At 36.3% G+C, this 72,089-nt stretch overlaps 2 protein-coding genes and 1 pseudogene across 3 annotated transcripts in view; 2 read left to right on the top strand and 1 right to left on the bottom strand.

Moving 5' to 3' along the window:
• LOC147382504 (cytidine/deoxycytidylate deaminase family protein) overlaps positions 1-21,985 on the top strand; it is a 24,439-nt gene extending 2,454 nt beyond the window's left edge. Inside the window, exons 3-10 of the mRNA XM_086427523.1 lie at positions 1,223-1,357; positions 3,257-3,356; positions 3,466-3,591; positions 4,321-4,634; positions 8,559-8,678; positions 17,804-18,049; positions 18,138-18,263; positions 21,665-21,985. Of these exons, the coding sequence (XP_086283649.1) occupies positions 1,223-1,357; positions 3,257-3,356; positions 3,466-3,591; positions 4,321-4,634; positions 8,559-8,678; positions 17,804-18,049; positions 18,138-18,263; positions 21,665-21,925 (1,428 nt within the window). The 3' untranslated portion in view covers positions 21,926-21,985. The remainder of the gene's footprint in view (positions 1-1,222; positions 1,358-3,256; positions 3,357-3,465; positions 3,592-4,320; positions 4,635-8,558; positions 8,679-17,803; positions 18,050-18,137; positions 18,264-21,664) is intronic.
• Positions 21,986-54,117: 32,132 nt separating this feature from the next.
• Positions 54,118-64,373, top strand: LOC147382503 (putative protein phosphatase 2C 33). The gene is made up of 6 exons (XM_086427448.1): positions 54,118-55,122; positions 57,438-57,824; positions 58,089-58,206; positions 61,059-61,282; positions 63,480-63,973; positions 64,071-64,373. Exons 1-6 carry the CDS (start codon positions 54,871-54,873, stop codon positions 64,090-64,092), a joined length of 1,497 nt encoding a protein of 498 aa, XP_086283574.1. The 5' UTR covers positions 54,118-54,870; the 3' UTR covers positions 64,093-64,373.
• A 1,586-nt stretch (positions 64,374-65,959) lies between these two features.
• Positions 65,960-72,089, bottom strand: part of LOC147382502 (serine carboxypeptidase 1-like) — a 10,050-nt pseudogene continuing 3,920 nt past the window's right edge. The window contains exons 9-13 of the transcript XR_015173239.1: positions 71,724-71,966; positions 69,007-69,279; positions 67,498-67,611; positions 67,300-67,345; positions 65,960-66,197 (exon numbers count right to left, since the gene is read on the bottom strand). The product of XR_015173239.1 is annotated as a serine carboxypeptidase 1-like (transcript). The remainder of the gene's footprint in view (positions 66,198-67,299; positions 67,346-67,497; positions 67,612-69,006; positions 69,280-71,723; positions 71,967-72,089) is intronic.

Raw genomic sequence — 72,089 nt, 5'->3', positions numbered from 1 at the left:
TCAACATCTAAGAGATCCATTCGAGGGACATGGGGACTAGTTGAAGTAATGAATGCCTCAATATAAGAAATATAATTTGACTCTAGATTTCAGGTTCAGTAGCACACCTGTTTTATCATTCAATATGTATATCTTGGGTTTTTCACCTCTTTTTTTTTTCGATATTTATAGTTGGGAAATCTAGAGTGAGTAGTATTCTTGACTGTAAATAGCTGTCCTTAAGCACAACATAGAATTTGTGGCTGGCATGCAGATGATCAGGACTCAACAGATGATAGGCCTCCTAGGAAATCTACTAAGATTTGGGGTTGGCACCTCTAAGAGATCTACAGGGCCAAATATCTATATGATTGGACTATCTTAACTACTGAATATTACTTTAATTTTTTTTTAAGTAAAATTTTTTATTAAGAAAAGAGGTATTCTATAGTCACAAAATTCTCCGAGTTTTTCTCAAATATGTAAAATTCTCTGAATTATTGGTTAGCCAATTAAATCGGCGAATTGATGAATTAATCGACTACTCCTCAATTAATTGTGGAAGATGGTAACATTTTTACCCTTTCAAACATTCAAATGTCAATAAGAAGTTAAGGTTTTAGAGAGTGAAGATGTCGGATTTTCGTAAGAAACCCAAACACATTTTGTATAATCTCCGTAATTTTGCCGACTTTTTCACACATTTTTCCTAATTTTTTTGAATTAACCGGATTGAACCCCCACTGAATAATTACCGAATCCGAACTTTGTAACTATGACTCTAATTCTTTTCAATAGTGGAAAAACAAAATCTTGTATAGCTCACCAAAATTTCTATAGCTCAGATGGTTAAGAATTATCCAACTATGCTGATTTTTGGTCAATACATCTCCTTATTGGAGCTATTCGGCGGTGAGTCTTCCTTACTTTACATGAGAATAAACTGTTGAGATGATGTGCATAAGGACGGACATTTGGGTCTGAGGACTAAAGATTCTCTGATCCCATTTCTTTTGATCAGAAACGTGAAATTTTACGTGTTAAAGTGATGAAATTTGCAGTCTAGATTGTTTCATCAGAATCTCAGTAACAAAACTCCTGCCTTCAACCCCTCCTCCCCTCCTCTCTTCTCATTAGTCTATTGGCTTGATATAACATGATGCATCTTATTTAACCATATGGATTGTTTATATTCTTCAGTTATGATTTCAGGTGTCATAGGTCACTGATATCTGTACATTAGGCAGGAATTTCTAGAGTTGTTGTGGGGATGAGACATCCTTTGCAGCATCTTCGTGGCAAAGCTATACACTCACTAAGAAGTGAAGGGTTGCAGGTTGATGTTCTTGGAGAGGATCTGCGAAGTAAAACAATTCAGGTTGTATAATCTACAGAATTGCATCTCTCAAGGTTCTTTTATGCTTTTTTATCTCTTTATGTTCCCTATTGTACGGCATGATAAACTATAGAGGAGGCATTGATTAGATGAACACCATATCCTAGATGTATAAATATGAAGAAGTTATGGAGCGTCTATGTTTCATCTTAGACAAAGGATTAGCAAAGAGATCTTCCATGCAAGATTTGCATGCAGACAAAATTTTGCTGATCCTTGGACCACAATTAGGGTTTTAAGCTCCTCTTATCGATTTAGCTTCCTCAATGGAGTAAATTGAATTACGCTCATTGGGATTGGAAATGAATTCACTTCAAGCTTAGCTTTTGCTTGGTTAATCTTTACACTTGTCGAACTTCCAGTCTTCTTTGGAGTAAGACCATGGAATCAATTATTATTATTATTTGTGAACGATCTATGAATTTTTTCCAGAATGAGAGAATAAAGCACTTTGCAATTATAGATTTCATAGAGGCTTTCCGCTTCAAAATGAGAGGAAATGGGGGAATAATTATTCAAAGTCCCCCCCACCCCCCAACAACAACAAAAAAAAAAGTTGGGTGAGTCATACTTTTAGTATATTGGGAGAGGAGGATACCATCACTAGATTGTCTTCTCAGAAGCAACCTCAACACTTTAGCTTAAAAGTCTAAGATCATCTTTGGAGTAGGGAGGGGAACTAAACTTAGTTTTGGGAGGATTGATTGTGTGGCATGTCACCTCTCACGGATCAATATCCTTATTTGTATGAAATCTTTTTCAAGAAATCGTGTCAATTGAAAGTTGTATGGTGCAGGACGGATTGTTAGTCTTGGAACTTGGCTTCAGTGTTTGGGAGGTAGAGTCTGTTGCTAGGCTCACTAACTCTATATCATTGTCTCCACTAACCCGAGAGTGATAATCACTAGGTGTGGGACAGAAGCAAGTCTTGCACCACAAACGTCATTGACATTCCCATCTAGAGCAGTGCGGGTCCTACCATCCCTTGAAAAGTTCCTTTCTTTATTGGGACGTGTTAAAGGCACCCCAATTATTACCTAGGGCACCCCACCCCATGGCCAAAGTTTTTGTCTTATATGGGTTAAAAGTTTTGGAATGGGCTGATTTTTGGTGAGGATGATCTCTATGATCTCCTCACTAAAAAATCAGCCCATTCTGAAACTTCTAACCCCATCAAAAGTGGTTTACAAAAAAAATGAATGATCCACGATTCTTCAACTTGTTTTGATAGGGTTAGAAGTTTCGGATTTGGTGAGGATGATCTCCTCACCATAGAGATCATCCTCGCCAAAAATCAGCTCATTCCGAAACTTTTAACCCCTAGAAGACAAAAAAAAAATAAAATTGGTCAATTGTTTGGGTGCCCTAGGTAATAATTGGAGTGCCTTTAACACGTCCCTTCTGTATTTGGTGTGCAGCTTCGGAAATAATCTTAACTTTGGATCAAGTTATGATTAATGGTTTCATCTCGCTTAGTTTTTATACCCTATGCAAAGCTAGTGGTGAATCGGTTGATCATTTCTTCATTCATTGCTCTTTTTCACGTGAAATTTGTTCTCGCTTTAGGTTATTGTGCCATGCCTTCTGTTGTTTTATGAAATTGGTATCTTCCCTATTTGTTGTCTGTATCTTTGTCCATCGGTAAAAGGGAGGTCACATTGACCTCATTCTCTGTTTTTCATATCTATAAAAAATAAAAATAAAAATAAAAAAATAAATTCAAGTGACAGTATCATATTCAACACCAACAACTACTCAGTATCTAAGGACAAGATATCTAATTCTTTTTTATGGTATCCATGTTTAACCAGAAGATTTTAATGACTAATGTTTTGTTTTTTTCCTTGGTATATTCTAACATTTCAAAATTTTGAATTGTAGGATGCTTTGAAGTCATGCTTTCTAGTTAATGCTCCTTTACTCTATAGAGCTGCTTCTCGAGTCCCCTTCTCTGTTCTCAAGTATGCTATGACCCTTGACGGTAAGCTTGAATTAATGAATTCATTGTGAAATTCTTTTTCACCAAGAAGTCGAAGTCACTGAATCTTTTATTTTTTTGTTTATTGCCTTTGTTGCTTGGATTCTGACAGGAAAAATTGCAGCTAGTAGTGGACATGCATCATGGATAAGCAGCAAGGAATCTAGGCATCGGGTATTTGAATTGCGGGGTAGAAGCGATGCCATCATTGTGGGAGGAAACACTGTGCGCCGTGATGGTCTATATCCTCATTTAATAACTGACTTTTTGTTCAATTGGATGCTGTAGATGTTGGGAAGTGCTCATGTTGATAGTTTGAAGAGAGATTTACCTGGCAGAGACCTAACCGTTGTATTTTTGTTACAGAAACTCCCTTGGAGTTCTGACAACTCCAAGGGAACCTTACTTTATGAAGTTTTTACCCACCAAACCTTACTTTATCAAGTTGGTTACCCAGCAAACCTTGGAGTGGGATCCACGTCGTACAATTCAAATTGATGTGGTTAATTTGTTACTTAACATACCTTTGGAGTGGACCTAACGGCATCAATTTGTTACCCAGCAAAACTTGGAGTGGGACAAAACTTTTAAGAACTTTAAAATTTTATTTTTTCCGAAAAAAAAGTTAATCTTCACCGTTGAATTTTAGTTTTAAATTTGGGAGTTCTGTAGCCATTCATTTTTAACAATAATCAAGTTCAAAAAGGATTTTTTTTTAGAATATTTTTTCTTTTGAATCTGAGTTTTCCCATGAAATCTAGACGGTTGTGGTGTTGGATTTGCCAATTCAATAATCCATGTGAGTCCAATGACCCTTACTAAGTCATGCTAGCCTGATTCATAAAGTAAGCTTTGTTCAGTAACAAACTTGATGAAGTAAGGTAATTTTTGTATTAAAATTGCAGCAGATACGTCTGCCCGGTAACTCTCTCTAGTTTGAATCCTCTAATTGTTGTTTTGATTTTAGATCCACGACTAACAGCAAGACATGGAGGGGGCCATTTCCCTATAAGGATTGTAATGTCCCAATCTCTTAATCTTCCTGAAGTTGCAAACCTTTGGGATGTCTCAGAGGTGCGCACAATAGTTGCAACACAAAGGGGTGCTAGGAAGAGTTTCCAGAAATTGCTTGCATCTAAAGGTGTTGAAGTAGTAGAGTTTGACATCTTAAACCCTAGGGATGTCATGGATTATTGCTATGATCGTGGGTATCTTTCGATTTTGTGGGAGTGTGGTGGGTCATTAGCTGCGCCTGCTATTTCAGCCAGCGTTATACACCAGGTACTGTCATTGTCATTTCGATGTGGATACATTTCAACACTCTGGATACAGTTTGCAAATGTTCATCTGAAGTTAAATTTCGATAAAAATGGAAAAGCAATCTTTTATTTTGGCGCACCACCTTTGCTATGCTGATGTACATAATTGGTCTTGAATGAATTTTTTAAAGCTTGCTTATTTTTTTTTCCGATGAGTTTTCTTTTAAACTTTTCATGTGATAAGGAGCACAAATGAGGTCTTGACACCTAAGCAAAATGCATTCTAAATGATAATGCTTATTTTCAGGGATTCCCTTCTCTAGTCTTTCTTTTTTTTGATAAATAATTTTTATTTTTTAAGAGAGGACGAGATGGCCTCACTTAAGATAATAGACAAACAAAGTTAACTCTTACCTTTACAAACTAAATCCCATATGAAAAGGAAATTCTCGAAAAAGAGGCCTCTAAATTCTCTGAACTCCTTACACCACAAAAAGGAAGCCTAAAACAAACAGTAAAGGGAACAAGATTACAAATTATCTCTCTCTAGTGGATAAAGCCATGGACTTCGAACTCTGAAGCATATGGAGGGTCGAACGGGGATGGCACTAAGAATTATGAAACAAGGATAGAAAGAAAGACCATACTAAGTGTGCAAACTCACAATGGATTAGAAGATGGTCAGCTGATTCCCAGCGCTTGATTTACACATAAAAAAAATCAATTAACAAAAGATCTGCACTCTAAGATGATCAATAGTAAGAAGTTTGTCCAAAGTAGCAGACCACAGAAAAAAAAAAAAAATTTAAGAAGGAAACTCAGCAGCCTAAATAATGGAAACATGGAAGCAATTCCCGCTGTCAGTCTCAAGGTAAGAATAAAAAGATTTCACGGGAAATTTTCATTTCGATTACGAGTCCCTATCCGACAACATCTGCCTGATGAGCAAAAGAAGATGAGACTGAGAAGGAGGCTACCACTTGAATCTCCCAGTCATTAAAAAAAGATGCCTCTGGAAATCAAAATCCTAGGATAAATCCTCGCTATTCAGAACTAGGAAAGAAGTGACCGACATTCTCTTTTTAGATGACAAGAAGTATAATCTTGGATAAAGATCTTGAAGAGGGCTATCACTGCACCATCGATCCTCCAAAAAATGAACATGATTACCTCTTCGACCTTGAAATAAATTAGCTTCCTAAACTTATTGGGCACTTTGCAAATCCCTTTCCAAACACTTCAACCATAAGCCATTGAGGTCTCTTTGGCTTTCCGCAATCCATTGAATTCTCTCCATATTTAGGTTTAATGATTTTTCTCCACAAACCTACATGCTCGATCCCAAAACGCCATGGCCGCTTCCCCAACAAAGCGTGATTGAGCAATTTGAAACTTCTAATTCTGAGGCCCCCCATTTCTTTTAAGGGCGGCAAACAATCTTCCAATTGACCAAGTGAAATTTTTGATTTTTAGCTTTATCATTTTAATGAAATTATGCACCAATTTCTCTTATTGACATTTGACCCTTAAAGGGATTGAAAACAATGAGAGAAAATGAATAGGAATGCTGGATAAGGTATTCTTAATTAACGTCAACTTACTCCCTTTAGAAAGATATCTAACTTTCACAACCCCAACTTTTTCCTGACTTGATCAATATCTAGCTCCTAGCTTCTTATAGGCCTGTAAGCACCACTAATGGGAAGATCCAAATAGGACGACGGGAACATGCCGACCTGGCAACACAAAAACTCCGCCTAGAGGAAAATATCAACAACAAAGCCCACCCCAACATTCTTATTTTCTCCCAGGTTAATGAGAAGACCAAAAAGAACCTCAAAGCAACCCAAAATACCTCTAAGGTAACATACTTATTTTTCCTAATTTAAATATTCTAATTGTTGATAATTCCTAATTTATTAATAAGATGTGTGGAATGTTGTCCCTTGTCCTTGGTTCAAACCCCCTTGAACCCAACTTCATTTGCTAACTACTAACCCTATTCTCCATTACAACCTTCTATTGTCATGAAATACATTGAAAATGATACAATGCATCTTAATATGATGCATCTTATTCTCTACTACCCTCCCTCAATTGCACGGCCCTTTGAAGAAATGTGCAATTGGTTACATTAGATAGTTGTTCTTGATCTCTTAAAGTAATATGTTCATTGATGCTCAAAGATCCGATCATACTTCTTGGTGATTATTTTATGTTTATGAAGTCCATCATTGTTGCATCCCGCTCATTTTTGAGTCTGTGATGGCCAGTGTGGCTCACTAGATCAGATCTATCATGATTCTTCCAGAGAATACGAAGTAGGATCATGCGACTTATGGAAGAACTCTTGTTGGAGAAGTTTAGGATAAAAAAATAGATATCATGAGACATATGTGAGTGAACTAGGAAAGTTTGTTAAGATATAGAGGAAGGTGTGATTTTTATTGAAGAAAACTAAAATAGTGAAGGAAAAGGAAAGTAAAAGAGATTTAGGTTTAGTGATGGTAGTGATGCTATTGTTAAAGAACGACTCACCAAGATCATGCTCTCAGTAGAGTTTAGGTTCTGATACCATGAAGAAGAATATAGTTTATTGATGATTCTTGGATGATAATTACACGAACCCCAATAGGGTCTTTATAGATATTACATCAACCAATATATATAGAGTTTCCTAATATAATATAAATATTCTAAATATTAATGATTCCTAATTTATAATATTTTAATTGATATTGTTGAATATTTTATTCTCTAGCACAACCTTCCATTTATGATGAGATACATTGACATTGACAATGATACAATGTATCTCATTCATCTTAATATGATGTATATTATTCTGTAATAGTCTTTCATTAGGAGTCCTTGAATAAGAGTAAGTTTAGGAGTTCCATCTAGTCATTGTATTTAGAGAGAGAGAGAGGATGACCTACATGACTTGACCTACTGTTATCCACAATATTCTTGCTTAATTTCAACAATTTTTTTTTCTCTTTGAGTTAAGTGGCATCTTTGTTGGTATATTTAACCTCGGTAAATGGTTTTGACCTCTGTAACACTCCACTACTATTGTCCCAAATTCCCAATTGCTCCTCTCTTTTTCTACTTTCTCATCCTTTTATCCGGCCTCTAGTTGTTGAAGAACTCAATCATTGAAGTATCTATATATGAGAAAAAATATGTATTGATTTCTTAGAGTTTGAGGTGGAACAAGTACTAAATCTAAATAGTTAGATTGATCAAAGACATGTAAACCATTTAGTTCATGTAGTAAAAGGTTTTGCTACTTAAACAATTCTTAAGTGGATTTTCTTCAGTATTCTCTTGTGAAACCCTGCATGAAAGGTTTCTTAGGTAGGGTAAACTCTAATTGTGATACTTCAAAGTTGAAACTTTACTTGGAACAAAGTACTTAAACCTAAATATTTAGATTGACCAAAGACAATGTAACATTTTGTTCCTGCAGTAAAAGGTTTTGCTACTTTAACGATTCTTATGTGAATGTTCTTCACTCTTTTATTGTGAAATTATCATTTCCATGAAAGATCTCTTCGTTGGGGGAAACCCTACATTTGTTACTTCATAGTTCAAATAGTTAACTCAGGATTATGATTATTATAACTTTGTCTTGTGTCAATTGGATTCTCTATCATTGAACCTTTTCAACTAGGCTTTGGTTACAAAAGTTGTTTTTTAGAATTGCAACATGCATAGTGGCATGTATTATCATAACACCAATGTTTAAGATAGAGATACTTGAGACCAGAGCATATCATTGTTGTCCTTAAATATTAATTTTTTTTGCACAAAGTTCATTCCTTTTTAGAAATTGTTGATGGTAGAAAAATTTATGTTTGTATAATAAGATTATTAATTCTTTGACCTCATATGGTTCGTACTTTTATTATTGCTACCATGTTTTATTAATTTGATGATGCAGGTTTTTGCATTTGTTGCTCCTAAAATTATTGGGGGAAAAAATGCTCCATCTCCAGTTGGTGAGCTCGGGATGGTTGAGATGTCACAAGCACTAGATCTGGTTGATGTTACCTTTGAGCAGGTTGGCATTGGCAATTTTTTTAAAGCAAAATTATTTCTTCTTTATGCTATTGTTGACTTTGGATAGGCTGCCTGATGATTTCCTAAAGTTTTTGATCTATACGTGGATGAATGGATGCATTTCTTGTCTCAGATTGGTCATTCTACTTGTTTTTGAAGCTCTAGGGTTTTTGGAGATCTTAGGTGAAGGTTTTAGGGTTTTTAGTCTTAGGTGTGGGTTTTTAGAATTAGAAAAGAAGAGAAATTTAAAAGGGAAATGAGTCCCACTAACCTTTATATTGAGAGAAAATTACTAGATTACGCTTTACACCATACACATTAGACATATGAACTATGTACACACTAACAATACATAACACAAATCTCTATATGTCCAATGCATGTTAATCAAGCTTAGCTTGACCAAGGTTGTCTAAGAAAGGTAAGGAACCACAATTATAGTTAAAATACCCACTAGCTGCTAGAAAGAAGAGGCCTGAGTGGAGATGATCCTAGACTAAAGCTTCTTGAGAATGAAGTGAATATCAACCTCGATGTGTTTTGTCCATTCATGGAGAATATAATTGGATGCAATGTGAATATCCACTTGATTGTCACAGACTCACAGTGAATAAGCATTGATTGTGGAGTAGGAAATTCAAGTTTGGTGAGAAGGGACCACAATTATAGGAGCTCACACGTACCGTAGGCCCCTAATACTTATTCTTTACTAGAGAAAGGTATTACAGACTACTTTTTACTCTTCCATGCCACACGATTACCTTGAAGAAACATACACTTGTTAGATGTGGAATAACGATCAGTGGGGGAGCCGGCCTGATCAACATCATATAGCAACAAATGGTAGAGTAACCAATGTTTGAGTTGGAGGGTACTTGCCCAGAAGAGGATTTGATATAACGCAACTTGAAATAACACATGATCTGATATACAATGTCCATAGAAGGGACCCATGAGTAGTGCATGAATTGGTTGACGACCACTAACAACAAAGGTAAGAACACATTTGGTGTTCGTCAAGTAGATGAGGCGACCAACTAGGTGCTGGTGCATTAAAGGGTCCAGAAGGTCATTCATCTGCATGGAGAGTGTGTCATAATCATAGGAGAGAAGAATAATTATCAAGTCTCTTTTTGAGAGCTTGGCAGAAATTTATACTAATAAAATAGTCAAAAGACAAAAATGCCTTTACAAATCAGAAATAAATAAAAGCTATATCTAAATAACAAGTAGAGCTAAATTAAATAGATTATTTTCAATACTCCCCTTCAAGCTAGGGCAAATATATCAACTAAACCCAACTTGACAAGGTGAGAATCAGTGATTGAGGGACCAATAGACTTCGTAAGCATATCGGCAAGTTGATCTGTAGAAGGTAGGAAGACTGTTTGAAGACCACCAGATCGACCTTTCTCCTTGAGAAAGTGAATATCAACCTCAATATGCTTAGTTCTTTCGTGAAGGACTGAGTTAGAAGCAAGTATGATAGCAGACTTGTTGTCACAGAACAAAGTAGAAGAACCAGAGGTAGGAAATCCCAACTTTGTCAGCAAAGATTGAACCCAAGTTAGCTCACATGTGCTAAGGGCCATAACACGATACTTAGCTTCAATAGAAGAACGAGAAACCACATTCTATTTCTTACTTTTCCACGAGATAAGGTTATCACCATAAAAAGTACAGAAACCAAAGGTAGATCTCTTATCTGTGAAAGAATTAGCATAATCAATATCTGTAAAACAAGGCAAATGTTGTTGAGTAGTGAAAGAGTAGAAAAATCCAAGACCAGGACGCAACTTCAAGTAACAAAGAATATGATAAACAACATGAAGGTGAGAAGTATGCGGAATATGCATGAACTGATTGACCACACTAACTGCAAAGGAAAAGTCTGGTCTAGTGTTAGTCAGATAAATCAGACGACCTACAACTCTCTGATAAGAAGAGGGATTTGGTAAAAGATCACTAGAGTCAGCATGAAGAGGATGATTCTAATCCATAGGGGAGGAAACAGGATGATAATCAAGTATTCCATTGTCCTGAAGAAGATCCAATGTGTATTTACACTGAGATAGCGAAATACCACGGTGAGATTGGGTCATTTCAATCCCCGAGAAGTACTTGAGCGGACCCAAGTCCTAAATCTCAAAAACACGACCTAATAGCACCTTAACTCTGTCAATCCACTGTGCATCATCTCCAGTCCCAATAATGTCATCTACATAGACCAAATCAATGGTGCAACGACCATTCACTCCTCGACGAACAAAGCACATCTAGAAAACTCCATAGATAAAATAAACTCAGAAAACCACTGAAACCAGGCTCGTGGGGACTGCTTCATGCCATACAGAGATTTAAGAAGGGCGGCATACCTTCTCAGAATATTTCTCTTGAAGACGAAACCCTGGAGGAAGGTCCATATAAATAACCTTAGTCAAATCACCATTCAAAAAGGTGTTATTCACATCAAGTTGGTGAAGTAACCAGGAGTTATATGTAGTTAGAGAGATAAAAAGTCGAATAGTGGAGAGTTTGGTGATAGGATAAACATGGCACCAAAATATTTTCTTGAAGTCTGTGTAAATCCCTTAGCAACTAGGCGTGCCTTACACCGATCAACAGTACCATCTGCGAGATATTTCACAGTGAAGACCCATTTACAATCAATGGTCCGCTCCCTAGATGGGAGAGTAACAAACTCCCAGGTATTATTTTTGTACAAAACATCCATCTCAGCAGTCATAGCTTTAGTTCACTGAGGGTCTCGCATAGCCTTTGTTACAGATCGAGGAACTCGAATAGAATCAGTGACTATAAGGTAGGCTTGATAAGAGGATGAAAGACCTTGATAGGAAATAAACTGGGCAATAGGATGACCAGTAATACATCCCCGCTTTCCTTTGTGAAGGGAAATAGGTAAGTGAGTCAGAAATGGAAGGGAGAAGAAAATGTATATGTGTGGAGGTAGGAGATGATATACCTGAATCCAAGGAGGAGGTTGGCAAGGTGTAGAGGGGCGAGGACAACGAGTATAGACCTTAAGCGTCGGTAAGGATGGAGGAAAAATTGGAGACAGTATTATAAGAGATGGGTCCTGCAAAGTAGATGTGGTATGAAAGTATGGAACATTTTCAAAGAAAGTAACATTAAGAGAGTGTATGACACGGTGAGAAACTAGATCATACCATCGATACCCCTTGGATATAGAGGAGTAACCCAAGAAAATGTATTGAATGACTTTGTTATCCAATTTTGTACGATTGCACTTCTTATCCTGAATAAAACATGTGTACCCAAAGACTCGAAGTGTAATGGGAAAGAGAATGTTATCAGGTTGAAGGACATGAAGAAGCACCTATCCCTCTAAGGTGCGACTTGGAATACGGTTAAGAAGAAAAGTCGCAGTGAGGACTGCTATATTCCAATATGCCTTTGGAACATGCATTTTGTGAAAAAGACAACGGACAATGTTCATGAGGTGGCGATTCTTGCGTTCCGTCACCCTGTTCTGCTCAGGGGTATAAGGACAAGTCAATTAGTGAAGTATACCATGCTCATGAAGATGGGAGTGAATCCCATCAGATATATATATTCCCCCTATTATCAGACCTGAGAGATTTAACAGTGATATTGTACTGAATTTGAATCATTTTAAGAAAGTTAACAAAAATTGGGAGCATCTTAGAACGAGAATGCATCAGATAAATCCAAGCGCAGCGAGAACAATCATCGATAAATGTAATATAATATCTATGACCATTAAAGGCAGTAACAGGGAAAGGCCCCCATACCAGAATGAGCTAAATCAAATATTGCATTAAATTGATGCATACGAGGAATAGAAGTATGCGTGTGTTTAGAAATTTTATACACAGCACTGAAATTAGTGTTCACTACAAGCAGTTTTTAAAGTAGGAATAAATAATATAAGTGTTGGAAATTGGCATGTCCTAAGAGAACATGCCATAAATATAGAGTCTGGGATCAAAACGTGTGGCTCCCAGAGGACGGAAGCACAAAAGTTAGAACAACAGTAGGCTGAGATCCAAACAAGTATAGCCCATCTCTCTTATACCCCTTGCCAAAAATCCTTTTCGAAGTTAGGTCCTGAAAAATACAATAAGTAGGAAAAAAGGTAATTGAGCAATTAGATTTAATAATACTATTCAAAGACAAAATATTAAGAGATAGAGGAGGGACATGAAGCACAGAATCTAGGAAAATCCCAGTGGATAAAGGGATGATATCCTTGATGTGGATAGGTGTAAGAGATCCATCAGCAAGGCGAATTTCCCTTTGGGTGGTGGAAAAAGTAGAAGAAGTAAAATGGTTACTCACCGGTCATGTGATTAGAGGCACCAGAATCAATAATCCATGTCAGTGAAGCAGAGTCAGATTGAGTCACATTGAAAGCATATGATGTACCTGGAGGCATAGTGACTGAGGCCACAGTTGAAGATGAGTCAGTATGAGCATGAATCTGATCCTGGACAATAGTAGCAATTCGAGTCTATAGCTGTTACAAATCAATAGTACCAAGTGAAGAAGGAGGATTAAGAGAGGGATGGATGACGACTCTATTGTAGTGGCACGAGGAGCAAACTGTCCCAAAAATGGAGAGCGCAATCGACAGGGATAAAGCTGAAATCAACGGGTTTTCTCATGACCATCCTTCCCATAATGACTGCAAGTAAAGCCGTTCCCTTTACCACGATTACTACTGCTATGACCACGATTCTCAGATCCCGGGGTATGAGAGTTGGAGAAACTTGAGTTGGTTGCTAGAGCCATCTGATCTGTAGCAGGAGCAGAAAGAATGCTAGGGACATGAGTCTGAGAAGGAACAATACGATGACGACGCTCATCATTGTCAATGGTTGCAAATATCTCAAATAAAGGAGGTAAATGAGTGGTATTAAGGATCTGAGTCTTAAGTCCCTCAAACTAAGGGGGTAAACCCATGAGAAATTGATATGTTTGCTGTCGAGCAATTCTCTTAACTATAAATCCGGCTGCTTCTGCAGATAACTCAACTATAAACTCATAATGGGAAAGCTCCCCTCAACGGGATTAAAGAAATCCAAAATAATCAGCTAAACTCTGTGTTCGTAGGGTAGTCTGGGCAATGTCTCGGTAAAGCTCATAAATCCTCGAGTCATTCCTAGCATGAGCATAAGTTTGAGTGAGGGCTGACCACAAAGATGGAACAGTTTCATGATACATAAACATGGTATAGATATGCTGCGCCATTGAATTAAATAGCCATCGAAGAATAGTGCAGTTATCGATCTCTCATTATTCAAATTTGGATCAGTGAGGGGTGATTTAGTAATGGTGCCCAAAAGCCATCTAGATTTCCCTCTATTACCCAAATAAAGTTGCATAAACCGAGATCAAGACTGGAAATTCCGACCATCTAGTAGGGCATTGGTTATACGTTGGATTGAAGAATTTGCCCCAATAGTTGTGTTGGAATCCTTGGTCTTGTTGGTTGTCGTCATTGCACATCATGAACAACAAAACTTTGGATCGAAGGAAGATTGCCCGTAGTAGTACTGTCGAAGGGTAGCAATAAGGACAAAAAAAATGGCAGCAACACAAATATGAGTCTGTTGCTTTCGTATACCACCAAACAACAACCTAGCTACTGTTGCAAGGTTAACACAACCCAAAAAATCACCTAGTTGCTTGCACACACCTAAACAACAACTGCTGTTGTCGTAGGGGTAAAACAACTCCAGAAAAAACACCTAGTTGCTGTTGGCAGCACCAAACACAGCCTCAAACACAGTCGCAACAATTGTTGCTGTCGTAAGGGTAGCACAGTCCCAGAAAAATCACCGCTGTTGTTGTCAGCAACACTAAATACATCCCCAAACTCTATCGCAGGGCATAAGAAAAGCTCTATACAGCCACTGTTGCTGTCGCATAGGTAACACAACCCCAAAGAGGTGACCTAGTTGCTGTTGGACAAACTTGCTGCTGTCGCAGGGGTACCACAACCCCAGAAAAGTGATCTAGTTGCTGTCAGACAAGCCTAAACATCAATTGCTGCTGTCGTGGGGCAGAAAACTACTAAGGTGGCTGTCATAGGTCTAGAGATCTGTCAATAGGACTGTGCAGGGCAGAAATTTGTCTAATTGTTGCTGTCGCAGGGCACAAAAATAACTTAATTGGATGGACAAACCCTAACGTAGGGTAATAACACATTACGCAAAAATTATCGCAGCATGTGATAAAGGGAAAAAGTAAAAAAGAAATAAAAGACCTCTGAAAGAGAGAAGGTCTAAGAAAGCTACTCGAGGTTAAGGTTTAGTGAATAAAGAGGAGAAGAAAGCAAGGAAGGAGGAGGGGACGAAATTCGTTGGCTCTGATACCACGAAGAATTTGAGAAGAGTAATTATCATGTCTTTTTTTGTGAGTTTGGCATGAATTTATATTAATAAAATAGTCAAAAGACAAAAATGCCCTTTACAAATTAGAAATAAATAAAAGCTATATCTAAATAACAACTAGAGCTAAATTAACTAGATTATTTCCAATAAGGAGAATGAGCATGCGTGCATCCAAGCAGGCTCGTATCCTATAGCAGATCGAGGGCATATTTCTGTTGGGAGACAGATAGGCCTCAAAGGCAACGATCTACCTCAAATCCTAAGAAGAATTGAAGATAGCCCAAATCTTTTAATTGAAGGCAAGACCTAGTTCTGCTTTCATGTGGGTTAATGAATGTAGGATCGTTACCAATAAGGATAATTTCATCCGCATAATCTAGTAAGATGGTTTTATGACTTCCCAATCCAATGTGAATGAAGTAAGTGTGATCTAAGTGACACCTAGATAAGCCCATAACAAAAACAACAATGGTGAATCACTGAAATCAAGTACGAGGAGATTGCTCAAGCCCATAAATCAATTTGAGATGACCCCTTACCATCATACTTGATTTGAGGTTGAAAATCTTGAGAAGAATCAATCTACACCTCCTCACAAAACCTGTGAGGCATTTTTAACCTCTAGTTATATAGGGGCAAATGGTCACCATGGGCAACCAGAGAAATAATGATTCGGACCGATGTAAGCTTTGTGAAAGGAGCAAATGTCACACTAAAGTCTAGACTAGGTGTCTGAATAGGCGAATTTTCTACAAGTTGAGCTTATACTACCATTTTCTCAATGCTTGACAGTGAATACCCACTTGCACTCAACAATGCACATACTAGGAGGATTATCAACAAGCTTCCAGGTTTGATTCTTTTGAAGATCTTTAATTTCGTCCAACGAGTTCTTGGGGTATACGTGAAAGACTTGATGCTAGGGGATCTAATGGCACTGAGGTTAGAGCTAGAGGCATCACCTACTTGTGGTAGAGAATGTAGGTAATGGGTGCTTGATGACCTTGGAGGAAGGGCAAGAGATATGAGAGGAATAGGAAGCACAAGAGGTGAAAAGGACTTCGACAAATGTGGATGAGTTGAGGAAGTTTGCACAGATGATGGAGAGAAAATTAGGGAACATCCTCAAAGTAAGTGACATTCAAAGAAATAATGAATCTATGAGACCTAGATTCATTAGCATCAATAGCCCTTAAACATACCAGAATACCCAAGGAAGATCCAGTGAATGGATTTGTCATCCAAATTGTTTTGAGGCTGGCATTCTTGAACAAAACAAGTCCATCCGAAAACTTTGGGTTCAATCTCAAGTAAATGGCATTAGGCTTAAGGATATGAGCTTGACCACGCAAAATTGGACTTAGTGTACAGTTGATCAAATAGGTTCCAGTAAGCAAGGCCACATACCAGTAAGATTGGGGAACATGCATCACACAAAGGAAATGAAAGTTGATGCACGATCCCCATCGTTCAGAGATGAAAACAAAGGGCTAGAGAGGTGTACTCCCCACCATTATCATAACGAAGAGCCTTATAGACTTGCTAAACTGGGCTTCAGTTATAGAAGTGAAGCTGATAAAGGTGTGAAGAACCAATGTAGAATCCTAATACGACGAGAAAGCAAATAAGTTGCTTTTCTTTATAAAAAAGAGACAAGCTGGGTTGTGAGGGATACACACGAAAACCCTAACTGTTAACATATTAAAGAGAAGATCCTGGAGAACTAGACACGTTTATTGTTCAATGGTGAATGGATTCTGAAGTGTTAACTTAGCAAAGTGTTGTTCCCACGTCTTAGGTTCAAACCCCCTTGAACCCAAATTCATTTTCTAACCACTAACCTTATACCTAATTACCTATGAAGAAAAAAAAAGATCATATCTCTATGAGTAAAATCTAGTTTGAATCATGATAACCAATTGAATCTAACTTAATCAGAGTTTTCTGCATTTTTTTTTCATAATTCTTCCCTTTGGTTGAAACATATTTTATGGTGACTAAGCTGATTGCTAGGATTCTTGCTATTTTTATACTTTAAATCTGTTTCTCTAGGGAATCTTTTCACATGTTTTTGTCCTTTAATAAATACAAGCAAATGCTAAATGCTGATATAAAATAAAAGAGTGAGTATCCAAAACAGTGTTCCGATCCTATAGAATAGGAACAGTGTCAACATGGCAGGATTTGGTTGGTGTTTAAAGCACATTGGGCTCCTAATCAAGCTGTGCACACAGCCAAATCGTGCCACGTAGGCACTGTTTGTTGCTATAGGAACAGGACACCGTTCTGGATCGCAACTCAATAAAATATACGTTTCTGAGCCCCCCTTTCCGGTGAGTTTCTTGGGGTATTGTTTTGATGATGATGATCTGCACCTCGTATCTAATTATTTGAGAAATATCATGTCCTGCTTTTCCCAAATCTGCAGTGAAACTTTGGCTCCCATTCCGTGATTTAGCACTTTTGTCAGGTGAACAAGAAGGTGAGAGGTTTCGTGCCCCTAGTCCTCCCCTATATATTCACCGTTTCCTTGTCTTGGTTCTATGCTATTGAAAGCTTCAAACAAACTGGAATTTGAGTTGAAGTCGACAAGTTAGTGGAGGTGTTTGGACAATGGAACATGATATGATGCATGTTTCCAATTTCTGAATTTTGCCTACTTTTTATTTATTTTATGTTTAATTGCTGAAGTGGCTTAAATTGATGGCATTTGGCTCGTGAATTGTAGATTGGACCTGACATGCTTATTAGTGGATTTCTTCAGCCCATTCCAGACTTGACACCTATAATCCCATCAGTCGATGAAACTTCAGCAATTGATCCAACTGTTTCTCCTTTCGAGGCAAGCATCATATTCTTTTATAAAACTTGGGACCCTTATGGAGCTTTCTCAAACTTCTCTCCTCATCCGTTGTGTATGTCTAATGAAAATGGAGGATACGTCACATGGATGAGTGTGGAACATTATTATCAGGTTAATAACCAATTTTACATGTACGAGTCACAAGTTTCTTGTTACAACCTTAGAGAAGGTGTTTTAAGAGCTTTCATCCATTTTACAGGCACACAAGTTTATTGGGGTTAATGATCCTCTTGCAAGAGATTGTGTTGAACGGATAAAATCTGCAAAGAGCCCAGAGGAAGCAGCCCGTGTGGGGAGGATAATGCAGAGCCGACATCCTGATATGGTATGGTCTTATTCACTGGTGATAAGCCCACATGCACACGAACACACCCATTCTTTTGAAAAACACTTTCCTAGGGTTGTTGAGTTCAAATGGATAACCAAATTGGCAATCCAACACCACAGCACTCTATAGATTTCATGGAAAAACTCAGACCCAATTTTTTTTTAGCTTAAAAAAAAATGACTTATTTGGGCTTGTAACAAGGTTTTGAAAATGGACAGCTACTGGACTCCTAAATTTAAAATTAAAGTTTAACAGTGGGAAATAACCATTTTCAATTTCTTTAAGTTTTTTATATTTTATTTTTTATAAGTTCATAGTATTTTGTCCTCTACATCCCTGTGGCCTCGGATCACGTTTTTGGATGCCACAAGATGACCTGAACAGCCCTTAGTAAGATTTGAAATTTTACGACTTAAGGCTAGCCTTACTCCATTCTTTTTTGGTGTTTCCATAGTCCATCCTAGATAATTACCTTCCTAAATTGAAAATCATCTTAGCAACTGTTATGTCCTTTGTTAAAGGGCACATATGTCAGCAGTATTTGTTGATGTCTAGGTAGGCGGGACTGCATCTTATTAGAGACTGATTCCACAATTTTCTAAATCATACTCCACTCAACATAGATGGTAACCAAAGAGCGAGTTGATCTTTAAGAGAATAGTGACAATCTGTTGTCTGATCACTGACAAATCCTTGGACAGACCCCTCCGTTAATTAATAAAATCTGTAGTTGCTAATAGATTGTTTTGTAGTAGTACCCCATTTATCTAGATTGAGCTATATGCCTCTAGTAGTGGAAACACTAAATTAGATTGGTTCCTCATGCATGCTAGTGGTCATGCACGTCTTTGTACTTAGCACTCAATAATTTATGACTGCTTTAATTTATTATGCTGGTAAGTTAGTTTGTCATTGTGTTTCAACCATAGATCGGAGCTTTACTCTCTCTCTCTCTCTCTCTCTCTCTATATATATATATATATATATATATAGGGTCTTGTTCAGCACCAAACATTTTGGCCAACATTTTAGCCAACCATTTTTGTCCTACATGGGTTAGAAGTTTTGGAATGGGCTGATTTTTGGCGAGGATGATCTCTACGGTGAGGAGATCATCCTCACCAAAAATCAGCCCATTCCAAAACTTCTAGCCCCATGTTTACAGGTTGAAAAATTGTGGACCGCCCATTTTTTGTAAACCATTTTTGATGGGGTTAGAAGTTTTGGAATGGGCTGATTTTTGGTGATGATGATCTCTACGGATTTTTGGTGATGATAATCTCCTCACCGTAGAGATCATCCTCACCAAAAATCAGCCCATTCCAAAACTTCTAACCCATGTTTTGAAAAATGTTTTGCCAAAATGTTTGGTGCTGAACATTTCCCATATATATAGGATTAGGATCCGTATACACATAAAGCTACTCATAAAGCTACAACGTGTTTTGTCTTATATGGGCAAAAATGTTTGGAATGGGCTGATTTTTTGTGAGGATGGTCTCTATGGTGAGGAGATCATCCTTGCCAAAAATCAGCTCATTATGAAACTTCTAGCCCCATGTTTACAAGTTGAAAAATTTTAGACCGTCCGATTTTTGCAAATCACTTTTGATGGGGTTAGAAGTTTTGGAATGGAATGATTTTTTTTTTTTGATAATTATAAATAAATGGAATGATTTTTTGCAAGGATGATCCCCTCACCACAGAGATCATCCTCACAAAAAATCAGCCCATTCCGAACCTTTTTAACCATATAAGACAAAAACGTTGTAGCTTTATGAGTAGCTTTATGTGTCTACGGAACCCCACCCATATATATATATTTCGAACTAAATATAATTTTGCCATATGTGAACATTGTCAGGGAATGGGCTTCTATCCATAGCTCTGTTTGTCGAGACAGTGTGGAATGTTTTGCCAATGCTTTTTCTTTTCTTGCTACCTATAGGAGACAAACTTTCTTCAAGGAATCCTTCGTCGACCTATTATAGTTGTTGGGCACTTGTGTGGCACTTGCTAAAGAGATTCTGATTCTTAGAAATTGGATCAAAAGTCCTTTAAACTAGCAATTCCTTCCCTATTTATAGAGTTCTTAATTTTGGTCCCTCTGCATCTACAATTGGTTCTTCTTTCTCCTCCTAAAGTCCCGTGTACAGGTTCTTCGAAGGATACTGTGAAATGACCTTAACTCCATACCTAGAACAACTAGTTTCATTGTTGCCCTTCTTGTTTACATTTGTAGCTGCACCATTTCCTTTTACATTGGCCCCTTGACAAGGTTAAGATCCACCTGGCTTGGATGTGTTAGCTTTAGGCAATGCTGGCTTAGATGTCTTTCCCCAATCAAATTCTTGCGGGCAAATCTTAATTTTGTCCATCAGTGTTGGACGCCTATCTTATAGGAACATATAGATACTATCTTTTTTCTTCCCTTTTGGGGGGAATGAATGAATTCTGAATTTTGGCTGCATAAGCAACCTTGGGGGGTGATTCCCAAACCCTAGAAGTGATTTCTCGAAATCTTAAGAGTGATTTTAGGGTTTTCCTCTTTTCGCTCTTTCTTGACAAGTTCCTTATTGCTTGTTTCTACTTACATTCCTGTGTTATTTATTATGAGAAGCTTGAAGATTGATTGGAGACTTGTTTGAATTTATTTTGCAGCATGAATCAATTAAGTATTAGTAGATTATTGTTTCTCCTCAGTTTTCCCTTCTTTCACCTCAAGGTTTCCATATAGTAAAACCCTAATTCTCATTCTAATTTATAAATATTGAACCAGCAATCGTAAACCCTGATTCCCCATACCAAACACCTTATTTTCATTTTCTAACCAATCCCAACCCTTTCCCCCTTTCTCTTGTGATTCTTGCCTTCTTTCTCCTTGTCAACAAATTCCTTCTTTTTTGGATCAAGGAAAAATAAAAATATTTATTATGCTTGATTTGAGTTACCCTTCCAATGTGTATATGTATTCCTCTGCTCATTTCAACACCCTTTTAACTGTTCTTTCTATTAATTGAGAATTGTATTCATAAAAACACCTTAAAGCAAAGTTGTTTCTTACGATCATGTGCATCTTCCCTAAATGTATAAAAGGAAGGGTTTTGTTGATGTTTGAGAGCTGTTTCATCTGGTTGTTGGTGGTGAGGATGATCTCTTAATCATGCTGAAACCTCAAACCATATAGAAAATGGTTTGAAAGTCAAAGGTGAAATCAATGACCCAAATAATTTTTCTACTTGTAATCTGCTTTCGATAGGGTTACAAGTTTCGGATTAAGATGATTATTGGTGTGGATGGTCTTCATGATGAGATCAACAAGATTATCCCGCAGAAAAACCTCAATGATATTATCTGACATTTTAAATTCATTTACAGCTTTATTTTTGTCTATGTAGGTAAGATCTGATTGGGAAACTGTGAAGATTGAAGTTATGTACCGAGCCTTGAAATGCAAGTTTTCTATCTACCCTCATTTGTATTCTATGCTGCTCTCGACTGCTGGGTCTGTTCTTGTTGAAGCTTCACCTCACGATCTATTCTGGGGTGGAGGCCGGGAGGGTGAAGGACTAAATTATCTGGGCAGACTTCTAATGCAGCTGAGGTCGGAATTTTTGGGAGAGTCAACTTCAAGTGAGAACCCTTACCTAGTTCTATGATGAGATTTTTCTTCTTTTTCTATAACATTATTCTTTGCTAATAAGTTATGGTGTTCTCAAGGGTTTTGAGTCCATGGGAATACTCATAAAGAGCCCTACTAATGAAATATTCACAAAGAAACAGACTGCATAACAATAATAGTACCCTTTTTATAAAATAAAAAAAAAAAAACTTATTCTTGCAAAGAAAAATTCCCATTATATTGTTTGAGAGCTGCTATTGGCACCCCAACCTTTACTTATTACACCCCAATTAATGATTAAAACACTCTTCAAACACTACAAAGGGTTTGGCTCAAATTATAATCTCAACATTACGATTAGGCTCGTGTGAAAACCTATACTCAAAAAATGAAATCTAGCAAAAAATAAATGAGAGAGCTTCTATTGACACTCCCAACTTTTACTTATTCTTAACCATGTACTCATTTTCTTTATTTTTAGTTGGGGGTGTAGCAAGTAAAAGTTGGGGTACCAATAGCAGAGCTATATATTTTTTTCTCCATGTCTAGGTTACTGATTTGTGAACGTGTTTGTTACCTCACATTCCATGCTTTCGGAACCATGGAGGCTGAAAGCTGTTTATTTACTTGTCGCGATTTCTAAACTACTGAGCACAATGATCAACAAGCATTAATTCATGTAACAAAATTCTTTGATTTTTCCAAAAATTTGACGGATAAGGTGTTGCTTGATTAATCCACCAAATTAGTTAATGATTCTCCAAATTAATCAGCGAATTATTGAATTGAAAGGGGAAAAAAAAAGATGGATTTTTTCCCTTTCTCTTATCAACTGAATCAGTCCTAGCCTCTCCATCTCTGGAAACCCTAACTCTGTAATTTTCTATTTTATTGCTTAAGAACATTATTCTTATTATTTTCAATTTATTTATTTATCATTTTGAATTTTCCTGAATTAAACTGAGAAAATCCCTCATCATTGAATAATTGCTGAATCCAAACCTAGTTATATGGTTCAGACTGCCCAATATAAATACATGAGAAAAATTATTTAGGGTTGGTTTATCATGGTTTTAAAAATTGTCTGTGACCACGAACACTTGTTTGAGTTATCCTGGTTTCGTTCATAAACGAGTGAGATATGGTTTCGTTCATGAACAGGTGAGATATGCAATGTGATTCTCCCTTCACATTGACTCATTTGAGATCTGATGTAACGTTACCCAGATTTTGAAAATCTTGGATGAGCTAAGTCATGCTCTATTAAGAAATAAAGCGTATGCAGTTGCAGATAACATTGCCTCTCAAAAATTTTCTTCAAGAATCCACTCTTTTTAACATATTAGATTTGTTGAAGGAAAATTCATCTAATTTGAGAATCTAACTACTAATATCCATCACCAAATCTTGCGACTTTAAGTAGATTTTTGTTAGAACTTTTTAAACCTTTTATGAGCCACAGAGCAAAAAAATAGCAGATTTTCTGGGGTCAAAGACATGCCAATTTAGTTCTACAATTGATAGAGCCCTAATTTTTATTTTAATTTTTTTTTGATTGGTAAGCCTGTTTTTAATGAGTTTAGTAACTGGATGTTGGTGGATTCAAACCCAGGTCTCTAGCATCATCACCCAAAGACTTCATCATCTAAACTAGCCGGCACTTGGCAATAAAGCATCACATTGGAGAAAAATAAAATTAAACTCAATCCTTTTGGGATCATGGTTTCGATTAGATTTTGAAAAAAACAAATAAAATAAAAACTATTTTGGGTCTAATCTAATATTCAAAAATGGACAGCCCACTAAACTCCAAAATTTAAACAAAGGGACGTTGTCTTGATGATGTGGCATTCACTCGCTTCAAGATTTTTTATTTATTTTTGGCTCAAGACACCCCATACCCGTTTGACAAATTCAAAGGACAAAAAATATCTCTGCTTAGATATTTGATCTTAAGATTTCAAATCTTACTAGCATCATTGGGCCCACCACAGCCTACTAGATTTCATGAAAAACTCAAATTAAAAAAAGAAAATCTTTTTTGAGCTTGGTCGAAGGTGTTGAAAATAGACAACTACCAAACCCCTAAATTTTAAATTAAAATTCAATGGTGAGATATAATCTTTTTTTATTTTTTTCAAAGTTCTTAGAATTTCATGCCCTATGATACATTGACATCGGATCATGTTTTTGGATATCACAAGGTAATGCGATCAGGAAATTTACTTTTTTTTCGATAGGAGTCGAGAGAGAAATTTTCTCTTTTGGTTTTGTCTTTTTCCACTATCGGAAAAAGAGATTTAAAACCATGGTGTTTATGCATTTAATTTTAGTCTAAGGATTTAGTATGATGTCCCATTCCCATAAAATAGGTTAGGTGTCTATGTGGTATGCTTTAGTTGGTGTTTAAAACAACTTGGGTGTTGTTCACCCAATGTGTTTGAATTCCAATCAAAATGTGCCAAGTAGACACCTAATGTAGTCACATTCTCACTTCTGAAGTGGAAGAGTGTAGAAACAATAGATGATTTTTCGCTCGTGTTTCGATAAAAGCATCTATATGTCTTACGCACTTCCACGTCATGAAAGTAAAAGTGAGATATGAGATACAATCTTGAGGTCGCTTCAGCATTATTCTTTCTTCAAAGTCTTTCTCTCGCCCACAGTTATTTGAATTAAATGGAGTTAAGGATTGTTTTTTATTGCTGGAGGGGCAAGAACGGACTTTTTCTACAGGTGAATGTCACACTCTATGAGTAGACGTGCACTCTAAAGTGGATCTCAATATCATTCTGTTGATATACATGGAAGAAAAGCTTATCTAAAGATGCAAAAATCTTTCACGTTTGAGTTTGAAAGGGACTCAAAGATAAGGAACTGAGTGTTGGCCTGAAAATTAATTAAAGGAAGGGTTAAAGTCTTTCCATTAAAGTTTTTACCAAAGATTTGGATTAACCCCTTCTTATTCTAATATTTCTCTTTTGAATTTGTGGGATGTTTAGTACGTTTTATTTTAGGAAAAATTACTTAATAGATCATAATATAGGGTTTTCTTTCTTAATCACCCTATTTTTGAAAGAAAATCATTGACTAATTTGAATTTGGAGTCACCACCATTCAATGTGTTCAAGGTGAGAATGGTCACCCGAAATTTTTTTTCTTTGAAAACTTGATTTCAAAGAAAAGTCTCTTTGTTCTACATCATAAGATATGTGTGTGTTAGTTTATGACCCTAACTTGAGTTATTTTTGAGTGTATCTTGAGCCAGGGATGCGGGGGTCAACAGCCCCCCCAAGGTTTGGGGTTTTTTGGGTGTTCGTACAACTTCTGGGGGCATTTTCATCTTAAAAAAATGCGTGTTTCACCTTGGGACGCTATATATATTCCAAGTCTAGAAAGCCTAAAATTTGTATTGTATTTTCACAATTGTCATCAATAAAGAATTATTATCGCTGCACGTAAATCTCTTGTGTTTTATTTTCTATTTGAATCTTCGTAGTTTATCAATCTTGATCGATCTAAGAGAGTTTTTGTGCAACAAGGTGATAGTGTAGTTTTTCAACCACATGGCCTTGACTTTACTAAAAAAAAAAAATGTAAACTACTTGTAGCTATGTAATTTTCAAAGACCATCATCATTGAGTAGGTTTAAGGGTGTGACTGGTTACCCAAAAATATGTTTTTTTATCTTTAAAAACTTGACTTTGAGGAAGAACGACTATCTTTGGCTTACACTGTATTATTATTATATGGGTAGAGAGGCTCAATTTAATAATGGAAAAGGTGTTAGGCACCCTAGTTTTCCTTGGTGGTTAATCTTATTAACTTAGGATTTAGAATTAATGTAAACAAACAACTAAATAGGGATTATTGAAAACAAATGGAGGATCAGTAGAGGGAACTTTTGAGCAAGTTCATTTTATGCCAAATGCATGGAAGTGAGTTTTAAGATAAAATGCAAAAAATTAGATGGAGAGCTTGAACGAAGAGAAAAATGGGTATTAGATTTCTGTTGTTTGTATGAAAATCTATCTCAAAACCATACTAAATGAGCTCTGATTGAGTTGAAATTTTGAGATGGAGAATTCTTGGTTTCTAAACCTTGAGAACCCATGGATATTTATGGCCTTCTCAAGGGAAAACTTTGTGACAATTTAGTCTAGTTCTTCTAATTTGTGTAAAATTGTATTAGATTAATAAGTCTTGGGTTTGTGAGGAATCATTTGTAATGAGGAGGGTAAGTTAATTTTTAATGTTTCTTGGTATTTAGTGTAAATATGATAATTATGGGGCTTGGGGGAGTAATTTCCTTCTTAAGATATTTTATTAGAGAATAAGGGTCTTGTCACATTGGCAAATTGGGACCATTTTTGAAAAAAAAGAATTTGGCTTTGGAGAGCTACATGGCAAAGGGGGATCACTTGTGACTTGTGATAGGAACAGTTTTGGTCCATTCTTAACGTATGGACCTTAAAAAACTTGCTTTAGTCTTTTTCTTAAAAGTAGGACCTCAGCAATTTTGTTCACCCCAGTCCAATTTGTTTGAATTTCTCTTAAAAACTTTAATTTGCTTGATTATTCATTGATTTCTCCTCCTTTCATCATTTTTGCCTATTTTCATCACTTTGAGAAATCTTTGAAGAGTTTCTTCCTTCCGATACTCCGAGAATGATTCTTGCAATTTGGTTGTCACAATAACAAAAATACTCTTTCACCCTCACAATATCATCTTAAAGATGAACATCGACAACACACCTACAATTTTTAACGGAGAAAGAATGGTGAAACCTTAAGATCTTTGTCCAGTCTCTAAAATGATAAGTTATTTATTAATTTTTTTTTTTTATAAAAAAAAAAATTGATTTGTGAACAACCTATAGAAATTTTGCTACTTGGAAGTTTTAATGTAATAGATTTGCTTTTTGGAAGTGTTATTTTCAAAGTAATGAATTAGCTATTTAGAATGTCTCAAAGTGACGAAAACATTATCTAAATTTTTCGTCAAAATAGAATTTAATGTAAGAAAGGGAACCATTCATATTCCCCATATCTTAAGAACCATCTTATTCTGTGAAAAAAACTAAAAAAGAACACAACGGGAAGCAATAAATACATCAAGTTCTTCAAATCTTTGAAGGAAGAACCGATATTATTGGTTTAATGGAGTTCAAATTTGGACCAAGCAATTTCCATGGGCACCATGACTATTTGACTCATGCTCAACTAGCACATCACAAAAGCTTTGGCACATAGTCTTAGAGGTCATCATGAAAGGAATGGAGTGAAGTGGATTAGAAATCTTTAGAGAATGGGATCAAAATTTTGTTGTATGTGAGAGAGAGAGAGATAAGAGAAAAAAGTGGAGTTAGCGCTAGAAAAATAAACCCCTTCCTTTGTGACCCTTGTGCCTTATTTATAGGTCAAAATGGAAGATGAAATGACTTATTCTCCCCTTTCTCATTGAATGACCGTAGTGTGATGTATTTCTAAGGTAAAATTATTAGAAAAATAATTGATTAACCAAATAAAAAAAATAATGAACTGGCTCGGATCTGAAGAGTCTCCAGAAATATATATCCAGTAGAATAATAACACGCTGCAAGTATGTTGATCTTCACTGTAGAGTATCTCCAGAACAAAAATAGAGATGTAAGAATATCCTGAGGCACGTGTTGTGCATGTTGACCTAAAGGAAATAATCATCCCGCTCGAGTACTTCAGGGTTGTTCGATTTTCCTCCTAGGATTCAACGGATAGATCTTCAATTATAAGCACGATATTGAAGATGCTAGAATTCTCAGATGTACTCCAGTGACAGATCAAAAAAATAAAATGAAGAAGTGGAGATTTTGTTTTGTATATCAAAACCCTATACAAATTTAGGTTAAATAGAGATTAGAAAATAAGAAAAGATTTGTTATCTCTAAACCACTTACCCACTAACTTCGAAGGTATTTGATTTGTTAAACTCACAAAAAACATGTGGTAAAAGAATAAGTCAAAGAAAAGTAAATAGAAAAAAAATTTAAAAGAAACTTTTAGCAAAAAGATATAGGAAATGCCCACAACCCTAGTGTAAATGCCATGCACTATGCCACCTAGAGTTGAGTGTAGCTCGCCCCAGAATCACTTGGGAGCACCTATGTAAATCTATGTAAGGCTCACATATGAAGCCATATAAGCCCCGAGTTAAGGCATATCTGTTAGCTTAGTGACATTATTGTAATAAAGAGGAAAGAGTATGACCAGCTTATACTTTTGATGTTTCATTCTAGAAACCTAGAAAAGATTTAAAGTGTACTTTTTGTAGGAAGGGTGTCTTTGGTCCCAATTCCCAAGCTTACACCTACGTTGACTTTGAGCGCTCGTCTAAGCTACGTGACGTCTCGCATGTCATACATCACTAGTTGCTTGTAACACACCTTATTTGCTTTTGTAACATGTTACTCCGTGTAATTATATACTATATCAACAAAGTTACCTCTAAAATTTGTCTCATGTTGCCTCCGTTGTCTTGTATTGCTAGCTACGTTTTGTATGTGTGATAGATTTGATGGGTTTGCTTGCGGGTTATCACTTCAAGCGCTGCACGACCTCACTTTGAAAAAATACAACCGTGACAGTTGGTATCAGAACCAAGTTGATTTTAGGAACCAGTTTTTCCCCAGTTCCATTTTGTTCATGCGAACAATAGTAAGAGAAGATAAAAGCATTGTGGACCACCCCGCTCCAACTCCACCACCCCCACGTACAAACAATGAACATATAGAACTACTCGAAACTCAGATGGCCCAACTATTGGGTTTTGTTGATGGTATTACTCAATTAGATGATCGATAAGATACGTTGGATAATGAATCTGTGACCATCAGCGCTAGATTGATTGACTTCGAGGAAGATACCCGAGGATCCCTAGTAGATCTATAAGAATAGTCATAGAGTTCACTACCAAGGTAGGTCTCCTGGTCAGAGCCATTGGTAATGAACTGCCTATTGATGGTGAAGCTATTTCCTTGTGCATGTGAGTCCCCAAGCTACGTGCCTTTAGTGGTGCTCGTGATGAGAAAGAGCTTGAAAATTTCTTGTTTGATATGGAGCAGTACTTTTGTGCCGCTCGTCCGAATTCCGAAGAGGTAAAGGTTATCATGACCGCCATGTATCTCACAGGTGATGCCAAACTATGATGGTGTACCAAGTATATTGGGATGGAAAATGGCCAATGTTCCATCAATACATGGATGATCTCAAACGGGAGCTGAAAAATCAATTTCTATTAGAGAATGTGGAGTTCATTACCCATAGAAAATTGAGCCAACTCTGTTAGACACGTACCGTGCAGGACTACGTTAAGCAATTTTCCATCTTGATGATTGATATTTGTGACATGATTGAGAAAGACAAACTGTTTTAATTCTTAAAAGGGCTTAAGCCTTGGGTTCAGATTGAAGTCCAAAGGCAATGTGTGTAAGATCTTACATCTGCTATTATCACAACCGAGCGGTTGATGGATTATACTCCCATGGATGTGGGCAAAAAGAAGGTATACCCTCAATCGAAGGGGTACTCTCTATAGTGTGAGCACACCCATGAGTCTTGTAAATATAAGAATGGAGGACCCAAACACAGTTTTAGCCAGGGATCCCAACGTGATTTTTCTCCTTTGAAGAACATAGGTACTGTATCTAACAATCATCGCAACAAGCTTAAATGCATTGTGTGTGGTAGTCATCATAAGACATTCAAGTACCCACAACAAGCCAAGCTGAATCCATTACTAGCCTTTCAGAGTGACCCTAGTCATGAGAGTACAAATAAATAAGATGATGACGAATCTCCTCATATAAGAGCCATGCATTTGTTAAATGCACAAAAATAGCTTTTGAGACTCAGAACCATTAATGGAAAGGTTTCATGTATGTATACATCGAAATTGGTCGTAAGACCACCCATGCAATGGTTGATACATAAGCTACATAGTTTCATTTCTCCTATAGAGGTGAAGTGCCTCAATATTCAGCTTGAGAAAGATTCTAGTCATATGAAAGTTATTAACTCTTAGGCTAATCCTATCCAAGGGTTAGCCAAAGCTGTGTCTATCAAGGTAGGCACATGGAGGGGTAAGGTTGACTTACTTGCAGTTCCACTCAATGAATTCAGAGTCAACACTGGGATAGATTTCTTACGACAGAATAGGACCGTTCCAATGCCAGTCTCCAACACACTAGGCATACTAGGTGAATACCTAAGTTTCATTCTTGTGTCCATAGACAATGAAGAGGAAAAAATGATTTCAACCCTTGAATTGAAGAAATGGTTGAAGAAAGGAGAGCAAACTTATCTTGGTACTCTACGAGTTGAACCTGATGATTATGACTATAGTTCAATTCCTACTCTGATTAAACAAATATTAAGAGAATTTGATGATGTGATGTTGAATGAATTTCTTAAGGCTTTATCGCCGTGTAAGTCGATTGACAATCATATTGAACTAGTACTTGGTATCACGTTTCCTACGAGAGGGCCTTACAAGATAAGTCCTTTGGAACTAATTGATCTACGCAAGCAACTTGATGGACTTCTAGAGTCTTAGTTTATCAGACCTTGCAAGGCACATTATGGGGTGCCCTATTTTACTATAGAAGAAGTACGTTGGGTCATTATGACTTTGTGTTAATTACCGAGTGTTGAACAAGGTCATCGTTAAGAATAAGTATCCTATCCTATTGATTGCCAACTTATTTGATCAATTTGGAATAGTCAAGTACTTTTTGAAGTTGGATTTGATATCAGGTTACTATCAAGTTTAGGCTGCAGAAGGAGATAAGTCAAAAACTACCTATTCTACCAGGTATGGTGCCTATGAGTTCTTAATCAGGCCCTTCGACCTAACCAATATACTTGCCATGTTCTGCACTTTGATGAATGACCTCTTCATACAGTACCTCGACAAATTTTTTGTAATATATCTTGATGATATTGTGGTGTATAGGTCCACTCTCAAAGAACACATTCAACATTTAAGCAAAGTATTCTAAGTGCTTCGCGACAATCAGTTGTATGTCAAGCTAGAAAAGTATTCATTTTCTCAAGAACAAATCATGTTTCTTGACCATACTATGGGCAATGGACAAATTCAAATGGATATGGAAAAAGTGCGCACTATTAATGAATGAAAAATCCCTTTAACCATCATAGAACTTAAGTCATTACTTGATCTTGTGAACTACTATCGATGTTTCATCTAAGGGAATTCCAAACGTATCGCACCTCTCACAAACCTGTTGAAGAAAGATAATAGTTGATTTTGGTCGGACTAGTGCTATGAAATGTTTGAGACCTCAAACTTGCTGTCATACAAGATCCTGTCTTTGTTTTACTTGACATCACCAAGCCGTTTTAAGTTCAGACTGATGTATCTGATTTTGTTATTAGTGGAGTGTTGTTATAAGATGAGCATCGACTTAATTATGAAAGTCGTAAGCTCAATGATGCCAAGAGACGTTATACTACTAAAAAGAAAGAGTTGTTAGTCGTCATCTATTACTTAAGAATATGAAGACATTATCTGTTGGGATCACAGGTTCAGGTGAAGACTAATAATGTGGTCGTAAGTTATTTCTTGACTCAAAATAAATTGACCTCAAAACAGACTCGTTGGCAAGAGTTCTTTGTAGAATTTGATTTGGCTTTGGAATATAAGCAGGGAAGAATAATAACATGGCCGATACCTTGAGACGCAAAGCAAAGCTAATAGTCATTCAACGTTATGCTTCTTAAGTCACCAATACTTTACAACAGAGAATTCATAATGGTTTGAATAGTGATCCCCAAGCAAAAGCCATACTCAATATGGTAAAGAAGGAGAAAACACATCGTTTTTAGCTTTAGGATAGGTTGTTTATATACCACCAAAAGCCACTTATATGTTACACAAATGGATGGGCTAAAAAGAGAGCTAATGAGAGAGTGTCACGACACTTTATAGGTTGGCCATCTAGGCTGGCAACGCACGTTGGCTCTTCTAGAACGAGGATACTACTGGTCGGACATTCGAGATGATGTGTTAAACTATGTAAAGACCTGTCTCATTTGCCAACAAGACAAGATCAAGTATGACAAACCTATTGGGTTGTTGGAACCTCTTCCAATTCTCCAAAAGCCTTGGGAAAGTGTCTTTATGGACTTTGTCTCAGGTTTGCTAAAAGTTAAGGAGTATGATTCCATCCTAGTGATTGTGGATTGTTTATCCAAATACATCACGTTTATCCTGGTATTGACACATTGCATAGTAGAAGAAGCCACTCACTTATTTCTCAAACATGTCATCAAGTATTGGGATGTGCCCAAAAATATTATCAGTGATAGAGATTCAAGACTCACAGGAAAGTTTTGGACTAAACTATTCATATTACTTGAGTCTCAGCTTGACTTTTCGACGCAAAATGCCCAAAAAGATAGTAAAAAATGGATTGGGCCCTCAAAGCCCATACATCCAAAAGCCCTCTATTTCTTTCAATAAATGGCCTAAGGCTTCCCACGTGGTCCATGACCCAATTCCTCATCACCCTTCTACACTCTTCAACTCAATCCAACATAAGTCCAAACCCATTTTTATTCTACCTATTACATAAGCCCATTCAACTCAACCCAAACCCATTATCATTCAACCCCTCAACTAAGCCCACTCAACTCAATCCCCAAACCCATTATTATTCTACCCATTACTCAAGCCCATTCAACTCAAATCTATTCATATTCAACCCACAACCTAAGCCCAATCTAACACTATACCTACCCAACACTCTACCCAAGCCTAACTCATTACCCAAGCCTAATTCTCAACCCAACCCAACATCGCAATCAATCACCACAATCATCAAGGTGAGACACATGTCACCACCTCAACTCACCTCCTTCATCCCCTACCTATCCCATCACCTTTTCTCTAAACATCATCTACCTACACCCCTAACCTATACCTCCCTTAATCTACCCACATTACCCATCACATTTTCTCTAAAAAATTTAATCTACCCACACCCCTAACCTATACCTCCCCCTAATCTACCCTTATCATTCCCTACAAAACCCACATCTACAATTTAAACCCACACCCCTCCTCCCAAATCAAACACTCATCCTCTTCCATCAACTCATCTCAATCCTTCATCTTCACCCATTTTGACACATAGCATCATCTCCCTCACCCTCCCAAAATATCATCAATCACCCTCTTACACAATCCCTTCTTTTAATTAAAATCACATCCCCTCAACTCACTTCACTAATTTATTACCCTCTTACACAATCTCATCCTCTCAACCACTCTTATTCATTTCATTTCATCTAACACTCAACCCAAATGGGTTGAAAGATCCAACTTATTTGGGTTGTAAAACAACCCATTTACCTTTCTTACACAAATGCCCTTCAATCATCTTTAATTTACACCCACCTTTTTCTTAAACCCTACACCATTCTACCACATCTCTTCATTTCATCCCATCTTACCCCTAAAAATAACTTCCAAACTCTATAAAACCCCCATCATTCTCAATTCTCACTACCTAATGAAAATTTGAGAAAAATACTCTCTAAAAAAAACTCTCTACTCGCCTTACTACTCTCAATTATTAAATTCTCAATTCTCAACTCACCTCACTACTCTCAACTCTCAAACTCTCAATTCTCAACTCACCTCCATTACCTTCAACTCTCAACTCTCAACTTTTTCTCAAGCAAATCTAAGAAGATCAAAGGGATTCATCAAGAAAAGTAAAAAAAAGTCAACAAATGAGCAAGGTGGGTTTGGACAAAAGAACACCCCCTCAAACTCCCCTCTTCTACTCATCCCTTTCTACACACCTTTACACACACCATCATGGTTTGAACCATCAAAGGGACCCTTTTTCAATAAGAGTGTTCTCAATGGGTTGAATCAACATCAAAGCCCTTCATATTTGAGGGCACATATCGAATTTTTCGATTCTTACTTTAGTTATCCGATTATGTTTCTTTTAAACATGCATATTATAAAAAAAATAAAAAAAAAATATTTTTTTGCCCAAGCCAAAAATCAGAGGCAATGTGCCTCAAAATGAGTAAAAAAATACGTTTTTTTTTATCGAATAGATAGCCGAACTTAAACTAATTGTAACTTTCTCGTCCGATCTCCGATTAACTATTATGCATATTGATTTGAGGTAGAACAAAATTTTCTTCCAAATGTGACAAAGTCAGTAAGATTTTGTCAAGTTGAAATCGATTTTTGAGTTCGTTTACTATCGTTTACGCTAACTTTCTGTTTGACGTCTTGTAGGGATACAAAATGAGTTAAAAAAAACATAAGAAAATTTTTTGCCTAAGCCAAAAATCAGAGGCAATGTGTCTCAAAATGAGCACAAAAAAAAATTAAATTTTTTTTGCTTAGTTTGTTCCTTACATCAGTCTTGGCAACTTTCCTCTTGGACTTCATTTTTTTTTTAATTTTAAAACTTCAAAAGATCAAACGAATCACTTTTTGTTAAACTTAGGGTGTACCGTTCATCACTTTTTTGATTGATCAAAATAAAAATTCAAAGCGATCATCGGTTGGATCATAAAAAAAATAAAAATAAAAATAGAAGTCTTTTCATGATTAGTTCATTCGTATAAAAGAATGAAAAAAAATAGATTGGTCGATGCCTAACTATGAATGTGCTATCATTGTGGACTAATTATCTAAAAAGTCATGGTCTCTATAGATATATTTTAATCTGCCTACATGATCTTAATGTATATGTGATGGATTTGGTAGTCTTTGATCTATGTGACATCTATATATGAATGGTTTGATTTGGCCCACGAGCCCACTTATCTGAAAAATGTCCTGACTACACCCTATCCTATTTGCACACACCACTAGCACGTTTACTTTATTGCATTGCAAGTTTACATGTCTCTAATAGCCAATGTGATAGTAGTGCATGGCCCGATCTCCTTGGAGATGTGACGTCATTTATGAAAACCACAACTCCAATTACGTATCGTAAGGTATATAAAACTGAGACATTAATACCATTTGATTGGATGATTCTAAAAGGTATATCGATGCACTCATGTTGGAGCGACCTGAGCCTTTGTCTTATTATAAGCCATATGGTCACATGTCCTGATTGCCAACGTAGTACTAGTACGTGGTCAGTCTCTTTGCGGGATACGAAAATCATTTATGAAAGTTACAACTCTAGACTCGTACCTATACGATATATCAAAGTAATCTAATTGCACTTCTTGGTCAAAATCAGTGCCTAAGCGAGATCCTGCCCCGTCGTACTACGGTATTAGGGGGATAGACGACGTCTATTCTAGATGAGAGGTGACTTAAGAGTGCCTTTGCTCAGTATCGTGCGCCACCTCTCAACTAGGGATTAAACTGGTAATTTTTGATTTCAAAGATTTGAGTTGGAAATTTATATTATCACCTATACGGTATATCAAATCAAGTCCCCATGTACCATTGGATTGAGTACGCTTGAGAGGAATATAGGTGTACTTGGGCAAGGGTGACCAGATAAATTGCATTGCATGTAGTAAACCTAGAGTCTAGAAACCTTCCCACAAGTCACTACTCGAACTTATAGTAGGTGTTCTCGAGTTGCTTTTAGGAAATATACATTATAAATTATCAAGATCAGGAAGTTACGATTTTGTCTTCAAGATAATCAAAGCATTTGTTTAATCTGATTCAAAACTATTATATCAATGGGTGCACCAACCCAATAAAGAATCCATTTTAAATTTGGTAGTGATGCACAATGAATCAGTTCATCTCGATTTAACGATCACAATTGATCGAACCATCTAAGTCAAAATGAAGTTCAAGTTATTTTTTTCTCTAATTTCGGGTCCCAACCCATTTCAAGAGAAGAAAAATATTTTTCAATAGAAAAGAAAAGGAAAATGATTTGCAAAAGATTTATTGTTTGCACAAAAAAAATGACTTACAAAGATATGTTTTGCATGGACCTTGAAAATGTATTGAAATACTCTTTTATGTCATCTCAGGATGCTAGCTGCAGGCAATAACCCAATTGACTAGTTGGTCAAAACAACCATCACGGGGATGCACACCGTAGAGAAATTCAACTTTAAAAAATTCATGTTCAGATGCGCCCTGTCACTTAAAAAGCTATCAAGGGACAAGTCATTGCCGACCACTTAGCTGAGCTTCCCTTACCTGACTATGAGCCATTAAAGACAAATTTCCCAGATGAGGCCATCTTGTTGACAAAAGTTGAAGATAGTGACAAAGAGCAAGGTTAGAAAATGTATTTCGACGGAGTTGCAAATCAAAAAGGAAATGGAATAAGGACAGTTTTGATCAAACCAGATAGATTTCATGTTCCGATTGCCATCCAATTAAAATTCTAATATTTCAATAACGAGACAAAGTATAAAGTATGTATCACAGGGTTAAAATCAACAATCGACTTAGAAGTGGACGAAATCGATGTATTCAGAGATTCAAGTTTAGTGATCTATTAGACAACCGGAGAATGGAAGACTCGAGAACAAAGATTAATCCTTTACCATGAGTACTTGGAAGAACTGAACTCAAACTTCGCCAGGATCTCATTCACTTACATGCCACGAGCCAAAAATCAGTTTGTAGATGTACTTGCCGCGCTTGCTACAATGATCAGTATTTCAAAGGACCTAGTCATCGATCCTATCAAAATTGGCGTCCAAGGACGAACCAGCCTATTGTTTACCAGTGGATATAGCAGAACCTGAATAGAAATCGTGGTATTTAGACATCAAGACATACTTAAAAGATAAAACCATCCCATCAGATATAACGGTAAATGATCGAAGGACCATCCAAAGATTGGCAGGTCAATTTTTCCTAAGTAACGAGACTCTATTCAAAAAATCACATCACGAGGTTCTTCTCCGTTATGTCACAGAAACAGAGGTTAAACGATTGATCGAGACTGTACATGAGGGAGTTTGCGGACCTCACATGAATGGTCACATGCTTGCCAAAAAGATCATGAGGATGAGATATTAATGGACGACAATGGAAAGCGATTGTTATCAACACGTTCGTAAATGTTATCTTTGCTAGATCTATGTCAATAAGATCAACGTCCCACCTTCAGAATTGCACAGCATGACTACTCCTTGACCATTCTCACTCTGGGGCATGGACGTCATTGGGCAGATTTCTCCAAAAACTTCAAATGGATATCGTTTCATCCTGGTTGCTATCAATTACTTCACAAAATGGGTAGAAGCTGCATCATATGCCAATGTCACCAAAAGCAATGTATTGAAGTTTGTCAAGAACAACATCATCTGTCGATATAGGCTTCCCAACTGATTAGTAACAGACAATGCCAAGAATTTCAAGAACAATGATATAATCAAGATGTGCGAAGACTTCCAAATCACTCATCACAACTCTGTACTTTACAGACCCAAGATGAACGGAGCAGTTGAGGTTGCCAACAAGAACATCAAAAGAATCATTGAGAAAATGGCAGTCACATACAAAGATTGGCACAACATGTTAGCTTTCGCCCTTCACACCTATCAGACTTCATTTCGAATCTCAACTGGGACAACTTCGTACTCGTTGGTATATGAAATGGAAGCAGTCTTACCCGTTGAGGTTGAGATTCCCTCATTCCGGATCTTGAAAGAAGTAGAGTTAGACGAAATAGAATGGGTTCAAGCCCGATTTGATCAACTGAATCTAATTGAAGAGAAGCGCCTCGTAGCTATTTGCCACGAAAAGATTTATCAGCAGCGAATAGCTCGTGCTTACAACAAAAAGGTTAAACCTAGAGATTTCTCGTCAGGAGACCTTGTTTTGAAGAAAATCTTGCAAATCCAAGAAGACGCTAGGGGAAAATTTCCACCAAACTATAAGGGACCATTTATTGTGAAAAAGGTAATGACGGGAGGAGTTCTGATTCTCACAGAAATGGACGGACAAGTCTTCCCGCAATTGATCAATGCTGATACTATCAAGAAATATTACGCTTGAAGACTGATCCTGAGATGACGAAAAGTCATCTTTGCTATCTTGAAAACAATTATCTAAACCTAGTAAACCCTTTTGAACCATCACGTTCATTTCTTTACCTAAGATTAGGGCAAGTCAACAGTAAAAAAAAAAAGAGAAATCAAAGCATCAAAGTACTATTGGCCCGCATAAGGATAAACTGTGAATGGCTAAAAATACAAAAAAAATCAAAAAAGTCAAAAAATCGGACACTTGATCTTGAGCTTGACCAAATCTCCAGAGATGCTGAGAGGAGACATAGATCACCTTTACGAAATAAAAATAGATGAATCCCATGTCTAACCCACTTTAAATAAACTCGATAAACTTAGATCTTAATTTTTTCTGTACTTCTCCACTACACTTAACCTTAGCCAACATTTCGTCCCACCAAAAGTCCTTTTAGATCAGGGAATGTTCTAAGGCATCATAATGACGGTAACAGCATCAATGATCTTGTAACTTGATCCGGACCTCAAGTCTTATTAGTAGTTAGAAGACTCGAGAAGGGAATCTAGATCGAATATTCAAAAAAAAAGAGCAATGAAACGTAGAGTAATCAATCTCGCGGCTCAACTTGAGTTGTCGAACCACGAATAGTCGTCAGCAAACTCAAGAGGAGAATTTAAATCGATCACTTGATAAAGAGTGCCACTACAAGAGTAGAGTTGTCGATCTCACAGCTCAACTTGAATCATTAAGCCTTGACACAGAGACTTTAAACAAGATTTGTAATGTAAAAATCCAAAAAAATACAAGTATAATATGAAAAGGGCATAGTGAAAACCCAAAAGGACGCTATGAGTAAAAGAATCAGATTATAGTAAGATCAAAGCCACCGGCATGATAAAAACCCAAAAGGGCATCAATGCGCAAAAATGTGAAAATCGGGTTTGGTGAAAATCGTAACTAGCACTAGGGGCAATAAGGAAAAATAAAAAAAATAAAAAAATAAAAAATAAAATGAAAAACTCCTAGCTCACATGAGTATAAACTATGAACGACAAAATTTTTCTGAAATCCCAAGTCTCATGCTCAATCAATATTCACCCAGTATTAGGGCATTGTAGATGACTCTAAAAGGAGCCTAAGAACTACTGACATCTATATCCTCAGTAGTTGGCGAAAACATAGATATCATCAAAGTAACAAAGGTTTTTCAAAAGTCTTCATATTCTATATCTACAAATATCAATTTGACAAGGACAAATCACAAAAATTCAAACGTTTTCAAAACTAATATTTTGACAGATGATGAAAAATCTAGGACTTACTCAAACTTCATGTTTTCAAAACAATAGATACACGTGAGGCCTAGTAAGTACAAAACCTATTTTCTTTTCATTTAAAAAAAGTTTTATATTACGTGTCGTTTAAAAAAAACATAAAAATACCTGGTGCCAATCATATGTCTCGACGAGAAATGAAGAAATAATCAAATCTTTTTTCCAGGGCACAAATTCGGGCAGCTTGCCCCATCACCACCACTTCAGCGTCCGAAGCATCATGACTCACCAGGTAAGATGCGAAGGCATCGAAGTAGGGACCCTAAGCAAGCCTCTCCCGTAGATCACCAATCTTAGCCTTCAAAATGGAAGATTCCTTACTCCTCAAAGACCTAAGCCGATCTCCTGATCTTGACAACTGTATATCTCTATTGTGAGTAAATACTCCAAATTCCAACTTGAGGAACATGTTGATTTTACAAGAGAGTAGCACTGATGCAACAAGCTCGTTCGTAGTTTATGCTCATGTTGATATTGTTGCAATAAATGTGATTCTAAAATGTGGGTGACTTAGACTATGTAACCCTCCTACTTTTAGATCTTAGTTGATTCAACTCCAACAAAAAAACTCTCTCTTGGATCTGTAGCAACTGTTAACAACCTTATTGCTTGCACTGTTGAAAGGATCAAATGCACCATTACAAGGGACAAAACATGAATAAGGAAGATTAACTTGTGGGAAAAATAAAGTAAGACAAAGAAGAGTGGATTTTAGGTTAAAAAAAAACAAACCGACAAAATAACATTTTCGCAAAAGTAAAATTCAAATTTGTTCAAGACTCGTTAGAAAACTCTCGTTTCAAAGTTTTTCTCTAAACTATCACAAATTTGAGACCTCATACGAGCTCCGTGCCACGAGGTCGAGGAAATCAGACCTCGTGCTTGGACAGCCACATCTTGTCATCAAATTCATCAAACCAAATCGGTGTTTTCAAACTTGTTTGAGTGAAATCCTTGGGCCCACACAAATCAGGGTTTTGTCTATTCTTTGCACGAAACTCCTGCAAAGAGGGGCAGCTGTAGACACCCAAATTTGATTGGGCCCTCGACGCAAAATTCTCAAAAAGATAGTAAAAAATGGATTGGGCCTTCAAAGCCCATACCTCCAAAAGTCCTCTATTTCTTTCAATAAAAGGCCTAAGGCTTCCCACGTGGCCCATGGAACCCAATTCCTCATCACCCTTCTACACTCTTCAACTCAATCTAACGTAACATAAGTCCAAACCCATTTTTTTTCTACCATTACACAAGTCCATTCAACTCAACCCAAACCCATTATTATTCAACCCCTCACCTAAGCCCACTCAACTCAATCCCCAAACCCATTCTTATTCTACCCATTACCCAAGCCCATTCAACTCAAATCTATTCATATTCAACTCACAACCTAAGTCCAATCCAACACTATACCTATCCAATACTCTACCCAAGCCCAACTCATTACCAAGCCTAATTCTCAACCTAGCCCAACACCACAATCAATCACCACAATCATCAAGGTGGGACACATGTCACCACTCCAACTCACCTCCCTCATCCCCAACTTATCCCATCACATTTTCTCTAAACATCATCTACCCACACCTCTAACCTATACCTCCCCTAATATACCCACATCAACCTATCACATTTTCTCTAAAAAATCTAATCTACCCACACCCCTAACCTATACCTCCCTCTAATTTATCCTCATCATTCCGTGCAAAATCCACATCTACAATCTAGACTAGCACTCTTCTTCCCAAATTAAACACTCATCCTCTCCCATCAACCCATCTTAACCCTTAATCTTCACCCATTTTGACACATGGCATCATCTCCTGCACCCTTTCAAAATATCATCAACCACCCTCTTACACAATCGCTTCTTTTAATTAAAATCACATCCCCTCAACTCACTTCACCAATTTATTACCCTCTTACACAATCCCATCCTCTCAACCACTCTTATTCATTTCATTCCATCTAATACTCAACCCAAATGGGTTGAAAGATTCAACCCATTTACCCTTCTTACACAAATGCCTTTCAATCCTCTCTAATTTACCCCCATTTTTCTCTTAAACCCACACCATTCTATCACATCTCTTCATTTCACCTTATCTTATACTTAAAAATAACTCCCAAACTCTATAAAACCCCCTCATTCTCAATTCTCACTACTTAATGAAAATTTGTGAAAAATACTCTTTAAAAAAACTCTTTACTCACCTCACTACTCTCAACTCTCAAACTCTCAATTCTCAACTCACTTCACTACTCTCAACTCTCAAACTCTCAATTCTCAACTCACCTCCATTACCTTCAACTCTCAACTCTCAACTTTTTCTCAAGCAAATCAAGAAGATCAAAGGGATTCATCAAGAAAAATCAAAGAAAGTCAACAAAGGAGCAAGGTGGGTTTGGACAAAAGAACACCCCCTCAAACTCCCCTCTTCTACTCATCCTTTTTTACACACCTTCACACATACCATCATGTTTTGAACCATCAAAGGGACCTTTTTCAATAAGGGTGCTCTTAATGGGTTGAACCAACATCAAAGCTCTTCATATTTGAGGGCACATATCGGATTTTTTGATTCTTTTTCTTACTTTATTTTTATTTTCAAAATGGACTGAATTCAAAGTTACCACCATGGTGGATGGAGTAGGGTGCCTAACACCTTCCCTACTTCATAAAATGAGCCCCTTTACCTAAAATCAAAAGTTGGACCAAATAAGTCATATCCGTACGAGAGTCACCAAAATGTCAAAAATGACATATTTTTCAAAAAAATAGAATTCGGGTGACCATTTACACAACAATTTCAAAAATGAATGGTGGTGACTCCAAAATCCTTCAAAGTGGATGATATATTCAAAATTGAATAAATCACGTATCCACAAAGAGTATTACTCAACATTACTTATGAGGAGATACTCACTCTTGTTATTTTCTAAAGTGGAACTAAAAAAATAAGAGTGGTTAGAAATGACCAACTACACCAAAAGAGATAAAGAAAAAAATAATTTTTAAAAAGGAAATAAAGCAAAAAAGAGGTCTTGGGATCAATATTTCCAAATACCATCAAAAGAAATTTCATTCAAACTAACCTTTTGAAATTTATTTGACTTTTACTTTTGACAAAAGAAAGTTTTACTTTACTTTTATAAAAATGTTAACAATCCCCCACATGAATGAAATAAGACAAACCATCAGAATACAATAGAAAAGGTGTGAAAGGCAAATGTGTCTTTAGGACTTGAACTTTTGTTTGTGTAAACTTATCGGATTTACTAATTGTCAAGTAACTAAAGTCTTGAGCTATCCAACTTTTAATGTAAACCTAGATAATGAAGGACATATACAATTCTTCCTAAGAATTAAAGAGTTCTTCGATTGTGCTCATTATGGTTATGAGCAATCTCATGTTTCATGTGAGCTCTAGAGAATTAACCAATAATTCTTTTAGGAAGCGGTCCCATTTCCACCCTCATAGAGGTGCTTCTATCGGAAGTGCCATGTATCAAACACCTCACTAGACATCCAGTTATAGAAAGTATTAAGAGTTAAAAACTTACCCTTTCATAAATACATGTGTACTACTGAGTCATAGGGATGAAAATCATAGTAATACTTCAATCTACTCAACAATTTGTTTTCCCATTGAATCTACTTCTTGGGATTTCCAATCATATAGGTTGGGTATCTATCATTGGTGAACATTTTATTTTTTCAATAGGCTTTAAACCCATCCCTTTCAACATTTTATGGACTAACTCTTTAGATAGTCTGTTTGTTAATAGATCTGTTAAATTCTCCTTTGATTTTACAAAATCAATTGCAATGATCCCATTTCTTAACAACCATTGCACAGTGTTATGTCTATGACGAATGTGTTGAGACTTTTCATTGTAAGAATTATTCTGAACTCTTAATATAGCTGCTTGGTTATCACAATGGATAGAAATTGCAGTCACAGGTTTTGGCTACAATGGTATATCCATTAAAAAATGCCTTAACCATTCTGCTTCCTCTTTGACTTTGTCTAAAGCTATAAATTCCTATTCCATTGTAGATTGGGCTATGCAGGTTTATTTGGTGGATTTCCAAGACAGTGCTTCTCCTCCAAGAGTAAACACATATCCACTAGTAGACTTGGACTCATTAAAGTTTGAAATCCAATTTGCATCACTATACCTTTTTAGTACATCAAAGTATTTGTCATAGCCAATCCCAATATCTAAGGTAAATTTCAAATACCTTAGAATTCTAATTTGAACATACCAATGCTCTTTATTAGGATTCCTTATATATCTACTCAACCTTCTTACTGCATAAGTAATATCTGGTCTAGTGTAGTTCATGATATACATGAGACTACCTATTACTCTAGAGTAATCTAATTAAGATATACTTACACCACTATTTTACCTTAAGTAACTTCTAGGATCAAAAGGAGTCATAGTTGGATTACATTTAAATTGATCAAAATTTTCAACACTTTCTCTATGTAATGAGATTGTGACAAGGTTATCCTCTCTGGATCTTTGATAATCTTAATACCCAAGATAACATCCGCTAACTAACTACTTCATTAAAAAGTTTCTCTTTAAGATTTTTTTAGTACGATTTATAATATCTAATTTTGTTCAAGAAATTAGCATGTCATCTACGTACACACAAATAATAACTTCCGATTCATTATTAAATTTGCTATATATACATTTATCTGTTTCATTAATTTTATAACCATTCGAGGTTAATACATTATCAAAATTTTCATACCATTGTTTGGAAGCTTTCTTAAAGCCATAAAGTGATTCCTTAGGCTTACAAGCTTTAGATTACAAACCTTGAACCATAAATCCTTCAGGTTGATCTATATAGATTTTTCCTTCTAATTTTTCATTTAGGAAAGTTGTCTTTACATCCATTTGATGTATTTTGAGTTTATATAGCTATGACTATTAACAATCTTATTCAAGTAATCCTTGTTACTGGTGAATAGGTATCAAAAATGTCAATACCCTAATTTTGACGGTAACCTTTGACTATAAGTCTTGCTTTAAACTTATCTATCGTGCTATTGGATTTTAGTTTCTTTTTAAAAATCTATTTACATCCTATAGTTTAGCAACCAGGAGGCAAATCTACTAGTTCCCATGTTCTGTTACTTAAAATTGATTCAATTTAACCATTAATAGCTTCCCTCCAGAAATGCACATCAAAGGAAGTCATTGCCTCACTAAAAAATTGAGGATCTTGTTATATTAGCAAAACAAAAAATTTGGACTAAAACTAGAAGCTATTCTAGGTCTTTTACTTCTTCTAGGTTATATAACAACTTCGTCAAAAGAACATTTATCCTCTTTAGTTAAAACCCTAAGGTTATTTTTCACTATAGTTTTATCTTTTAGAGAAAAAATTTTTTCAAAAAATTATGCATCTCTTAACTCAAGAATGTTATTTTTCTCAATCAAATTATTTTTGGACTTAATTACTAAGAATCTATAAACACTACTGTTCTGAGCATAGCTTATGAAAACACAGTATATACTTTTAGGGTTTAGTTTAGTCATTTTAGAGGTAGGTATGGATACCTTAGCTAAGCACCCCACACTCTCAAATACTTAAAAGAGGGAGTTCTCTTTTTCCACAACTCATAAGGAATTTTATCTGAATCTTTAAAAGGAATCCTATTTAAAATATAACACGCTGAAAGCAATGCCTCCCCCATGCTCATGGGTAATCCGAAACTAATTAAAAGGGCATTGACCATGTTTTTTCAGGTCCTATTTTTTCCTTTCTGCTATGCCATTAGATTGAGGTGAATAAGGAGCTGTAACTTGATGAATTATTCTATTATATTGAAATTTTTTTTCAAAAGGCCCACAATCATATTCTCTACCTCCGTTTGACCTTAAGATTTTTATTTTCATATTTAATTGATTTTTTTACTTCTAGTTTAAATATTATAAATTTCTCTAAGGCCTCATCTTTGCAGTTTAAAACATACACTGAGCAAAATCTAGAGAAACCATCGATAACATTTACATAGTATTTGTTCCATCCTGTAGGTTCAAAACCTTTTAAATTACCGAGATCACTATGGATTAGACTTAGGATTTGTGAAAGTCTTTCTACCTTTTTAAAAGGTTTCTTGGCATATTTTGATGCTACACATATTTCACATTTCTGGTCTTTTAATTCAAAGGTTCTATAAATCAAACCTAATTCAACAATTTGGTTAACAAAGATTTACTAACGTGACCTAGTCTACCATGTCAAACATTATGAAAATGAACAATATAAGCAAAAGAAGAAGATTCTTTATTAAATTCGTAATGATTACATTCAACTTAAATAGCCTATCATTTAGATAATTTTTTTCTACAAAAGGACCCATCCTTAGACAACACAAATTTATCTGCTTCGAAGAATAATTTGAAACCTTTCTTACTGAGAAGATATCCTGAAACCAATTTTTTTCAAATGTCCAAACCGTGTAAAACGTCCTTAAACATGAGAAAATTCCCAGATGTGAACTTCAGTGTCACGGTCTCCTTTCCCATCACCTTGTAGGTTGACAAGTTACTCATGAACAATTGTTCACCTTCTCCCACAATTTCGTAAGAGAAAAAAACATTTATATTTGCACAAAGATGCTTAGTAGCTCCTGTGTCTACCCACTAGTCCCTCATGTCATTGACAACATTCACCTCAATTACAACAGAAGAAATGTTACCATTTTCACCCACATGAGTTTGTTCCTGAGGTTATTTTCCCTCAAACTTGTCTTGTCCCTTTCTGTCTCTACAAAATCGAGCTAAATGCTTAGGCTTCTCGCATGCAAAATAATTACCTTTTGGTTTCTTGAAAGTTGTTTTGATTTTTCTTAAATTTGTCAGATGATTTCTTTTTGAAATCAGTCTTGGGTTTCTGAAATTTTTTAGATTTCCTTTCAATGAGATTTGTCTTGGATCTAAATTTTGAGAATTTTCTTTTCATCTCATTATTCCTGTTGTTTTCTTCTATGCAAAGCCTGACAATAAGATTTTCTAAGGTCAACTCCTTATTTGTGTGTTTCAGACTAGTTTTAAAGTCCTTCCAAGATGGAGGTAGTTTCTCAATGATAGAAGCAACTTGAAACCCTTCACAGATTTTTTATCTCTCTATTAGAATTTCATGAATAATAAGTGGCAGTTCTTTGATTTGGGATACGATAGATTTCTCATCTTCCATAAGAAAATCTAAAAATCTCCCTACAACAAACTTTTTAGACCTGGCATCCTTAGTTATAAATATTTTTTCTAATGTATCTTATAGTTCTTTAACAGTCTTGTAGTAAGCATAAACATCATAAAGTGAGTGAATTAAACCATCCAAAATATAATTTCTGCATAGGTAGTTACTTTGATTCCCTATAGTAATCATTTCAGAACTAGTACGTTCATGCTCATTTTTGAGGACAAGGACATAATTATGATGAAGTATATCAGCAAGATGAAGAGCAGTCAAACAAAACATCATCTTAGATTGTCAACATTTGAAATTTGTGCCATCAAATTGTTTGGGTTTATCAGAATGGTTAATCACAGTCATATTGATTAAAACGAATTAATCGTTACCAGAGTAAAAAATTATTTCCTTTAGATTGTTAAAAATCAGATAAGGAAACAATTATTTCGAATTAATCAAAGACAATCTAATTGATTAACCAAACCAGAAAAATAATAAACTGACCTGAATTTCAAGAGTTTCCAAAAATATATATCTAGTAAAATAATAACACGCTATAAATATGTTAATATTCACTGTAGAGAATATCAAAATAGAAATAGAGATGTAAGAATATCCCGAGGCATGTGTTGTATGTAATGCCTCGCGTTATCTTATGACAATTTTGTCCTCAGTTAGACGTCACATGGGCATGAGATTTTGTTTTTTTCCTTTTTAGGAAAAATGTCTCGTTATAATTTTTACCACAATTTGTCACCTAAGATGCAAACACAACCCTTATACCTGGGTGATGTGAGACTAAACCTGTCACCTTGAGTTTATGCCTCCACTATTAGACTAGGTCTCATCACCCACCTCAGGCTGCACATGAGGACGTGTGAAGCCTGGGGGGAGTAGTAAAAGGCCCAGCTCAATAGTGGATTCACATACTCGGGGTGAAAGATTTAGTTCTATATCGCCCATGTATAAGGGTTGTGTTTGTCTCTTAAGTGATAAATAGTGGTAAACTTATGACAATGCCTTTTTTTCTAAAAGAGAAAGATAAAACATCAGGCTTATGTAGTGTCTAATTGAGAGCAAAATTGTCATAAAATAATGTGAGACATTACAAATGGTATCAGAGCTTGACCTCTACATGGTGGGGGGATGGTCTACTCACACGAGGACGTGTGAAGCCTAAGGAGGTGTAGTAAAAGGTCCAGTCAAATAATGGAGTCACATATTCGATGTGGGAGGTTTAGTCTTACATCGCCTAGGTATAAGGGTCGTGTTTGTCTCTAGAGTGGTAAACTATGGTAAAACTATGACGAGACCTTTTCCTTAAAAAGGAAAAGATAAAATATCAGGCTCACATGACGTCTAATTGAAGATACAATTGTCACAGGGTAACATGAGGCATTACAGATGGTATCAGAGCCTAATCCTTGCATGATGGGGGATGGTCTGTTTACACGAGGATGTGTGAAGCCTGGTGGGGATAGTAAAGGGGCCAGTCTAATAGTAGTCACAGAATCAGGATGAGAGGTTTAGTCCCAAATCGACTAGGTATAAAGGTTATATTTGCCTTTTAAGTAGCAAACATTGATAAACTTGTGACAAGACTTTTTTCTTGAAAAGGGAAAGATAAAACTTCAAGCCCATGTGGTGTCTAACTAGGGACAAAATTATGATAAGATAACACAAGACGTTACAGATGGTATCAGAGTTTGATCCCTACATAAGTGGGGGATGGCCTACTCACACGAGGATGTGTGAATCTTAAGGAGGGGGTGTAGTAAAGGGTCAACCCAATAATGTAGTCATAGACTCGGGATAAGAGGTTTAGTCCTACATCACCTTAGGTATAAGGGTTGGATTTACTTCTTAAGTGGTAAATCGTGGTAAAACTATGACGAAGCATTTTCCTTAAAAAGGAAAAGATAAAACTTCAGGACCAAGTAACGTCTAATTGAGGACAAAACCGTTGTAGGGTAACGTGAGGTGTTACAGATGGTATCAATGCTTGACCCCTATGTAGTGGAGGGATGGCTTGCTCACACGAGGACATGTGAAGTTTAGGAAATGGTAGTAAATGACTAGCCTAATAGTGGAGTCATAGACTCGAGGTGAGAGATTTAGTCCCATATCGTTTAGGTATAAGGGTAGTATTTACTTCTTTAGTGGCAAACAATAGTAAACCTATGACAAAATCTTTTTCCTTAAAAGGGAAAGACAACCTCATAGGGTAATGCGAGGCATTTCAAATTGTATCAGAGCCTAACCCATGTGTGGTGGGGGAATGGCCTACTCACACGAGGATGTGTGAAGCTAAAGGAGGGTGGGTAGTAAAGGGCCTAGCCCAATAATGGACCCACAGACTCGGGGTGAGAGGTTTAGTCCCAAATCGCCAAGGTAAAAGGATTGTGTTGCCTTTTAAGTGACAAACCATGCTAAACTGTGACAATGCCTTTTCCCTAAAAAGGGAAAAATAAAACCTCAGGCCCACGTGGTGTCTAATTGGGGACAAAATTGTCATAAGGTAACAAGAGGCGTTATAGATAGTCTCCAAGCCTGACCCCTATGTGGTGAGGGGATGGCTTGCTCACATGATGACGTGTGAAGCTTGAGGGGGGGAACCTAATAGTAGAGTCACATATTCGGGGTAAGAGGTTTAGAATCACCTAGGTATAAGGGTTGTGTTTGCTTCTTAAGTGAAAAACTATGGTAAATCCATGATGAGGTTTTTTCCCTAAAATGAGAAAAACAAAACTTCAGTTCAACTGAAGATAAAATTGTTACAGGGTAATGCGAAACATTACAAAATGAGGTCCAACCCAATAGTATAGGCACAGACTCGGGGTGAGAGGTTTAGTCCCATATCACTATGTATAAAGATTGTTTTTGCTTTTTAAATGGTAAACCTGTGATGATGCATTTTTCCTGAAAAGGGAAAGACAAAACCTCAGGACAACGTGACATCTAATTGAGGACCAACTTGTCATAAGACAATGTGAGGCGTTACAGATGGTATTAGAGCCTGACAAGGTTTTTTCCTTGAAAAGAAAAAGACAAAACCTCAGGCCTGCATGGTGTTTAGCTGAGGATAAAATTATTACAGGATAACACGAGGTGTTACACTGTGCTCATTTACCCAGAGGAAATAATCGTCCCGTTCAAGTGCTTTATGGTGGTTGGATTTTCCTCCTAGGATTCAAGGGGTAAATCTTCGATTATAAACACAAAAATGAAGATGCTAGAACTCTCAAATGTACTTTAGTGAGATACCAACAAAAATAAAATGAAGAAGTAGGGATTTTGTTAAATAGAGATTAGAAAACAGAAAAGATCTGCTCTCTCTAAACTACTTACCCATTAACTCTAAAGGACTACCTCAACAAGTAGTAAAACAAAGACACGCATTTGATCCGTTAAACCCACCGAAAAATATGTGGTAAAATAATAAGTTAAAGAAAAGTAATTAGATAAAAAATTTAAAGAAACTTTTAGCAAAAAGATATAGGAAATACCCATAGTTCTGGGCTCGAAGAGCCTAATTGGGCCCGCGACCTACCCCCATGCCTGACCCGACTCGGCTCGGCATGATGTGGCATGCATGCACGTGTGCGTGTGACATTATTGAGAGACTCTTGAATGCTTTTAATAAAAGTATTACTCAACATTACTTATGAGGAAATACTCACTCTTGTTATTTCCTGATGTGGGACTAAAAAAATAAAAGTGGTTAGAAAGAACCAACTACACCAAAAGAGATAAAGCAAAAAATAACTTTTAAAAAGGGGATAAAGCAAAAAGAAGTCTTGGGATCAACACTCCTAAGTACCATCAAAAAAAATTTCATTCAAACTAACCTTTTGAAAAGTTATTTTACTTTTAACAAAAGAAAGGTTTACTTTTACTTTTATAAAAGGTTAACAAATATGAGATGAATGGACAATCATTTGGGTCATGATAATCTCAACTTCTGAACTTATGTATTCTTTATCCCCCCAAGTTAATTGAGTTTGTCCACCTCACTCTTGGTCAATCCATGTGGCATGCATGTGGACCAATTTATTTAGCATGATTACAACCCCTATTGAAAATGCAAGAAGATGAAGAAGAAGAGAAGTAGAGAAATAGGGAGAGAGGGGTTTTACCCAAGTTTCATAGAAGGTATAAAGTGCGAGAAGAGAAAGTGATAGGTTCAAGGTTTGTTTGTGAGAAATGTGGATGATGATGAAGTTCCATTTGAATCCAATGGGTTTCTGCTCTGAATCACTCTCATAGAAAGAGAAAGGGAGAGAGATCACAGAGCTTGCGTGAATTGGTTTGCAAGAAAATTCAGGTCTATTAGGGCAACAAATTTGTGGGTGATTTTACAACTTTAAAATCATATTTTACTATGATTTACAGGTGACCCACCTTACCGTCTCACTCCCAAGCATATGTTTAACACAAAAAAATTGAGAAATTTTGCATTTATGATGATTCACGTAGATTAACGAACCAAACAAGGAGGCATGTCCAATGGCTCTAGGATTGTAGAGTTAGCCTTTGAACATTTTCAAGTTGGAGCGCTCCATTTGCACCTACCTTTTTGGCGCAAGTGCACCCCTTAAAAAAATGACATTTGAGTCCCATGATTATTAGTACTTGGACCTACCATTACAATCAACCATTTGAAACTGAATACCCTAACTTTTGTTCACCATTTGTGAAGACGAAGTGTACTCATTTTAGTTGTCTCATTTTCTATTGATTATCGGGTCCCAAAAGGTTTTTATTGTCTTATTTCGACAGACTACAACAATGGAGGTGGTTGTTTTTATTTTTTATTTTTATTGAAATCTCATTTCATTCTTCCATTTTCTTATTGATTTATTCCAGTTTTTGTATTCAAATGATTGATTATCAAGAACACAATGCAAAATGGGAAATAATTCAATCAAATGTTGAAAATACAATGAACAAATGATAGTTCAAAAGTTGATTTAGCCAAAACTTGTATCTATCCATGCCTCTCTCAAAATATTGTTATACATTTTAGTTAATGTTGACAATCCCATATCGACATGATATAATCATGTCTACGGAACCCTCTGGCTTCATGAAGATGACGACTCACTGTCACTAGTGAGTGCATTTTGAATCTGTTGCAACAACTTATACATTTTTTAAACCTTACAAAAAATTCAAACAAATAAGATTAAAAAAAAAAAAAAAACTTGACACAAATAAGGATTAATGAAATAAATAGTGGTTAACTAAAAATGTATAATATAATTTACTTATATCGACAGTTCAGGGTTGAAATGCATTGGGCTATGTTGATAGGAAACTGTCGAATTGGACAAAACCATTTCAATAACAACATGTCGACAAAGCTTAATACATTTCGACCTTAAAGTCTTGAACTTTCGATATAAATCTATTAAAAAACATATATTTTTTAATAGATTTAGAGCAACATCAATGATGTCCTTGTTATTATTACTCTATAAAAATGTGTGTGCACATTTTCAAACAATCAAATGCTGTACATTGCACTTTTAGACCTAAACCAATCTAATTCCTACCATTTGCCCTGATTTTTCTATTGTTTTTCCTAGTGGTTCATTACAAACACATTAGAAAAGTAGAGACATTTTTTGCAGGTGCCAACTAGCTTACTTAGTAATGTCTTTGGGTGATGATACCAGAGACTTATGTTCCAATCCCACCAGCATCAAATAACTGAACTCATTAAAAATATTCTTATCAATAAAAACTTATATTTGATGTCTTGTAGGGTTCGAGTAAAAAAATCGTGATTATGAAGTTTGTTAGCTTCTCCAAATCCGCAACTTGTTGTGAAGTTCAATCGTGAAAACCTTTTTTCATACAGGTGCGTTTAATAAAGAGGTACACTTATAAAACTTTTTAATTTTTGGGGCATATTTGCTAAGTTGGTTCATTTACGTAAAAAATGTTCCTTGTACATTTTCAAGTTTCACCTAGTAATAAAAAAAATTGTCGTGCGATATCATTTATCTATAAATTTATAAGAAAGATTTATTAGGTAGACCCATAGTTAGCAATTCGGTGGATGGGAAAAAAATAGTACGAAAATAAATTGGGTAACATTTGGAATAGCGATGCACCAATTCGCTCGAATATTCGGCAAAAAAAAAAGAAAAGAGTAGGATAGTAAAGATACGTTACAGAAATAATTCGAGAATGATTCGAATCCAACAATTTTTAAAACTTTTAAAAATTTGGATATATATAACATATGATATGACTTAACAATTATAATTTACTAATCAAATTATCAATAATTAAATTAAAAATATCTAAAGTTAACAATCCACAATCACATTTATCCAATAAAATATTATTCACAATTAAAGATTTAATTTTAATCTATCTAATAATCAATATAAATGAAAAGTATAAAACATGACATACTAATTAATGTCAAAATCATCATGTCTCATGACCTAATTAAATTCAAAAAGAAATTTCTTGTTGTTTCTAAAACGTTATTAATGTGAAGTAGACGGACCAAATAGCTCGTCAGAATGAATATCTTCACGATTATGTGTAATTTCGTTTTCCTTTTCAAGCTCTTAACGATCATCATCAACGTATTTTGGAAGTTCCCATTTTCTTGAGTTTTGAAGTGAGAATTGAGAATAGGGAAACACAAAGTATTTTATTAAAATACTTACGGAATATACGTACAAACCGCGATCTATTCATTGGGATTCAAAGATTCGCGAATTAATCCGAATTTTTGAAACTAACAACAATTTTGATTGGGAAGAGTATTATTCGTCTAATTCACGTCTAATTTATGAATCGATTGCGAATTTACTAACTATGGGCAGACCTAACTGTTGCATTTTTATTACAAAAACTCCCTTGAAGTTGTGACAACTCCAAGTGAACCTTACTTTATCAAGTTTGTTACCCAATAAACTACGTCGTGAAATTCAATTGATGCGATTAATTTATAATTACTCAACGAACCTTAGAGTGAATCCAATCCGCATAAATTTGTTGCATTCAAAAATATGATCTCATGTCACATGTTATAGAGGAAAAAATGATAAGAACTTAAAAATATAATATTAATCTTCACTGTTAAATTTTAGTTTTAAATTTAGGAGTTAGGTAGCCATCCATTTTCAACACCTTGGATAAAGCTCAAACATGATTTTATTTTCGAATATGAGCTTTTCCATGTGTTTGATTTTATAAATCAAAAGTAGTGTTGGATTGCCAATTTGATACTTCATGTGGACACAACGACCCTTGGTTAGATTTGAAATCTTATTAAGTTAGTCATGCTAGTCTACTTTATAAATCAAAAAGGAGTTTTTTAAATAAAATTACAACAGTTAGAACTGTCGGGTAAATCTCTGTTTTTATTTATTTATTTTAAAATTAGGAAATCACGATAAAAGTCAAGAAAAGGAAACGGAAGAACCTGACGCCATAGAACATGTCATCATGGTGAAAAAAAACTTTGACGCGGATATTCCGCTTCAAAATTTCGATAGAACCCACTCCTTTGGATTACACGTGGCATTTCCAAGAGGGATTTACGAAAATATAAGTGTAAACGAATTAAAAATCCACGTGTCTCGTAACAAAGAGGGTTTTGTACAATATTTATACGGCTTGGCCGCTTCAAAGTCGGATTTGCCACAATGAGCATGGTAGTGGAATTGGTGGATCGGGTCAAGCATCGAGAAGGTCGAAAGCTAGAGATGTCGTCTTTAATGGCTGCTTTTTTATTTTTTTCAAAGAAATTGGTGTCATTTCGACTTAGTGATCTCACATAAGAGGAAGTTGTGAGAGGTACGAGGGCAGTTTCTCTCTCTGTGCTTGAGTGTTTCTGTTAAAGTTTATCTTCTCTTTTTAAGATCTTTGATTCTGGGTTAAGTTCGATTGATTCATTCTTTTTTTTTTGATTTGGAGAATTCACGTTCGATATCCTGAACTAAAATCAAGATAGATTTGTGCCAGATTGATTCCATAGAAACGAAATTGGGGAAAAACGTGGGGTTGGAGGAACAAGTTTTGGTTTCTTGGTTGGATTTCAGCTTTCGTATCTGATTAATGGGTTGTTGATTGATCGATTGATTCCTCATTCAGATTTTTCTCTGTTACAGATCTATTCTTTAGAGATAACTTTATTTGCTTTCGAATTTTGTGGACTAATAGGCAATGAGGGCTCCCCTTATAGGCGTTATTGTGCCAATCCTAGTTAATTTGATCTGATTCAATCTGGTATTTGTTATTTAAATGGGATTGCTTTAAGGGTTTTGTTCCTCCAATTAACGGTTGTGCGATTTGGATAATTAGGTAGCTAAAGTGTAGGAAAGAAAAATTTCATATTTGTGTCTGACGGATCGGTTGGTCTGGAGTGCATACTGAGCATCGTCAGGGCCCTAAGGATGGGGTCCTGTTTATCGGTGGATGGGAGAAACTCTGTCTCCTATTCTACCTCATCATCTTCGGGGCCCGGGAGACAGAGAAAGAACTCAAAGACAAAGAAAGGTATACGGTCCTCCTCATTCGATTCGAGGGAAGAACTACTACATAGAATTCCTGGTCGTATGTTCTTGAATGGTGCAAGTGATGTCGCTTCTCTGTTTACCCAACAAGGCAAGAAAGGGACTAATCAGGATGCCATGATCGTTTGGGAGGTTCGCTCATTCTTGTTCCTACAAGCAATTTTACCATTTCATATGAATTGTTTTCCAATGTTACATTGTTCTATGATAATCTGTCCATAATTGCTGTGGAATATCTTGAGTCTTCACTTCACCTATGTTTTCCAATTAGTTGGTAGTAGTTTGAACCACCGAACGGTACAAACAGAGCCAGTCCGCAGTTTGATTCCTACTGGATTCATAAAATCAAGCGAACCATGAACCCACATAATTTTGATTAGGTCCGGTGAACCAAACCAATTTATTATATATATAGGGAGCGGTTCAGCAGCCCCATTATGGTGCCTCACATGGTGCCACATTTTTCAAAACATGGGTTACAAGCTTTGAAATGAGCTGATTTTTTGTGAGGATGATCTCTATGATGATGAGATCATCCTCACTAAAAATCAGCCTATTCCAAAACTTCTAACCCCATCAAAAGTGATTTACAACAATTGGACGGTTCACGATTCTTCAACTTGTAAATTTGGGTTAGAAGTTTCAAAATGAGCTGATTTTTTGTGTGGATGATCTCTTCACCGTAGAGATCATCCTCACAAAAAATCAGCCTATTCCAAAACTTGTAACCACATCAAAAGTAATTTACAAAAAATGTGTGGCACCATAAGGGGCTGCTGAACCGCTCCCATATATATATATGTATATATATTTATTTATTTATTGTTTATATTTAATATTTGGATTATTGTATTCAAATGTTTCTATTTAACTTAAGAATTTTTTAAAGCTATAATTGAACTTATAACTTGAATACTTGAATTATATATATGCATGAGTGATCCAAGCTAGCGAACCGATCTAGGGAATCAAAGCAAACCAAGAAACGAATTATCTCTACCTACCCCTATGCACTAGGTTCATTCTAGAGTGGCGAACTACAAAGCCTTATTTGAACTGAGCGAACCGACGAACCAGGTAACATAGGTCTTCACCCTATTAGGTAGGAATGTATTTTAGTATGTGTTGGAGATGGCTCCCCTGGACTTTGATCTCAAGTCGTTATAGATTCATTTGTAGCTTTTGCCAAGTATTTTCTGTTGGTAACCTTCTTGTCTTGACTGGATTTCACTTAGTGTGTGTTAGGGATACATTCTGTTGAAGTACTCGCATTTCTTTTCCAATTCATTAGGGTGTACTGCTTTCTGGTTCAGGAAACAACATTTGCTTAATAATTCCAGGGCTCCTTGTTTGAAAACTAAAGGCTGTGGGACAAATCCATTCACACCCAGGCTCTTAACTTCTCTGAGACTGCAATGGTATCTTTCAGCCTTCCACAAATCATAGAATTTTGGTTGACAAACCTGAAGTCTTTTTTTTTGGTTTCTTAGTTGCTTTTTTGTAACACGATTCCATTGTCAAGGAGTGAACAATTCCATTGTCATGAAGCAAAATTTCCTGAGGAAGATGCTCTTGCTCTTTCCCACAAGTCAGTTCATCTATTATAAGTTTCTATTTTCCTACAAAGTTTCTGTGGTATGGAACTTTTTTTCCCCTATCTGTCTCTCCGAATTGCTATATTGCTTCTGTTTGTTATTGTTCCATTTTTGCATTTCGTTGTAGTTCTTCCATTTGTATGACTTTCTTTAGAGAAATGGAGTGTAATTTGTTTCTATCAGATACTTTTGTTCTGTGTACCTACTACATTACAAGATCTCGATACTGAATCAAGTGTCGCCTCATGGTCTTTCTGGCCTTCTTTGTTCTTCCTCTTGTGCACTGTGATTCAATTCACGATCTCCTCCTAAGGCCCCAGCTGGTTTCCTCCCTAAGTCGGTTAAATCATACAATCTTGATGAAAACGGTCATCTTGAAGTGTTTCTTGATTGGCCTTGTTTGGTGAAATTCGAGAACAGAATCTATTTCGAAAGTGTTATAAAGGGGAATCTCAGCTATGGCGAGTTTACAGAGTACATTTGAAGATCTCGACACTGAATCAAGTGGTTTTCACAGTTCTTATATATATATTTTTTTATTATATTTTTTTGTGCCAATGTTGCTAGGGATCAAGGGTAGTTTGTGAGTTTCGATAACAGGGTATCTGATAATTCGAGCAGTGGTCATGTCTACATTTTCTTTTTTTTCTTTTTACAATTTAATTGTTGTTAGACCCATAAAAAAAAAAAAATTAATTGCTGTCAGAGCAGGAGAGGTTTCTAATATGCAATTTGCTTCAGTTATCACCACGCCACCAGCTTTAGTTCAAGTGTAGAATTATCACTCTCTATGTGATTTCTATATTCTAAATTCTTTAGGTATTTTTGAAAATGGTGCTTTTGTATATCCAGAATTTTGGTTCAAGAACAGACACTGTCTTCTGTGGGGTTTTTGATGGCCATGGTCCCTTTGGCCATATGGTTGCAAGGAGAGTGAGGGATTCCCTTCCTTTGAAGCTCAGTTCCCATTGGGAAGTGAATATAGGCAGCGAAGATGCTCTTAAGAAAAACAGCAGCGCAATGGGAAGCATGAACTCTGAAGAAACTGCCTCTTTATGCGGAGATGAGGAAGTTGGGGCCTCCATGGATTTCGAAGAAAGGGAGAAGAACTCAGAGATCTTTTTGACACTCAAAGAATCGTTCTTAAAGGCTTTCAAAATTATGGATAAGGAGCTGAGAGTGCAGCCAAATATCGATTGCTTCTGCAGTGGGACAACAGCGGTCACCTTGGTCAAACAGGTATTCAATAATATACTTGACAGACTTGATTTTGGTTGATTTTTCATTAATGGGTTTTGTTAACATGTTCCCTAAGGGCACACCTTGGAAATGTAATTTCCTACCAAAAATGCCCTTGAAAAGAATTTTTATTATAAAAAATACCCTCAATTGTTATTTCTAAGGTGTATTTAATGAACCTTAATGTGTGCCCTTGGGGCACATTTTAACAAAACCCTTCATTAATTGTATGGTCAATCATAAATACCTTGGCTATTTTTTCAGGGTCAAGATCTTGTTATTGGAAACATTGGGGACTCAAGAGCCATACTGGGGACAAGAGATGAGGATGACTCTCTTATAGCAGTTCAGCTAACTGTAGACCTCAAACCAAATCTCCCTGGTATCTCTCCCTCTCAGGGTAGTTGAATTCTTGCATGCATCTGAAATGGTTAATGTTTTAGCATAATTTATGTTCTCTTTATCTGCACTTTGTTGATGGAAATAGCAACTGGTTACTTGCAGTAAAATGGTTGAGAATTCCTCAAAGTTAGGGCATTTGTTTTTTTGATAGGCATATGCAATGAAATATATTAGAAGTGGTCGAGATGACCACAAGGAAACAACAAGGCCAAAGGCCCGGAATTACACAAGAGCCAATCTACACACCCAATTCCATCTACCCATAAAATATCGAAGAAAACTCCCCCAAACTCTTTGAACACTTTACACCAAAAGAAGAAGAAAAAGAAGCAAACCCAACTCTTTGGAAGTCCTCAAGAGAAGAGATTCTTCAGAAGATCATTTCCTTTGCTATGTGCCATGGCTCATGGAAAGAATGGGTGCACTTTTGAAAGAAATGATACTTCTTCTCAGGATCTAATTCTAAGCATCTTTGGTTTGATGTTTTTCTGGTGTAAACAATTTAAGGAGTTTAGATGGCTGTTCTTTGAGGATTTTTAAAAAAAATGGGATCTTGTTTGTAATGAGAGAGTAACCTCTTGGGGACATCTTGTCCTCTTTATCAATAAAAATTTTCAGTTATTATAAAAATAAATAAATTAGAAACAGTCACATCCTGAAGCGACAACTCCTTGCCTGAAGACTACAAAACACCATAGGTTTATTTCTTTCCCCAAACCCCAACAGATAGCAAAGGGAGTTAAGGAGTACAAATCATCTTTGCCATCAAGAAGGCAGACCCTAGCAATAGCCAAGACTCAAATAGCGAAAGCACAGATTCCAGGAGGGGACAGAAAATATTGAACAACTCTAGGAAGTAGGACCACACTGCACGAGTGAAAGAGCAGTGAACGAGAACATGGTTTACCAGTTCCTTGTCAAACTTGCACAAGGAATAGTAGTTTGGCAAAATGAAACTTCTATGGATAAGCTAATCCAAAGTCAGGCACTTTCCCAACATCGTAGTCCAAATGAAAAAAAGATCTTTGACAGAACTTTCAAATACAAAAATATCACACAGGGAACATTGGACCATCCACCCTCTGGAGAAAGCAAAAGAGAGAACGCACTGAAAATAAAACATCCTTAGCCCCTTCCTACACCTGCTCATCGTCTAAATTCAAGGATAATGAGACACCCATCATGCTCCCAATCAATCTACCCAACTTCTCCACTTCCCAATCGTTGAAGGCTCTTCTAAGTCCACAATCGCACGACACCCCAACATTCGGGTGCACCAAAAAAATTCAATCGGCATTCCTTTCTTCAAAGACAAACCAAATAGTCAGAAACTGCCTCATAAGAGTACGTTAACCATACTACAGGTCTTCCCAAATCTTACCCTGCTACCTCTTCCAAAATTGAAATGAATTCTTGCTTGGACTAAAGGATAGACCTTCAAGATTCCTTCCAAACACTGCAACCGTAAGAACTGCGAACCGCCCTGCTTTCCCACCCGAAATGACTGGGTTCAAACTTATCCACAATCACCTTCCTCCACAGACTATCCACCTCAATGCCGAACCTACAAACCCACTTACCCAACAGCACATTGTTTATCGAACCCCGATTATGAATGAAGCTAAGCTCCCAAAACTTCTTAGGGATACAAATCTGACTCAACTAAATAAAACTTCTTTTTTCCTTTCCATGCCAGAGAAAATCCCGAAACAGCTCATCCAGCTTTAACTCAGCACTTTCAATGTGCATCATATTGTTTTTCCCCACCGATCATTTTCTCTTCAGTTTTTGATATTTTTCTGTGTTTTCTCATGAATACATGACTGTCACTTTAAATGGAAACATGTGTTGGCCTCAGACTCGGACACAATGTCAGATACTCAAACTCTCAAAAACCAGATAAGTTGACACATATCTCCAATACCAATTATTTTATTTATAAAAATATATTTTGACAATTTTAATATACGCCATACCAACTCAATGCAAGACTCCAGTTATAAGTATAATGACACCATCATAATCATAACCTCCACCTTTTCAAAAATTTGAATAAGCAAAATGAACTCTCTCAAGAGTATTTCTCTATTAAGCTCTATCTTGAATGACATCTTCAATAACGACATGTACTTTTGTGTTTTTCTTATTACCTCCACCTTCATCATTTTGTGTGGCAATCCTCTCATCTCTTTTTAGCCTTCAATTTGCATCAAAGTGTTCATCCTCATTGGTGTGTCATTGATCTTCATTACATAAGCCCAAACCTTATCAATTACCTTTATTATCTCTTACTAGGGCTAGTAAGAAATTCAAAATAGTTACATACCTTGCAAAGTAAAAAAAAAGCTTGCCATGAATCATTTCGTACTCCCTTTATGGTGTCATAATCCTATGTCCAAGGGCCGATTTAAAACAATATGATCTTGACTATATAACAATTTTTTGAATAAAAATGTAAGTGAAGTTCCTTAACATGTCTGATGCAGTGGACCCCTCCTTGGTACAACCGTAAATCGCTTGAAAATAAATTCTTTGCAGGTGGTTGGTTTCCCAGAAAAAAATCTCCACAATTTTATCAGTTCTTGGTTGTCTTCTAGTGACTGTTCGCCATAAAGTTGTCTACCCACACATTTACCCTTAAGGAATCATACAAAAGTTTGCGAGCATGCAACTGTTGCATGTGTACTAAGCAGTGTCTGAGTCTCCTTGTTATATTAGTAAACAATTACTATTGACCATGGAACGTGAAAGTGCGTAAAAAATTAGAAAACAGAATCTTAAGTTCAAATTTTCTCAGGTTTTTTAACTCATCCCCCCTCCCCCTCTTTACAGGGGAAGCAGAGAGGATTAGACGATGTAAAGGGAGGGTTTTCGCCCTCCAGGATGAGCCGGAGGTCACTCGAGTTTGGCTGCCGAACAATGACTCCCCTGGGCTAGCAATGGCTCGGGCTTTTGGGGATTTCTGTCTCAAGGATTTTGGTTTGATCTCTGTTCCTGAGATTTCATATCGACACATCACCGAGAAGGATGAATTTGTAGTGTTGGCTACAGATGGGGTAAGACAGGAACTGAATGTTTTATTATTTTTTCAATTCTGTTAACTGTATCTCCTTGTTGAGTTTGTTTTGTTTTGTTCTGCAAAAAGTGTCATCTAAGTAACCACATTTACCTGGTAGTTATACTCTTTGTGAAACGAAACTTTGGATCTCATTTTTAACACAAACATTTACAATAGTTCTTTTAGAACATGCGCATAACTATGTTTAGTCCTTTTTAAATGGTGGACAGAGAAACCTATTCAGACCTTGTTCCTTGAGGATGGTAGTTGTACTTTTCATGCAGTGGAAAAGATTGTGTAAATTTAGGAGTTGCTATTGGCACCCCAAATTTTACTTATTACACCCCAATTTCTAAATTAATTATGACACCACAATTAGAGATAAAACACACTCTTCAAACATTACAAAGGTTTGGCTCAAATTATAATCTCAACATTACAAAACATTATAACTCTTGTCCAGACAGTTTCAGTAGTTTACAATTATGATCAGGCTCATATAAAATGCTAAACCCAAAAAATAAAATCTAGCCAATAAAAAAATGAGAGCTTCTATTAACACCCCAACTTTTACTTATTCTCAACCATTTACTTATTTTCTTTCTATTGTTGAGTGTATATTTTCCTCCATCCTCGGGTGTGTCCCTCTTATATTGATAGGTCTCCCCCTATCCAAAAGATCGGTCTTTTGGAGTAGTTGGTTGGTTAACAATTTTTAATTGGGGAGCGATAATAATAAGTTGGGGTGTCAATAGCAGCTCTCAAAATTTAAGTGAACCAACTGATTTTTGGAGTGCATACATCAATAGTTACATGATTGTAGACTGGCCTGCCTGCTCTAAACAGGTCCTAGATGTCAACTTTCTTCTTGTACAATCAGGTAAGCAATGGAATTTTATTCTCCACATCAGTTTGGCCGATGCTATTTTCAAAGCACCTTCTTACACAATCCATTAGACATACCTTTTTTTTATATTGAAGACTTAGCTTTGATTTTTGTCGTTGGATCGGTCATCCCCACAATTTCGAGGCTGTGTTATGAGTACCATCTGATTGAGATATCGGCTAGCTGCTTGGTTCGTAGATTCTCCTTATTAGTCCGTAATGTAAAAAAGAACAACCATATGGACTGTGTTGTTGATTTTTATTTTTCATAAAAATTCTTGAACTTGAAGGTTGAGAGATCAATATTTAAGATCTTTCCCTGAATCGTTTGGATTATATTCACTATTATATCTGCCTTTGGTCAGCATTGGTTTTGGAGTCGTTCTAAACTGACTGTGCTCAACACAGTATTTGACACTGAGCTGATGTGGCAGTGTTCCTAGGACCATTCATTTTTTCCTGGAAAATGCTGAACTGACTTTCTTTGACTCAGCGTTCAACAATGCACTGATGTGTCACTGTGCAGAAAACTCTAGATTTCTTTCTTTGTATCTCGAGGAAAGAAATCTGTGGTTCTCTGTGCACTGCCAAGTCAGCGCATTGTTGAAGGAGGAAGTCAGTTTAGAATGACTTTTTTCCTCGAGATACAAGGAGAAAAATCTATGGCTCTGAAAACACTGCCATGTTAGCAGTGTCAAACACAGTCAGTTCAGCGTTTTCCTTTGTTTTTAGTTCATTGTAAATCTGTTATATTAGCGTCATTTATTGAAATCATTGAGCACTGACCATTTGTTTTCAACATGCATTGTTTCCAAATCATTAATTCTAATATCAATCATTATGACACCTTCTTTGCTGGACCAATCAACTGATAACTGATCAGATGTGGTTTTATTGGAATGCTCAAGTTTGAATCATTTTGCATTTTATACTAGAGTTTGCCCATGCTTGTGGCACTTGCATCCTCTTGGGGTTAGTGGGGTAAAAAAGGAAAATAATAAAGTTGGGAGGGGTCTTATTAAAAATCTTTGGGGTTAATCCTCTTTTGGGTTAAAGGGGTAAAAGAGGAAAGATGGTAATGTTAGAGGGGTATTATTGAAAAGGGGGTAAAGAGGAAAGATAGTAAAGTTAAGAGGGGGTATTATTGAAGAGAAAGGTGGGGAGGGGAAGACAATTAAGTTGAAGGTGGTGTAGAGGAAAGGCAATAAACTGAGTAGGATGGACCCCACAAAATTGGCGCAAAGTCGGCACTACAGTTGTGTTTTATTATATAGATTTCTGACTTGCCTTTTCTTTTTTGATGCCATCAGGTATGGGATGTGCTATCAAACAAACAAGTGGTAAACATTGTAGCTTCAGCCCCATCGCGGTCCTCAGCATCACGATTCCTAGTCCAATCAGCGGTGAGAGCATGGAGGTTGAAGTACCCAACCTCCAAAGTTGATGACTGTGCCGTAGTCTGTCTCTTTCTCGATTCTAATTCAAATGATGCTTCTTGCGCGGCCCATTCGAAATCTGAAGAACAGTCGGCATTGGTAGACCAACTTAATATTTGTAACATTGCAAGGGAAGAGGGGGACGTACCATTGGGTCCAGTTGAATTAGAAAGATCGGGAACTTTAAGAAGTCCCGAGATTCTGCTAGATGAAGAGACCTCAAAGCAAGCGGTTTGGCCTATGGAACTAGCAGAGGAGTGGTCTGCTCTCGAGGGTGTCTCACGTGTGAACACACTGCTGACTCTTCCAAGGTTTGTATCCGGAAAAGAGAAAAAGCCCATTGGAGACACTAAAGCTCGAAAGTTCAAGTGAGGGGGAGCTAGTTTCACTGGCATCTGGCATCTGTCATCTCTTTTTAATTATTATTATTATTTATAATTTTACTGGTGGTTTTTCTTTCTACAGAAAAAGATCATTACTTTTGTAGTGGGGGAGATCCCGGCTTTATTAGTGTCTGGGGAATCGTCCGTTCTCTCCTAGCTCTCATGGGTGGGTAGAATTGGAATTTTTGTCAAATCTAACACTCTTCTTTTGGCTGCCACCCGCTCCTTTTTTTTTTTTTTTTAAAAACTTTTCTTTGTTCTAGTGTGATTTATTGTTACTATTATGTTGGTAATAATTTTAATCTTGTGAAGTGAAGTTTCATCTATACAGAAGAAAAAAGAAAAGAAAAGAAAAAGAAACAGAATAATTGTGAAGTTGACATCACTCTCTATGTTTATGTGGGGAGAAGTGGAATATTTAAAAAAAATCTAATTCTCCATGGTTCTTCTTCTCCCGTTTTGCTTCTCTCTTTGTTGTTTGAAGATTTATTAGTATAATTATGCTCATAATAATTTTGTGAAGTAGAAACCAGTCTATAAATTGCATGGGATTTGTCACCTATGACGAGTTCTCACATTGAGGACAAATGTTCTACACTCTCTTTGAGAGTTCTTATAGAAGCATTTAGGCTCCCCTAATTTATTTCTTCTTAGTAGCCAACCTAGAGTCTTGAGACCTCTTACAAGAGCCAATCAAAGGATTATTCTATGTCTAAGAACAGTCTTTTTGGCCCACACCAGGACTGCCCAGTCAACCCTTGAACCCCGCTCTTCAAATTCCTCGTAAATTGGCTTCACTGAAAAGATGCCTCAAAGGATAAATGCACTATTCTCACCATCCCTAATAAGATCAGCCACATAAGCATCCCTATGAAGGGGTTGGAGATCCAAGAGTACCTTCTTTGCAGTTAGTACTATTAGTTGATTTATTATTATAACTCCAAGAGTACCTTATTTGGTCTTGGCATAACGTATTATCAAGTACTTGAACGGCTCCCTTAGCCATGACTTGCTTTTATAAGGTTAATGGCCATTGTGGTGTGGAGGTATACAGAAACAAATTGGATTGGTTTGACTTCAAATAATAGTTCCACTACTTGGCATTGTACCTTCTTGGGAGGTACTATTTTGATATGAAAGGTCAAGAAACAAACAATTGTTATTAGATCTATTGCGAAGACTAAGTACGAAGACTAAGTACAAAGACATGTTTCACACGTATTGTGAGCTAGTATGAGGGATACACCTATTTGACTCCTCTGTTATAACTAGACAGCCATATACATTGCATCCAATCATGTGTTTCACGAGAGAACTAAACTTATTGAAGTAGATTACCTCCTTACTCATGACAAATTGATGAGTGGGAAAATTATTACTAAGCATGTGAAGTCTTAAGATCAACTAGCTGATCTGGGTCGTAGTAAAGTGAATTATATTCTTCACAAGTTGGGATTATAAGATGTATTCTCTCCATATTGAAGGGGAGTGTTAGTAGTGATAATTATTTGTAGTAGGGGTACATGTATACTATCATTTTATGTAAGTGCCAATGGTTAGGGTTGGAGTCACTTTGATTCCTCCTATGTTTTCTCCATTCTTCTCTTGTCTGCTGAAAATCTTATACTACAAAATGCATATTGGTCAAACTTGCACTAGCACAAAAGTATATTAATTCATTCTGTAGAATAAAAAGGTAACATAGTCCCTATCGATAAATATCAATACCCACCAACCCACCTACTGACACCCACCACAACAGCCCCTTGGTGGGGGTGGGGGACTTACCCTATTGCATGTTGGGAAACTTGTGTGGGGTTGAGGATACAACTTTAGGGACCATCCTATTCCAAAAGTAAGTGTGTGTGTGTGTGTGTGTGTGGGAGGGGGATCCTGCAATATCCAAGATAAAAAAAACACCAAAAAATAGAAAAAGAATCAAATACCAAAAAATTGTACAGAGTAGAAAGATTCTCCCAAAATCAATATTTTTTATTTAGTATTTTATGAAGATAGAAGATTTACTCCATAGCCATCCATCCAGAAACATATGAAAATGGAATGAAATATATTGATAACACTACTACCAGAATTCAGATCAATAACATATATTTTCAAATTTCTCTCATATTTTTTCACCCGCCAACCAGTTCGTATAAAATGTCAAAGCCTCTTGAGGTTTGTATTCAGGGACAGTATGTCCAGAACCCTGCATCAAGAGAAATAAATTATAATCACAACCAAGAGATGAAAGTCATTCCAATAACAAAAAGACAATTTATTTATGCTCTTTGGAGTTCCAATGCAAAAGCAGAAAGAAAAAGATAGAACCAACCGAGCAAACAGTCACAATAAGCTTTTCTTGAAATTTCTCGTGGAACTGTATTTCGGACCACTAATCCTATAAGATCATGTGGTGGAACTACAAGCAAACACTTGGCTTGATAGGTGACTTCTAGTATTTAGATTTCGGCATTTTTGTTTGTTTGTTTTGTGTGTGTGTGCAATAAGACATTTTCAAGGGATGACATCAAGCTTTCTGACTATATTAAGGTTTTAGATCATCACCTAAGCTGGTGATTGTACCACAACTTCAAAAGATATGGCATGTTAATGTACATACAACCGCAAGAAAAACAAAGGTAGGATTACAATATTCTAGGCTTAATAAAGATCAACAGACGATAAATTAAGAGGGATTCTATCGCCACACCAACCTTTTCTAACAGCATCCCAGTTCATATGTAAATCAGAAAAGAATTAACACACAGCTTAGGGTGCTGTTAGTAAAAGTTGGTGTGGCAATGGAAGCTCTCTAAATTAAGGGCCTATATGATTGCTCGTGAAAAACGGGAAATAAAATGATTTCCCCTGGAAAATGCGACTTCCAGGCATATGACTGCACATTTTACCTGCCCAAAGTAGGAAAAATGGTTTCCCATTGCACGGGAAAATGATTTTCCCACCATCAAGTGGTATTATCTCACAATCACCTCCACTGCGAAAACTAAAATTCAACTATCTTTGTGACAATTTCAAGGTGCAATCAAATGGTGAAATTTATTTTCCTATGACCATTTCACCAAGGGAATTCATATTCCCTTGAAAATGTACTCACTACAATCATACAGACCCTAAGTGTAATTTTTTGAAGGGACCTCATCATAAGACAAGGACAGTAGACACTTCGTCCTTGTTGCATTGGTCCTTTGAAGGGCGTCTCGACCTCTAGGGTATCTGATTTGTCCCTTCTCTTAATAAAATGTATACCACCAAACAACTGATAAATTAAATGGGAAATTTCTTTGTACCTTAACGGTGAGAAAGGTGAGGTGGTTCTCATAGCCTTGTATGTACCTGCAATGGATCAAATAATCAAAAACTGTGATCAGAAACAGTTTGTGTGCACTAAAAAAAAGGTTCTTATGATTTGTTCACGACTTTCTTCCTACTTAACAAATGAATAATAAACATCAAAGATTAACAAAGAGAAAAAAGGTATTCCTTACCCGGCAACTTGTCCACCGGAATACCAAGGCCTCCATTCATCCACAATTTTATATCCAAGTGATCTAGTCCATGCTTCACTTCCCGTATATGGCACACACATATCATGATCACCACTAACAGTTAAGAAAACAAGAGAATGTCTTAGAGGAGGTATTAAGTGAAACCGTAGAGAAAAAATAATCAAGATTCATGTTAAGATTCATCCCAAGCTTTTGTTTTGAGGGTTTTTTTTAGTGTTTTGTCCTTCTCAAAATCATTAATGAGCATATTGAACCCCATCTATTAGAAATAAGGGTTTAACACCTCTCTAGTAGAAAGAAATAAATACCCTTATAAAAGTAACTTTTCACCTTGGGAGTTATAACCTTCTTTTCTTCTGATCCCTAATATTCTTGGAGTCTGACTTTGAAGTGGAATGGCACTTGGCTTTCTGTGTTTATTTCACGTCCCTATGTATTGATTAATATTTGGGATACCTCCTTGGAGATACCATGTGTAATCCCAAGGAGAGGGTTCTACTGAAATTTTGAAGTGGGATGGGCACTTCAAAGTTTTTTCCAATATTCTTGGCACTAAATTTGTCAGCTTTTCTGCCCATCTTCTCTAAAAACAACCTTTTACATCCTTTTTATCACTTTTTAACTTTCTCCCCAAAACTCTGGGTGTCATTTTCTCCTTATCTTTAAGTTCTTTTTCTTCTCCATCAATAGTGTTAGATCTAAACCTTGATGGACTACATGAAATAAGATTAATGTCCTTATCATGTGGTCACTAGTTAAACTATAGAAGCGGTCGGTTCATTATTGACGTAACCTTTTTGTGAGAATAAAAAAATTGTATCTTTTTTAATGGAAGTGACAAGCTTCATTAACGAAGAGATCACTTATTGAATAAAATCATTCGCTATTATGTGTTCATCAGCTTGCACAACAACCCCTAATTATGTTGCTTCTATACATAGAAACACTTATTTCAATACGAATCGTCTTGACCAAGCATTATTTTCCAATCAATCATCATATATCACCGATTATTACTTAGAGAAATGATGCTAAACTCATTCTAAGCTACCTTTTACAGTTTGCTTCCCATCGAAATCATGATTGTTCTAGGGTTCTGTCAAGATTTAAACCTTCTGATTATTTTAGTAAAAAAAAAAAAAAATTGTAATGGAAGAAATCACTTCATTATTGAAGTGGTGGCTAATTTAACAAAATAATTCGCTTCTACGTGTTCATCAGCAAGTGCAATAACTTAAATAATTATTAGTAATTTAGAATAGGGAAGATTATCAAACCACTTAAGAAACTCGTTTATGAAGGACTGGAAACACCATTATATTTCAAAGTCTATTATAAAAAAGAAAAAAAAACGAGTTTGCCTCAAGTTCCAGGATGTATATATACAAATCAATTTTGATATGTCAACACGACAAAAAATACAAAAAAAAAAAAATACCTAACTTGGATAAAAAAGAAGGGAATACTAATTATAATTGGGGAGGGTACCTGTATATAAGTGCTCGATATCCTCGGGAAGTTAGGTTCTTGTGATAAGTAATCATGCTTCCAGCATTATGAAAATACCTAATTTTGCCCGTACATAGCTCCCAAGTAAGATTTTCCTAATTTTAGATAGATATGCAAAGAGAGAATTAGAAGGCACCATTTGAATCAAAGAGAAGAAAATGAAGATTAAATAAATATTCACTGCACCTGTTTGGCATGAAGTGCTTTCCTCACTGCTTCATTGTTCAGCCATGAAGTTGCAATTTCATCATCCTACCAAGTCACGATTTATTAATAAAACTGGACATTTGAAAAATCTAGGGGGATACTCAGCAATTTTTTCCAGTTTTTAACATTTAGCGATAGGTTAAAGTTTAATAATAGGATATTAAGCCACATTGTTTAACTCTATCTGGAAAAATCTATCTATATATATATATATATGGGGGTGGTTCACGGGACAGACCAAAAAACACAGTTAAAAACGATGTGACTGCATATTTCAGTATAATTCGGTCTTCATCCCTCTAAAAGTTTTTATTTAAAAGAAATAAAAATAAAATTTAAAAACGAAACATCACGTTTACTCTCTCATTTTTTTTCTCTCTTCTCCAAAGCTTTGTCCTGTACATACAAATATTTTTTATCCAAATTCAGTTTGATTAGCTATCAAATGGGGAACTTTTTGGAAACCCAAATCCTTGATCTGGATCCTGAGTTATTAGATCAGGATGGATTGGATTTTGGGACTGATCTGAACCATTGACAGCCTAGAAAACCCTCCTTAAAAACCTACTCATTCACTGAATTTTGACATAGTTGAACTACTTTTTAAATCTTTATTTCCAATATAACAAATCAAATACGTGATGTACTATGAACCAAAGGTAGCATCAAATCTGTTACAAATTTATGAGAAACGCATTGTATGTTTAGAGTTCATCCTTAAGAGGAAGACGATCCTTTGGGAGAGCACTTGATGGAAAAAAATGCCTCCATGGCTATCCCACACAGCCCCTCTTTAGAAGAGATGTCACGGTTCATCCTTATGATTTACTTCATGAAAATTTATAAGAAATTTGTCTCCTCCATGGCTATCCCACACAGCCCCTCTTTAGAAGAGATGTCATGGTTCATCCTTATGATTTACTTTGTGAAAATTTATAAGAAATTTGTCTCCTCCATGGCTATCCCACACAGCCCCTCTTTGGGTTTTCTGTCGAAACTCGAGAGAGAGAGAGAGAGAGAGAGAGAGAGAGAGAGAGAGAGATGGTTTTTAGTTGTTCTGTCAAGATGAAGGGTTGGGTTCTCTGTCGAGAGAGAGAGATAATGTTAATACAAACAGTGAGTTTGTTTAAAAAAAAAGTAAAATGTGGGAGTTTTTTCAAAAATTCTAAAACTTAAATTCTGAATTGACGTGAGAACGCTTCTCAGCTGTTCTTTTCTCAATATCTAACACATGAGAAACATGGGCTTCTCATATGTTTTCTAACACGTCCCTCGAACCGTCCCCTATATATATATTCAAGGAATCAGTCACTTTCAAACACCTTCACATAAATTGTTTTGCATTCGTGAGAGAGAGAGGTGTCTTTTCCAAGACATAGATCACTGTGAGAAAGTTGTGTAGGAAATAATGGTGTGGAGGAAGATGCGGCTAACAATTGAGATAGGGTAGTTGGAATATGCGGAATAGAGCTTTATTCATCCACCTGAAACCTCCACAACCACTCAACTGAAAGAGCTACATTCATCCATTTTGGATTCCTAATCCCTAGCCCTCCTTTGTTCTTTGGAGTGCAGCTATAATACCTAGTGCCAAAGAAAGTCCCAAAACATCTTTACTAAACTCCTTACCACGCTATTCGGCAACAAAAATAATGATAGAAAGTATAATGAGATACTAACTGAGATGTTCTTGATGAATTTTGATCGCCTTGCTTTTATATGCCATCCCTAATGGAAGACCAAGGTAGGATGCTGAAAAAAGGAAGGCTGGCATCCAAAAGGTACTGCAAGAACACCCATCTAGAGTATGTCGCCAATTGCAAACACTCTACTCTTTTGAAGATTGGACTTTGTGTTCCACTGAGAAACTTCAACTGCCTAATTTTTGCAACAACAGAAACAAGTGTAATCATCGGACCCTTTGTAGTGTATCATCTGCCTTATACATATGATGTAAAAGAGGGAGGCTGAAGTGTTCTTGCATTTCCTTTGTAGGTCCCCTGAACCTAATTGGTTTGTGTTCTTTTACTTTTTGTTATACATACATATATATATGGGGAGCCTTCGGAGGCCCTAAAGAGAGCTAAACATTTTTCAAAATATGAGTTAAAAGTTTCGGAATGGACTGATTTTTTGTGAGGATGATCTCTATGGTGAGGAGATCATCCTCACAAAAAAACTTCTAACCACAGTTTATAACTTGATGAATCGTGAACCGGTCAATTATTTGTAAACCACTTTTGATGGGGTCAGAAGTTTTAGAATGAGCTGATTTTTTGTGTGGATGATCTCCTCACCATCAAAAAAAAAAAAAATCAGCCCATTCCGAGACTTATAATCCATATTTTGAAAAATGTTTGGCTTTCTTTAGGGCTTCTGAACGCTTCCAGAGAGAGAGAGAGAACAAGATCATATTCAAGCAGTGCAAGCTACTACGAGACATCCACTAAAAACAAAGGATGGAATGAAATTGATTTTGGTCAACTTACAGTGCATGGAACACTTTCACTATTCATTAGTTCTGGCCATGTTGGAACAATCCCATCTCTTACAGGAGCTCTAAGAGGCCAAGCACGGCCAAACATCCTTTTCCTGACAGAAAGAGGCCTATCAGTATCACCAATCTGTTTGAAACTAGATGGTAATCTGATGTTAGAAGCCGCAATCTCTCTGGCTTTTGGGCTGTGATAGCAGGGTTCAAGGATGTCATAGATGTTTAGACCACTAATGTCCTGCAAGTAGAAAATAATTTCAAAACGACAAAAAAAGAAGTTAATTTTCTTTCGAAATATGAATTCAAAGTTGTACCTATGGAATAGAGGAAGATGAAAAACCCCAAAGATTTCACATAGTAC

Source organism: Akebia trifoliata, chromosome 16, assembly GCF_017979445.1.
Source record: "Akebia trifoliata isolate Shusen 1 chromosome 16, ASM1797944v1, whole genome shotgun sequence".
In the NCBI taxonomy this organism is placed as follows: domain Eukaryota; kingdom Viridiplantae; phylum Streptophyta; class Magnoliopsida; order Ranunculales; family Lardizabalaceae; genus Akebia; species Akebia trifoliata.
The sequence above is the reverse complement of the archived record's forward strand: the minus strand, read 5'-3'. Positions and strand labels throughout refer to the sequence as shown.

What these genes read in the sequence shown, in the direction of transcription:
- LOC147382503 (XM_086427448.1), top strand. Translation starts at nt 54,871, where the DNA reads ATGGGGTCCTGTTTATCGGTGGATGGGAGAAACTCTGTCTCCTATTCT. An exon ending in CGGTCACCTTGGTCAAACAG is followed by an intron (nt 57,825 to 58,088) that starts GTATTCAATAAT and finishes CTATTTTTTCAG; the next exon opens with GGTCAAGATCTTGTTATTGG. An exon ending in CCTCAAACCAAATCTCCCTG is followed by an intron (nt 58,207 to 61,058) that starts GTATCTCTCCCT and finishes CCCTCTTTACAG; the next exon opens with GGGAAGCAGAGAGGATTAGA.